Source organism: Castor canadensis, chromosome 15 (assembly GCF_047511655.1).
Source record: "Castor canadensis chromosome 15, mCasCan1.hap1v2, whole genome shotgun sequence".
NCBI lineage: Eukaryota > Metazoa > Chordata > Mammalia > Rodentia > Castoridae > Castor > Castor canadensis.
In genome coordinates, this window is record NC_133400.1 from 54,858,050 (window position 1) to 54,930,138 (window position 72,089).

The window sequence follows — 72,089 nt, forward strand, 5'->3', positions numbered from 1 at the left end:
TCGTCAACTGCTGATCTTTGTTTTCTTGATGATAGCCATTCTAACTGGAGTAAGATGAAATCTTAGTGTAGTTTTTATTTGCATTTATTTTATGGCCAGGGAAATTGAGCACTTCTTCATGTATTTACTAGCCATTGTCCCTCTCCCTTTGAAATTTTCCTATACAATTCATGTACCCATTTCTTCATTGGGTCATTGACTCTTCTGCTTGCCTTGGCTGAGCATTATTGTTTATAATGAGATGCAGTTGTATATTAAGAAGTGGGACTATTTGGGTCACTGGCATTGTACCTCTCACTTGACAGAGATATAAGGCTTGATTTTCTTGTAAATGCTGTACACCTGTTATCTTACCTAACCAAATATTCAATATTTTACTCTAAAGGTAAATTAATATGTACACATGATATTTATGTAGCTGTGATGCTAATTATTGTGGGTTTCTTTGCATGTTAAGTTTATGTTCCCCAAGTATACAAGCCTTCTAAAATTCAATGTTTGAAAGAAACATTTACCATGCCAGGTATTGGTGAATCATGCCTGTAATACTAGATATTTGGGAGGCTGAGATTGGGAGGATTACAGTTTGAGGCCAGCCTGAACAAATAGTTTGAGAAATCCTATCTCCAAATAACCAGAGCAAACGGACTGCAGGTGTGGCTCAAGCAGTTGTGTACCTATTTAGCAAACATGAAGGTCTGAGTTCAAAATCCCATTCCCACTGAAAACGAAGAAATGAAAGACACTTTATCATGCTAGTGTCCTCTAGACTAAAACTGCTAGTGATGTTAGCCCTTTACAGGCTTATGTCCATGTGTTCCTAATTGTAACAGGAAACATAACGCTAACAATGCTGCCAATTATAATTATGATCCTAAAATGCTGTATACAATTAAAATAACTACACTGTTAAATAGATTACTAAACTGTTTTTCAAAACTTTTAACTACAGCTATTCTAAGTCTTTTGTCATTGTAGTTTTGATTCTTCACTGGAATATTTATCATCAGGCTCATAGAAGATGTTTCCTACAAGTTCTTAATTGTAAAAAAAGCAAGCTTTTATATACTTGCTTCTGTTATGTTTTGTCTTATATTTTCCTTGTAAAACTCTGTAACTGTTGCTCTTCTGCAGTTCAACTTCTAACCATAACAACTTGAACATTTTTTGATATGCTAGGATGTCACCTACTAAAAAAGACAATTAAAATTAATGGTAAGCCCTGACTAAGAGCCACTCCTAAATTTCTTTGTTACTTAAATTTGGCCAAAATGTTCTTATTGGTACATAATTCCACGTGACCTGTCATTTCCCCTCTGAGAGCAGATTAGATCAGACCTACTGAGAGATCTCATTCCAGTTAACAAGGAAAGACCCACTAGGGCAAGGGACCATTGAAAGACAGTTAAGAAAACCTGTTCACACAAGAAGGGCAATTCTCAGATTGCAAATGGAGTCACTTGTGTCAGACCTTCTGCAGTAACTAAAGCTGAGAGATTATATATAAAGAAATGGTTCATTAGCATGGTTAGTTAACTCCAAAGCCCATGCCTGTCTACTTTCTTATCGGATAGGAACTTACACTCTAGCCTTTCTACCACCTGCTATTTCTATAACTTCAGGAAAAAAAATCACATAGTCCCTCTTTCCTTCAGTCACTATGATCTTATGTATGGATACCCTTTTCTCCTTACCTGACAAACACCCTGGGCTCCTCCTTCCTTCAGCTTGTACCTGCCTGCTATTAAACTAACCCACTGACTGCTCAGGAAACATGCAGACCAAGTCTTCCTTCAATCTGTATATTCTACTTCAAAATACCCTCTTTACAACCTGGAGAAAGAGAGATAGATAATAGATAGATAGGTGGATAGATAGATAGGTAGAGTCCAGGTACTAATATTCCTATCAAGGACATGCCTCTAATATTTAACTTCCTCCCACTAGGTCCCACCTCTTAAAGGTTCTACTGCATTCCCATAGCTCACAGGCTGGGGACCAAACCTTCAACACATGACTTTAGAAGACACTTACCTAAACCATATAAGGTACGTTTGTCTCCTTTGTAACTAGGCTTTTTTTAAGCTACATCATGTATGCCATTTTCCACACTATGAATTCAATAAATACTGTTTGAGCATTTTCTAAATTCTTGGTGTTTTGGGGCAAATGATGTTTTTTTGTTAGGATATTTTAGTTTCACAGGGAGTACATTGTGATGTTTATATAGTATTTACAATATATCTTAGTTAGATTTACCCCCTCTCTTTCTCCTTTATCCTCCCACCCTTCTCAGAACAAATTCAACATGTTTCATTACTCTATTTACATGCATGAATACAAAATATTTCCACGTGATTCATCCCTTTACCCTTTTCTTACATCCTCCTCCCCCCAACTGGTACCCATCCTGGACAGGACCTGTTTCACCTTCCTGTCTTTCATTTGTTAAAAAGGAATATTTTTGTTAGTTTATGATAGTTATGCAGAGGATTTTATTGTGACACTTCCATATATACATGTGTTATACCCCAAATTGATTTATCCCCTCCATTGTTCTCCTTCCTACCCCATTCTTCTTGTGGTGACTTCAACAGGTTTCAATGTTCCATATTGATACTTGTATAGAAAGTACATCAACTATATTCGCCTTCTTTGCTTGTTTCATTTACCCTCACCCTCCTACTAGTGCTCTCCCCTTAACATGACCTGCTTTACATTCTTGTCCTTCATTGTTTAGGTGTCTGTTTGGTGTTCAGTGAGAATTCCTTACCCTTTCCCTCTACCCTGTGGTATTTAGCAGTTTTCAGTGTGTTTTTTTTGTGTCTTATTCCTACAGAGATGTGATATATTTCATTATTATTCCCTTTCTATCCTTCTTTCAGGAATAAGTTTTGAGGAAAGCTCCAAAAATAGTGTGGCTAAGAGAGCAAGGGAGTTCTCTTCCATATAATAATTCAAGAGGCAGAGTGCAGTTGAGTTGGACAACTTTGCTCTGAGCACTCACAAAGTGACTGAGTCTCCTTCCAATTTGTGGCTTCATCATTGCTATGGTCTTGTTGCTGTCTGCATTGTTGAGTCTCGGTCACACTCCTGTCTGGGTTCTAATCAGTGGGAAGGGAGAAAAGAGGAGGAGAAAACACCCAGACTTCTAAGACAGAAAATTCAGCAGTGATGGCCATCATTGAAGCTGACATTCCATTGGAAATATAGTCCAAGCCATGTGTCCAGGAAAAAGGATGAATATTAGTGTTGTAGTTAGCTTTCTGTAGTTGTGACTAAAATACCTGACATATACAACTGAAAGGAAGAAATCATTTATTTTGGCTCACAGTTTCAGAGGTTTTAGTCCATTATGGTGGAGAGGGTGTGGTAAAGAAGAGCAGCATCATGGAGGCCAGGAAACAAAAAGAAAATGCTTACACTAGTGGGCTTCCTCCTTTCTCCCTTTTTATTTCATCCTGGCCCCTGCCTATGGGATGGGTCTGCCCACATGGAGGGTGAGTCTTTTCCCCTTAGTTAATCCTTTCTGTAAATGCCCTCACAGAAAACACAGAGCTGTGCTTTACTAATCTCCTTGGTGCTTCTTAACCCAATGAAGTGGACAATCAAGATTAACCACCAACATTAGTTAACTGCTACAGGTGTCCATCTTTTTAGGTAATGTGCTGTGTTTTCAGGAGTCCTCCCTTACTTTTCTCAACCCAGATACTTGATTTTTTCCAGGAAATTTTTATAATTAGGCAAATAACTCTGTTCTTCTTTCTTCCACTTTTTTGGGAGTTTTTTGTTTGTTTTGTTTTTTTGAGACAGGGTCACACTATGCAGTTTAGGGTACCCTGGAACTCTGTAATCCAGGATGGCCTTGAACTCTATCCTCCTGCCTCCATTTCTCCAGCGCTGAGATAACAGGTGTGGGCCATCATTCACAACTCTTCTGCTTCCTGTAATTATGTTTACAAGATGAATTTCATTTTACTCAACAGCTTTAAATCCCTTAACAAATATTTATTAATACAGATTGTGTGCCAGACACTATGATGAGGAAAAGAAACAGGTAAGGCAGGTATAGTTCCTGCCCTCACAGACTTCACAGATCAGTGAGGAAGACAGATATTATTATATGTATAATGAAGTTATTAAATGCACAGTTAGCAATTTCAAAATGTAATTTAAATTAAATAAGTGTAAATTAATTAAATTAGAAGTATACATTATGATAAGTGCTATGAAGGCATAGAGCAAGATACCCTGAAAGAAGAAATATAAGGAAGATTTTGTTTTAGATTGGGTATTTGAAGAAGTTATGGTGAATGTAAGTTCATTTATTATTAAATTATTAATTATTAATTATTATTAAAAATCTGGGAATAAATCTCCTTTGATTCTCTTTTTCTCAACTAAACCCAAGAGAGTATACCAGGATGAGAAGAGTTTTAGAGGGATGACATAGGAGGACTTTGTAGAAGAGCTCTTTTCTTGGGAAGAGACCAATGTGCTGGTGGATTAGGGTATGGGAGCGGATCAGGTAGGGAGTCAGCACACATTCTAGCTGCTTCAAAATACTGAGCAGCTGCCATTTACCTACTTGCCTTACTCTCAAGAATAAAACTAGGAACAATTTGGAGTGGAAGAAAAGATTTTGTATCAACTGAAAAAACAAAACAGACTGTAACATTCCATCAAATAGAGCACCCAAAAGTTGATCTCATTTAGATGGTTAGTGCCTGTCACTAGAGCTATTTAACCAGAGGTAGGATGACCCTTTATCAGGCACACTGGGAAAGAAATTCCTGAACAGGAATGGAAGCTTGTAACATAATTGCTTAAATCTTTTGTAAGATTCTTTTTGTGACTTTTCTTTCATGCATCAATTAGTAGAGATATTTCAGTTAATAGTACTTAACTTCATGGTTCCATCTAGTAATATAGATGGTAAGTGGAACTGACAGAGAATGCAAAATTATGAGAGGATTTATTAAGTGAGAAAAACATGTACATGAAAACAGTTAATGGGATAAAATTTCTTTACAGTAGCAATGCTGTGTGCTTCAATGAAAAATGTCTATCCAGAAGCACTTTTACTAATTATAATAGATAAATTATCACTCAGAAAATATTTACCTCTCTCCCTTCCTTGACTTATATACCTAGTTGATATTAGGCTTAGTCAAATGCCTTTCATTGGCTGGTAGAATGTGGTAGAAGTGACAGCATGCTAGTTCCAAGGAGAGGTTTAAAGCCATTATAGCTTCTATTTTTCCTCTTGTGCTCTTGCCATCTGCATGCTTGATCACTGATCCTGAGTTCTAGAATGTAAACCACACAAGGACCCAACTTTCAGTCTGGGACCACACTAGGCTAACTTAACCAAATGCACCTGAAGCAGAGCTTGAGAATAAAAAAAAATGCTTATTATCCTAAGTCACTGAGATTTGGGGATTGTTTGTGATGCAGCCTTATGACAGCAAAATATGACTCATACGACATTTCAAAAAATTTAGCAGAGTCTTTTCTGATGTATTTTTATTAAAAAAAAGAAAATTGTTCCAGTTGTTAAATTCATCTTTAAAACTATCTTCACATATGACCTGTAAAATATTAGTCAGTCTTAAGACTGGATACATTCTATTTATCTCTTCACAATTCCCTTTTCATTCTTTCCCACCTTGCTCTGTGCCTTCGCAGACTTAAAGTGTGAATTTGTTAAAGGAAAAACTTCTTTTTTTTCATTTATTTTTCCTCTTTCTTTTTCAGTGTTGGTGATGGAACCCAGGGCCTTGGGCATGCCAGGCTAGTAATCTACCACTGGGCCACAACCCAACTCTTCTTATTCAAAAAATCTTAACAAAATAGTTAAAAATTTTTAAGTTATTGCAAAAACAATATAGGAAACAATATTGTTCCAATATAGGAACAATATTGGAAATGGATTTTGTCTTAAAACTAAAAAAAAAAAAATCCATTTTACAAATAAATGGAAATCTTGTTGCTGTTGACAAGTTATACCAAAGTGATTTATCTCTCAGAGGTGAGGCTGAAGCAGGAAAAATTGAAAAAAGAAAGTGTTCACAAACATGGAGGCCAACTTAGATTAAATAATTGGGGGAAAATACCAGGAAGTTTATTTATTTAAAATTGTTTCCAGTTTATGTGTGTAAACATAGTACTCTTCATTTGTGGGGGGGGGTAATAATTCTTAGTTTGGGGATGAAAAATTTTATTTAAAAAAATATATAGCATATAATAGTTATACAGGGGGATACCTTGTGATATTTACATTTGTGCTTGCAGTGTATCTTAGTTAGATACCCCTCTATTGTTTTTTCTCTTTCCTCCTATTCCCTTCTTAGAACAACTTCAACAAGTTTCATTCTTCTATTTTCATATATGAATACAAAATACATATATATATATATATGTATATATACTACATATATATACCACATTTTCTTAATCCATTCATCAGTTGTGGGGCAGCTGGGCTATTTCCAAAGCATGGCTATTGTAAATAGTGCTGCAATAAAATGGGTGTGCAGGTGGCTTTATGGTAACCTGGAGCATATTCCTTTGGATATATGCCTTGAAGTGGCATCACTGGAGCTTATGGTAGTTCTATTTTTAGATTTTGAGGGACCTCCATATTGTTTTCTGTAGCACTTGCACTAATTTATATTCACACTAACAGTGTAGAAGTGTTCCTTTTGTCCCACATCCTTGCCAGTATTTCTTGCTGTTTGTGTTATCGATGATAGTCATTTTGACTAGGGTAAGATGGAATCTCAGTGTCATTTTGATTTGCATTTCCCTTATGGCCAAAGATGTTGTGCATGTCTTTATATGTTTATTGGCCATTTGTACTTCTTTTGAGAATTGTCTGTTCAGTTCATTTGTGGGGAAGAAAATTATTGAGTTACAAATATGCCTAGAGATCAATTTGAGGACTCTGAGGAAGAGTCTTTCTAAATCACCACCTTGGGTGATTATGTGGAAAACAAAAAGAAAGATCAAATAATTCCCTGGCATAGTCTTTTCCAACAAACTCCCATAAGGCAGGGAGTACATGGGAGGGAAACTGAGACCCAGAAATGAGTCAAATGGGCCCTAGGTGGGCTGACCAATCCCCCACCCCATCACAGCCAGCTCACCTGGTGCATTGGTGACAGTTCTCTTCTTGTGCCCCACAGCATTTGAAGGACTCAGGCTGGAACAGTGAGGAGAGGAGCCCTTGGTTGTTGCTGTATGCCTAGGAAGGTCTCTCTGCTTCCCCAGCCATGAGAACCCAGGGCCCCATGTGAACCTGCTGGCATGGACTGGACCCACACTTGAGTAGGTAGGACTTCTCTGCAGCCCCAAGCTGCATCCAGAGAGTTTGACCAGGCATCTTGGGAGTAAGTTGGGAGCCCTGGGGTACCCATCTACCTGTCCTTTTGCCCATCATCCATCCTGAGGCCACATACGGTGTGGCAAAAACAGCAGAGTTTAAATTCTACCCTCAGATCTACAATGTCTTGCTAGGAGGTGGGAAATATTTTTATCTTGCATTTTTGTATAATAAAATCAAGTTGTGTTTTGAAATTCCTGGTCCCTATTCTGCTCCTACTCAGGGAAATTAAATGAAGTTGTCAGTATGTGACTGTATCTTTTCATTTCCTTCTTTTGGTGAAATCCCTAAAAATAAAGGGAATTGGTCACATGGATGAGCAATGAGCCTGCAATAATACTTATCTGCTTCTCTGGTTCTCAATTAGATTTCATATCACAGGGAGCTGGGGAAAGTTTTGAAAACTTACAAGTCCAGGTTTCCCCTGATGTGTCCAATTCAGCAAATCTAATAAGACCTAGATATGGATATTTAAAAATAATTCCTCAAGATTATGATACAACACATAGATAAGAACCACTGAATAAATAAGTGTAACATGTGAACTCACAGATCTCAAAATGTAAGAAATTTCTAGAAAAGTTGGAGTTTGCTTAGGTACTACTTCCTTCTGATCTCTTCTTTCCAATAATATTACTCTTTCCTTTTTCTACTTTTGTACTTAGAAATTAAAAGAAGTACTATTGGCAATACCTATTGGCTTACAGAATGACACCCTTTTCCTTTCAACTGTCAATCATTCACTGCTTGCTGTTCAGTAGGTTTTACAAATTTGCTTATTTGTCTTTGAATAGAGGTTGACTCTTTAAAGATTTTATGTTTCCTTTTTGTCATTCACGTTATCAGGTCAATAAATGTCAGTTCCAAGCAGGGTTTCTCCATTAGAAGAGTAGCAAACCATGAACTTTTCTTTTAGTTGAAGCTGTGTGGTAGCTGACCTCATTGTGTCTGTTAAGTTCATATGGCCCTGGAGTTATCAACCTGGCAGGTGTAAACACTGCAAGTCATGAAGTTTGTGAGACCAGAGATGAGAATCCTTTGAATAGCTTTGTCTGCCAATCCTATGCAACTAATTATTCATTTAATTAACAATCTAGGGAAATTCAGTACAAATAGAGTATAATTTAAAAGTAGAGAAATTTTCAAAGAAGGTGTAATGAGTCTTATGTTTTCGGGCCTAATTTATTTGTAAAATATGATATTAAAGAAAGAAAAGATGTCACATGCAAATACTTGCTTTGTGTCCAATCATACCTGTAGTAAAGAGTAAAACTCAAGGTCTGTGTGGATGCAGCATGTCCCATAAATATACTTAGTTTGCTACATGTATTTTGTTCACATTTAAACTTGTGGACACTCCTCAGAAACCTGGTCTTCAAGATGATCTTAAAGAATTGAATCAAGTCTCAAGCCCATGTGACTTTTTGGTGCCTGTGCAGAAGACACCCCTGTGTAGGAGGCTGCTAGGTGGGTCCAGTTTACTAGGGACCCACCTCAGTATTTACTCATGTCACCTAACTCTGTCTCTAAGTGTTTAAGTTTTCAATTCCTATTTATGATGTATTATGCAAAAGATTTTGGAGTTTTTCAGGATTATATTAATGTATAAGAATATGATCTATATTTTATATTAATCTCTTACAAATGAGATTGAATTTTAGAAGTTAGAAGTAAGAATTTAAAAAACTTTATACTATAAATGATCATGTATATATTAGAACATATATAAACTTTATAAGGTTAATTATGGTCATAATTGGAAGGGTTATGCTTATTGCAAAGGATATTATACCTTTCTCTTCAGCATTGTCATTTAAGAATGCAAGCAACTTAGTATCTTTTATTATGTTAAAAATAATCCAAATACATGAGTATTAGAATTTTTATTGATAAAACATTGTAATTTTATTCATGATTTATATTTTGCCTAAAATGAAAAATTTTAAGTAGTGAGTAAAATTGATCCAGAATAAAAATCAGTAGTAGATGTGTATCAGAGTCACAGTAGTATTATTATGTGTGAGAATAACATCTTGTACTGAGCTTTCTCCGAGTAAAGATATAAATCTTTCATCTTATAAAAGGAGAAGCCCCATGGACCATTTAGTAAAAGCAAAGCCCATTTGAAGCCTATGTCTTTTAATTCAGGGCCCATTTCCCTAGTGACCCATTTGGAACAACAGCACCTGACATTGTCATCTGGTTTCTGATGTCATAAACAGAAGAGAATCACATGAGTCTCTTCTGTCACAGGGTGGAAATATCCACATCATTGGAAAGCTCTCAACACTGTATGCCTGAAACTATTTCCTCAAATGTGAATGTTTGCCACAAAAAGCATTGTCATGTAGAGATTAAGCGAAGTTAAAGAGACTTTAATATCGAACTGGTAATGACCAATTTTATATTTCTCAAAGAGATGACTATGGAGTCTTTCTGTGGGACACGGGACTCCTAGAAGAGTAAACATTCTTCAGAACATAGATTGAGAAACCATGCTGGAGAAATGAAAGTTTAGGTCATTCCTTCAGTAAACACACTTAAAAACTTTACTGTCTTTAAAGGTTTACAAGTGGTAATGATAAAAAGATATATCCCCTTCCCTCAAGAAGCTCTTGGTTTAAATGGGAGCAACCACATGACTCCAAAATACCATGATTGATAAATGCTGTGATAGATGCAAAGGTTCCTGGAACGTCCAAATGTTTGGAGTGAATATTAGAGGGGACTAGAGTTTATGTGACAGGGGAAGGGTATTTAAAAGTGAAGGAGCAGCATGTGTGAAAATGCAGTTGGGTGAGAAAGCAAAGACTACTGTTTATTTACTCTCTATATCATATGTTTATGTTCACAGGGTCTTTTATAAGATTTTCAGTTCAGTTGAGAAATGCATAGTTTTAATTATAAATTGTTCTTATGTTTTCACAGGATGGCCTCACACTGCTTTTATTTGCTTTAATAGAAAGCAAAAAGCAGACAGCACAATTTTTAGTAAAGAAGAGAGCAAATATACTTGCAGTTGATACGATGGATAGGTATGGTTGTTTTTTCATTTTTCAGAAATCTTGGTGGTATTCTAGAATGGTGACAAATGCTCAAGTCACAAGGATTAAATTGATAGGAAGAAGATTAACTCATACTTATTGGGATATAGTGAAACATTTAAACATAAACCATCTGTTAGGTAGATAAGCAATTACTCAGATTTATAACACAAAGTATACTGTACAGTATACAGTACAGTTCACATTCTCTTTTAATAGTGACTGATTTTTGTTACTTGTAGTTGAACTTGTTTGTCACATGATCTTGCATTAGCTAAAGTGGATTCATATTAGTCTTATTTATTTTAAAAAATATGGACTTTTACTCTAATTGTTGATTCACAATGAAATTCTTACCCATCTTATAGTATATTTTTCACCTCTGCTTCTTATACATGCTTTCTTTAAAAATACTATACTTAGCATAAATAGGTTTTGAAAATCATTGTCTCTTCAGTGACTCTTTGCTTTAAATTGTTTCTTTGAACAATAAATCCCCCATGTACAATGATCATATCCTAATAAAAATGAAAAAAAATTATTTTCTTTGAATAGTATTGATGTTAGGGTATTCTGAGTCACTATTAATTGCTACTACGAAATGCTATTCAGTTTCTTTCCCCCTTTCCTCTTTCATTTATTTCGATGTTGCACAAGTCAGTTATTCATTGCTGTTACAAAATACCTGAGAGAAGTAACTTGAAGGAGGTTTCAGTTCAAGATTGGCTGTATTGTTTGCTTTGGGCCTCAGATGAGGCAGAATTTTGTGGTAGTGGGATCATGAGGTAGAGGATGCTTCTCATCTCATGACAGCCATGAAGCAGAAAGACAGAAGGGTCCCAGGGAAAGATACATCCTTTAAAGGCACACCCACAGTGACCTACTTCTTCCAACTAGGTCCCACCTTCTAATAATCCATTCAGCTATGAACTCATCAATGGCTAATTGACTGCTGATGTTAGTGACTTCATGATCCAATCACATCTCAAAAGCCCCTCCTGTTGGGAGCAAACCCTCAACACTTGAGCCTTTGGGGGGTTGGCACTTCTTAATCAAACTATAACAAACGTTTATGTATTTAATTGGCATAAATAGAGGAAAGAAAATAGCCTTAATTGGATAAATTTTTCCTTTAATGAAGATAAGTCATAGGTGGGTGATAAAGAGAAGGCTTTAAATCCTCACAAGACTGGGTTTAATTTTTGATTTCTCACTTGTTAGGGAACATTATTTATCACCAAATATGTTTTCTGATATTAAAAGGAGAATAATATTCTTAAAGAGTGGTTGTGAGATTATTTATATAGCATTTAGATCAGTACCTACCACATCTATGCTATTATAACAGATTTTTTACTAATTAGGCAGCTGTCATTCAGAGAGTTTGATTAATTGGCCCATGATACTATAATTAATAAACTAACTGACATATGATTTGACTGACTGTCAAACTGTTTGGCAGGTCAATCCATTCTGTATCCCATATGTTTAGATTGACAGGGGCCTGTGGAACACTAGGATCAAAGTATCAACCTAAGCAGGCTCAGTGGCTTGTGCCTGTAACCCCAGTTACTCAGGAGGCAAAGAGCAGAAGGATTTCCATTACAGAACAGCCTGGGGAAAATGTTAGTGAGACCTTGGCATGCTGTCTTGCACCTGTTATCCCAGCTGCATCAGAGGCTGTTGGCAGATGACCAGCCTGTGGCTAGTCCAGGCAAAAACACGAGGCCCTATGTGAAAAATAACTAAAGCAAAAAAGGGCTGGGGAGTTGTCTCAAGTGGTAGGATGAGGCCTGTAGTTCAAAACCTGCTATCTCCTAAAGAGAGAGAGAGAGAGAGAGAGAGAGAGAGAGAGAGAGAGAGAGAGATGCATGTCAGGATAATTCAGAAAGTCAAATTTGGTTATATGGTAGCTCTGATGTAAAGTTTTCTTGAGAAGTCTAATTATAGTCTGAGAGTTTGTCCTAATATTTTTGATAGTTACAGTGCTACCTTTAAGGGTTTTAAGGCACATCTCACTTATCTGTGGCCATTAGACCAAAGGTGTTTACATAAGCAAGATCAGACAACTCCTGAGAAGAATTATTTTGCTGGCAATGAAGAATATATACACATAGAGCATATTTTATTAATTGTATTTGGCCTCTGTTCGGAGAATATTTTTAATTGACTTCCATACCAATTGATTTCCCAGTTTGGTTTTCTCTTCAAGTTAGTTGCCCTGCCTAGTTCCATAAAACTTTTCTCTTTTTTCAAGTCATTTTTTCTTTTTCCATGGCTATAATATTTTCTTGACTTCTTTATTGTCTTTTCTACTTTTCTTCTATTTTATTTTCATTTCTGGCAGCTAAGGACTACTTATTCTTCTGTAGACAGAATAAAAAGCAAATAGAATTTTACAATGTTAAACAACCTTAGAAACTAATAAAAATCCTTCTAGTACTTCAACCTATGTTTAACATCCTGACCAAATGGTTGTTCCACTGGAGAATCTGAACTCAAAGACATTAAAGTTATTGTTCTGGATACAGTAATGAGACTTGAATTCATTTTCCTTAACTCTCAGGCCAATAGTCTTTCTTAGTTATCATTCTGTAGGTGTTTTAATAATAAAATTGGGGAGTGAGTATAGTGACCCCAAATGGGAGAGGGTAAGAGTGGACTTAACACGGAAGGGGAAGTTTGAAGAGGAACAGCATTGAGTTAACTAAATAATGAATTTAGAAAAAAGATGAGAATATTGGGGCTTATGACAAGTTTCATAAAGCTAACAGGAATTAAGGATACAAGATGATGGGAACTATCTAGGAAGGCATATAAAACAGGGTGTTGATTTCAACAGATTTAAAAATTCTATATTCATTCTTGTATAGGAAGTACATGAACCATATTCACCTTCTTAACTAGAAAGGAGAAAAAGAGAGGAGATGAACCAATTCAGGGTATAATACAAGGAAATGTCACAAGGAAAATCCCTGTATAGTTATCTTAAACAAACAAAAATAACATTTTTCTTTTTTTTATTGTTTTTACATTTACATTCATTTACAAAGAATGTGTATACATTCTTTGGGCCACCTCTCCCCTCGTTCTGCCCTCTGCTTCACTTCAGGGCCGAACCTGTTCTGCCCTCTTGTTCTCCGATTTTGTTGAAGAGAAAACATAAGAGATAATAAGAAAGACATAGCATTTTTGCTAGTTTGAGATAAAGATAGCTATACATTGAGATTCCCAGCATTGCTTCCATGCACATGTGTATCGCAACCCACATTGGTTCATCTCTACCAGACCTCTTCACTATTTCCTGGTCTCCTTCCTATAGTGGCCTCTGACAGTTTAAGATTACTATATTCGCTCCCCTACAGTGAGGATATCAACCACATTCAAGTTTTAGGTTTCCTTTCCTTTCCCTATTCCCCCCATGTGCATTCTCCCCTCAGTGTGTGACCCAAGTCCAATAATATTACTGCATTTGTTTTAGGTCTATAATCTGCATATGAGGGAGAACATGTGAGTTTTGGCCTTCTGAGCCTGGCTAACTTTGTTTAAGATGATGTTCTCCAGTTCCATCCATTTACCTGCAAATGACAAAATTTCATTCTTCTTTGTGACTGAGTAAAATTCCATTGTGTATAAATACCACATTTTCTTAATCCATTCGTAGGTAGTGTGGCATCTTGGCTGTTTCCATAGCTTGGCTATTGTAAATAGTGCTGCAATAAACATGAGTGTGCAGGTGCCCTTATAATAATCTAAGTCACATTCCTTTGGGTATGTCCCTAGGAGTGGGATTGCTGGATCATATGGCAGATCTATGTTCAGATTTTTGAGAAGCCTCCTTATTGTTTTCCAAAGAGGTTGTACTAGCTTACATTCCCACCGGCAGCGTATGAGGGTTCCTTTTTCCCTGCATCCTTGCCAGCATTTGCTGTTGTTGGTGTTCTTTTTAAAAATTTTTTTGGTAATTGTTTATACATCCATTCATATGTGTATACATTGTTTGGGCCACCTTTCCTCACTACTCCCCTCCTTTTCCCCTCCCCCCATTCTCCTCCCCTCATACCCCTAGGGTATATCCTTAGGAGTGGTATTGCAGATCTATGTTTAGTTTTTTAAGACGCCTCCATATTGTTTTCCAAAGTGGTTGTACTAGATTACTTTCTGGTAGTATTCTTGATGCTAACTATTCTAACAAGAGTGAAGTGGAATCTTAGTGTGGTTTTTATTTGCATTTCCGTTATGGCCAGGGATGCTGAGCATTTTTTCATGTATTTTTTGGACATTTGGACTTCTTCCTTTGAGAAAGTTCTGTTTAGTTCAGTTGCCCACTTCTTTATTGGTTCGTTAATTTTTGGGGAGTTTAGTTTTGGGCTCTTTCTATATTCTGGTTATCAGTCCTCTGTCTGATGTATAGCTAGCAAATATTTTCCCCCACTCTGTGGGTAGTCTTTTCAATTTAGAGACCATTTCTTTTGTTGTGCAGAACCTTTTTAATTTCATGTAGTCCCATTTGTCCATCCTTTCTCTTCATTGCTGGGCTGCTAGAGTTCTACTGAGGAAGTCCTTGCCTATACCTATTATTTCCAGAGTATTCCCTGCTCTTTCATGTACTAACTGCAAGGTTTCAGGTCTGATATTAAGGTCCTTAGTCACTTTGAGTTGATTAGCAGTACAGGGTGACAGGCAGGGATCTAGTTTCATTGTTCTATAGGCATATAACCACTTTTCCTAGCAACATTTGTTAAAGGGGTTGTCTTTTCTCCATTTTGGCAACTTTGTCAAATATAAGGCAAGCATAACTGTGTGGATTCATATCTGTGTCCTCTATTCTGTTACATTGGTCTTCATATCTGTTTTTGTGCCAGTACCATGCTGTTTTTATTGCTATGGCTCTGTAGTATAGTTTGAAGTTGGGTATTGTGATACTTCCAGTGTTGTTCTTTTTGCTCAGTATTGCCTTGGCTATTCGCGGTCTTTTGTGCTTCCAAATGAGCTTTAGGTAGATTTTTCAATCTCTGTGATGAGTGTCATTGGGATTTTGATGGGAATTTCATTGAACATGTAGATTGCTTTTGGTAATATCGCCACTTTAACTATGTTGATTCTACCAATCCATGAGCATGGGAGATCTTTCCGCCTTCTGTACTCTTCTTCAATCTCTTTCTTCAGTGGTTTGTAGTTCTCTATGTAGAGGTCATTTACACCCTTTGTTAAGTTTATTCCTAGGTATTTGATTTTTTTGAGGCTATTATAAATGGAATTGTTTTCCTATATTCATTCTCAATTTGATTATTGTTGATGTATAGAAATGCTACTGATTTTTGTAAGTTAATTTTGTATCCTGCTACCTTGCTGAAACTGTTTATGGTGTCTAGGAGTTTTTGGGTCTTTGAGGTATAGGATCATGTCATCTGCAAACAAGGATCTTTTGACCATCTCTTTACCTATTTGCATTACTTTTATTTCTTCTTCTTTCCTTATTGCTCTGGCTAGGAATTCCAGGACTATGTTGAATAAGAGTGGAGAGTGGGCATCCTTGTCTTTTTCCTGACTTTACAGGAAATGGTTTCAGTTTTTCCCCCTTAAGTATGATGTTGGCTATAGGTTTGTCATATATTAGCCTTTATGATGCTGCGGTACATTCCTTCTATTCCTAGTTTTCTTAGAGATTTTATCATGAAGTGGTGTTGAATCTTATCAAAGGCTTTTTCTGCATCTATTGAGATGATCAAGTGGTTTTTGTCTTTGCTTCTATTAATGTGCTTTGTTACATTTATTGATTTGCCTATGTTGAACCATCCCTGCATCCCTGTGATGAAGCTGACTTAGTCAAGGTGAATTATCTTTCTGTTAAGTTGTTGGATTCAGTTTGCCATTATTTTATTGAGGATTTTTGCATTGATGTTCATTAAGGAGATTGGCCTATAGTTCTCCTTTTTGGATGTGTCCTTGTCTGGTTTTAGGTTGAGTGTAATGCTGGCTTCATAGAATGAGTTAGGTAGTATTCTTTCCCTTTCCATTTTGTGGAATAGGTTAAGGAGTGTTTGTATTAGTTCTTGGAAGGCTAATAGACTTCAGCTGAGAATCTGTCAGGTCCTGGACTTTTCTGTTTTGGGAGACTATTGCTGCTTCAGTTTCATTAAGAGTTATATATGTGTTTAGGTGGTTAATATCATTTTGGTTCAGTTTTGTGTGGTTACAAGTATCTAGAAATTTGTCCATTTCTGCAAGATTTTCAAATTTATTGGAATATAGGTTCTCAAAGTAGTCTGTGATGATTCCCTGGATTTCCTTGGTGTCTGTTGTTAGCTCCTCTTTTTTGTTTCTGATTTTGCTAATTTGGGTCTTTTCCATCTTCATTTTAGTCAGGTTTGCCAGGGGCTTGTCAATCTTGTTTATTTTTTCAAAGAACCAGCTTTTTGTTTTGTTGATTCTTCTTATGGTTTTTTTTGGTCTCTATTTCATTAATTTCAGCCCTTGTTTTCATTTCTCTCCTTATGCTTATTTTGGGTTTTGCTTATTCTTGTTTTTCTAGGAGTTTGAGATGTAGCATTAGGTCATTGATTTGAGATCTTTCTGTCTTTTTAATATATGCACTCCTGGCTGTAAACTTTCCTCTTAGGACTGCCTTTGTTGTGTCCCACAGGTTCTGGTAGGTGGTGTTTTCACTTTCATTAGCTTTGAGGAAACTTTCTATTTCCTCTCTTAATTCTTCTGTGACCCACTGACCATTGAGCAATGTGTTATTCAGCCTCCAATTTTTCATGTATTTTCTGCTGTTGTTTTTGTTGTTGAGTTCTAGTTTTAATGCATTGTGATCAGATAGAATGCAGGGTTTTATCTCTATTTTCTTATATTTGCTGAGGCTTGCTTTGTGCCCTAAGAAATGATCTATTTTGGAAAAAGTTCCATGGGCTGCTGAGAAGAATGTGTATTGTGCTGTTTTTGGATGAAATATTCTGTAGCCATCAGTCAAGTCCATTTGACTTATGGTGTCATCTAGTTCTAGGAGTTCTTTGTTAGTTTTTTGTTTGGATGGCCTGTCTATTGGTAATAGAGTGATATTAAAGTCTCCCATTACCACTGTGTTGAAGTCTATAAGTGCTTTTAAGTCCTTTAGTTTGTGTTTGATGAAATTGGGTACATGGACATTGGGTATATATAGGTTGATAATTGTTATTTCCTTTTGATGTATTGCCCCTTTTATTAGTATGAAGTGTCCTTCTTTATCTCCTTTGACCAATGTAACTTTGTCTGATATATAACATTGCTACTTTTGCCTGTTTTCAGGGGCCATTGGCTTGGTGAATCTTCTTCCAGTCTTTCACCCTAAGCCAGTCTTTATTTCTGTCAATAAGATGGGTCTCTTGTAAGCCACAGATTGTCAGTTCTTCCTTTTTAATCTAGTTTGCCAAATAGTATCTTTTGATGGGGGGGGGGAGTTCATTCACATTCAGTGTTAATATTGATAAATACTGGTGATTCTTGTCATTTAGTTTTTGAAGGATTTGATTGTGTGCAGCTGAATCAAGGCTACTCTTGTCTTTTCTTCTCCTGTGGTTTAATAATTTCTATTGCTTCATGGTTTTGTTTGCTTTCCTCTTTTGTGTACAGAATTCCCTGTAGAATCTTCTGTTGTTGTGGCTTGGTGTTCATATGTTGCTTAAGTTTCTGCTTATTTTGGAAGACTTTAATTTATCCATCAATTATGAATGATAGTTTTGCTAGGTAGAGTATCCAAAGCCAAAATTATTCTTATTCAGTGCCTGGAATACACGTGGGTTGGTGGGGGAAGAGGTATGGGAGCTGCTGGGTTTTGTGGCCCTTGTGTGTGTTTGGATGTAATTTTGTTGTATTAGTGAAGGATGCTTGTATCAGGGATTACAAGGGGCTGGCTTGTGTACAGTTGGTACAGTAGATTAGTAAGCAGGTGGTGAATGTGTAGGAGGGAGGGGTAGTGTGGTGACAGGCTGGGGGAGGATAGAAGGGGGTGGTGAACATGGGAGAAAGTGATGAGAAGAAGCAGGAAGAGTAGTTGGGAGGGAGAAAAATGGATTGTAGCACAGGAGAAGGAGGGAAGTTGAAGAGGGTAAGAATAGGGATAAGAAAATAGTGATGGTGATGTTAATAATGCAGAAGAAAAGAAACACAATAAAAAAAACAACAGGTACAGGAACCACAGAAAGTTCAGTCTTTTAGCAAAAGTTTTGGAGTTACTCCTTTGGTGTCCAATCCTAGTATTGGTGTACAAGTGGAAGCTCTGAGGTTGTCTCACCAGGTGACTGGCTTGTGAATAGTATTTGGTCCTTATTGTCCACAAGATTAGTTGGAATTGTGAGGTGAGGTAAGATTGCCAGTTCATGCAGGGTGATCAGAACTATTGTTTTTGCCAGGTGGCTGCTGCATTGTCCTTCAGCTTCAGCTCTGTTTGGTCAGCTCCTCTCCCAGCAAGGTGGGGCAATTCAGTTTTGAATGCTGCCCTCTGATCCAGAGATCAACTCTGGGATTCACAACCTGCCCAGCTTTGGGAGGTTGGCCTTTCGCCCCACCCCTGCTCTCAGCCTTTGTGCTTTCCCCAACCACTGCTGGGTGCTGTTAGTGGCTCCTCTGGGTGGTTGGCTTGTCACCCTTCTCTCACTCTCAGCCTTTATGCCTGTCCTGATTTCTGATGGGTCTTAATGTCTCCTCTGGGAGTTTGGCTTGTTGTCCCCACTCCCATTTCATCCTTTGCTGCTTTATGCATGTATCACTGAGAGTTCATTGTTGAGAGTTTGACTTCTTATTCCACCCACATTCTCTGTGGCAGGTTCAGTGTTCCACCCCCACCTCCAGTGTCAGTGTTAGATTACAGCTTGCTGTTTATGTTTTTCAGTTTTGCCAGCAGGGATTCAGTCTGCCCAGGGGCTGCACTGGATTATTTGCCTGGGGTGTTTAGGGGAGTCATGATACTCACTTGTTCATTCTGCAATTTCACATAAGCAGCTTTGGAGCCTGATAGTGGGGAGAAATGTTGCTGCTTTTTTCAGTGCAGTGTGGTGGTGTAGGGTGGCTTTCCACAGTTTAGGGGTCCAGGATGTCACAGAGTTTGATTCTGATTGATGCTCTGTCTTCTGCTGATTGGGAGAATAAAAGAAAGAGGGAAAAAAAAGGAGAAAGGGCTGGGGGACTTTTTTCCCAGGGCTAGACACACGTTGCTGGCTGTGCTGCGTAGGAATTTTGTGATAGTTAGGTACAATTAAAGGGTGACTTACAAGTCAGTCTGTGAATTTTATATGCACCTAATGTTATGGTGGTTATTATTTTGGCTAGAAGCAATCAGAATTACCCAAGTGTAGCCCAATATCTCTAGGAGGTTTCTGGTGTCACAGAGCTTAGGATTTCTGATTCCCTATCCTAGCTGCCATCTTGGCTCTCCAAAAATATCATTTTTTTAAACAAAGATGGAGAACAGGAGGGCAGAACAGGCTCTGTCTGGAGGGAGGTTGTGGGGAAAGGGTGTAAGAGGGTGAGTATGGTGCAAATACTGTGTACATGTATGTAAATGAAAAAATGAGACCTGTTGAAACTATTCTGGGAATTGGGGGGTGGGGGGAGAATGACAGAGGGGGTGAATTCAACTATAACATGGTAAGAACTTTTGTAAATGTCATAATGTACCCCTAGCACAACAAAAATACAAAAAAGAAAAGTGGAAAAATATTCTAACCTCCCTCTCCCCTCCCCCCCCATAAAAAACAAACCTAAAAAAGCAACCCAGGAGGTTGAAGGGACTCCTGAACATGTTGTTGCTTTCTTTATTTGTTTAATTGTAGGAACTGACAACTTCAAAGTTTCTGCTGGAAGATACTAAAATAATTTGACCTCCTGGGAAGATCTCTACAGAGTGTCTCCACTCTTTCTGGCATATAGGATTGTTGTATCATCTTCTTGTACCTCACTTTATAGAGGGTGGGTGAGAGTCCCTCAAGTCCCAGAGGACTGAAAGCTGATGAATGACATGGAGTTATGGGCCAGGGAAAGGGGTCCCCTCACCACCACTTCTTTTCCTCATCACTGCTGTTCTTTCTATGCACACATGTTAGGGCAGTGTTAGGATAGCCTGGCAAAGAAGCCTGTGAGGTTCCGTAGAGTAGCTGGAAATGAACCTGTGCTTGAGACCCCATTTAGCTTGTTTTCTATAAGCAGGGACACAGTGCCTGTTTTTCATCATTTGAGCCCATATTTATTGCAGAAATATTTTGTCTTCATAGGCTGAAAATGTAAAGGATGGAGACTTCCATTGAACTCTGCAGAAGAGAGACCTGGGAGGAGGAACACCGTGGTAAGAAGATTTTTAATAATACTTAGGGAAACAGAGGTACAACTATCAGGACTGCTTTTCCAGCAGCCTCTCCTGATAAGTCTTCTGAAAGCCTAGAGATGGTTATTATTTTTAGTTTTTGGTGGTACTGAGATTTTGAACTCAGGGCCTTGTGCTTGCCAGGAATGCACTTTACCCACATGAGCCATGCCCCAGTCTTTTTTCGCTTTATTTATTTTTCACACTTTTTGCCTGGAGCTGGCCTTGGACTATGATCCTTCCATATCTCCTGCAGAGCTGGGATTACAGGCATGCCCCACCACAGTTGGCCCTCCTCTGGAGAGTTTAAGTATTTGTTAACTTATGTAGACCTGCAGAAGGTAGTAGCTATGTAGGAAAAAGTAATTGGATTTAAAAATTTTTAATGCTTTGATGTTTCCTGGAGGATTATTCCCAATAATATATACACTTGTACTTGATTTTGTACATTTAACTTTCAAGCATTTTAACTATTTCAATGTACTTCCTGTTGTGTTTTGGGGTGGAGGAAAGAAAATTTTTTTTTCACCAGATGATTTCTATGCTAAAGAAGTAAGACTGCCACTTTTGAGTTAACATTTTAGCCTTTAGACAGGGATAAACAATGGGGGGAGGATGGCCAATGTATCTTTCTGCCTTGTTTTACACTAACAGATTTATTTCACTTCAGGTAACAAATTTATGTAAGCTATTAATAGGATTTTCTGTTCAGCATTCAGGACAGGCAACTTTTACAGAAAAATTATATTCAGTTTCTGCCAACATACTGACCGTCTATACTAAGGAGTAATGAATGAGTCTCCATTGACTATTTCATAGGTTGGGAGAAGGCAGAGGCAGAAAAAGGTAACCAGAAGCTTAAAAACAGAGGTTACAATTTAACTATACCATTTAAGAAACAACATTTCACCTGAAGAGGCTGATATTCCACAAGATTTCTTTTTAATGAAATGAACTTACCCATTTTGTTGTGCACTTTTACTTTGAAAGCCTTCCAAAAATCCTGCTGCTGGTGATCCCAGGCCTGCGTCAGAAGAGGATAACCATAATGTTGATATGAAAGTAAAACACCTTTGTGAAATTAATATTCTTGTTCTGAACTGTGATTTATCCTGTGTTTACTCTTAAAGTTTAACACCTATAATCATTTTATATAGAAGATTGTTCAGAGGTTACTATTTTATTAAATTTTGACTAGTTGATTTGCTTTTATTTTGATAAATATCAAGAGACTAGAAAATATTTTGAAGTATTTGGGACTAAAAAAGAATGGAATGGAAAATACAGAGTGACAGGAAAATTCAAGATATGTTCTTTAGAAATCAAAGTAGATAAAGCTTTCCCTCACCCATGATACATTAAATTACTTTGACAAAGTCACATTTTTAGTTTATTTGAGTAGTTTGATGAACTTACCTGGTAATTTTTCTGACCCAGCATTATGGATTTATTTCATCTCTTCTGGTGCCATTGAATGCTTGGTAATGCCCCTTTGGATACCTGAATGTATCATTTAAACTTTCTTGGTATAATCTCAATTATAAATAAATAGTTGGGCTAATGTAGGTAATTACTTATACATTCTCCAGCTGCAAAATGTTTAAGTCCAATAAATGTACTATCCTTTTATTTTATTTTTATTAGTAAAATATAATTAAATTTGCAATTCCTTTGATCCATTTACCCATAATTAAAACTGCCACAAATAAATAAATAAAACTTAAAAAAAAGATAAATCATGAGTAACCACAATATTGACCTGTTCTCTCAGAATAAACACTAAAATAGAGAATATAGCTTATTAGAAAGAGCCTAAAGGATCAAAAAATGTATATATATGACAGGTAAAATTGCCAGAGTGGACCTACATCAAACTTGAGTAGCTAAGTTCCTTTTCTTGACACTGAGGCTAGTAGATAGAAAAAATCCTACTTATGAGAGGGAATTGTGCACAAAATAACAATAAACAAAACTGTCAGGCAAAAATACATGGATGTTAGAGGAGGAAAGTTAAAGCAAGAAAATGAAATTCTTATGTGTTACAGGCATGGTGGGAATGAAAATTACTGGAGTGAGTTCAAGAGTGAATGGAGGGCTAGGTGTAGCTCAGTGGCAAAGAGCTTGCCTAGCATTGTCAAGGCCCTAGGTTTGATCTCTGGCAACACACACACATGAATAAAAATCAATTTGAGTGTATGAGTACAGACCCTTCTTTCAAGGTAATCATAGCTAAGCTGCATAATCAGGAATGCCTGTTTATTTTTTGTTTGATGTCTTTTTCAGTATATTACTACATTATATAATGATTACATTGTATATTTGTAGTATTTTCAGGCTTTTTTGAATTACATGTATGTGGCACTGAAAATAGACCAATGTATTAAATAATGAATTCATAAAATTTCAAACTAAAGTACCCCTCAAAAGTGTTTTAGTTTCATATTATATAAGCTGATTACCTATTTTGCTTATAGTTACAAATAGAGACCACAGAAGACTACAAGTTTCAACGGCAGTATTTATTACTTGATAAAAAATCTTGCCCTAGGATATTTTATGCTAGTCAAATATACAGATAACTAGTTACATTAAATTAGTTAAATGAAAATACTGGATTCTAAAAGGAATAAAAGGCGAGCAATTTGGAAAATAATCTTCTTTTAGAAACTCATCTTTTCTAAATTGTATATGAAGTCACTGTGTAAAAATATGGTGTAGTGAATGCTCAAATATATTATCTTTTAAAAGGTTAACATGCACGTGACATACCTTTATAAGGACTATTCACTGCATTAGCAAAACTTGGGTTTAGCACAAGTCAGCTTCTAATTAGTGCCTGTGGACCACATAAACGCCAGGCATACATTTTTGCTTTTTGGTTTTCTTTGTGGTGCTGGGGATTGATCCAAAGCCCTCATGAATGTTATGGAAACATGAGGTATATTCTTAGACTCTATAAATAAAGTTTTATTGGAAGATAGCCATATTCATTCACTTATTATCTACAATGTATTTTAGACTAGAACAACAGAGAATTTTTGGCCCACAAAGCCTAAATATTTACTCTCTGGCTCTTGGAAGAAAATGTTTACTGATTCCTGATTTACTACATCAAAGATCTTTGGATTCAGTGTTAATAGGTTTTACCCAATATACAAAAATATTGATGGATCATGGATCTCCACGTACTGTCCATTAGTAGTCTTCAGTAAATTTGTGGGGTCCAATATTTTAGCTCTCATGCACTGGAAACAAAGACCAAAACAATCCTCCTGAGAGTTATATTTATTATTCAGAAGGCAAACAGATTTTTTTTTGTGTGTTACTGGGGATTGAACTCAGGTCCTCAAGATTGCTAAGCCAGTGCTCTGTTACTTGAGCTATGGCCAAATACTTCTGTTTTGTGTTTTTTGTTTTTCAGATAGGGTCTTATTCTTTTGCCTTGGCTGGTCTCATACCATGATCCTCCTATCTCTGCAGCCAAAGTAGCTGGCATTAAATAAGTGTGCTATCATGCTTTGCTTATTTTTGTGGTAGGGTCTTACTAATTTTTGTCTGGGCTGGACTCAAGTTGTGATCCTCCTATGTCCACTTTCTGAGTAGCAAAGTCAGATTTAAACAAACTTGTTTATTGTGTCATTTTTTCTTTTATTATTGTGATGGGTGGGGGTACATTATGGCATTTACACAGGTTCTTACAATGTATCAAGTATATCATACATTAATTCACCTCCTCTACCATTCTCCTTCATCTCCCCCACCCCCCGCCAATTCCTGGAGTAGTTTCAGCAGGTATCATTTTTGCATTTACATACATGTATACACATTTTTTGCATCGTATCAACCCTCCTATCCCTTTTTTCCCAATACCTCCCCTCTCCCATTGGTGCCAGTCCTCCCCACTGGGCAAGACTTGTTCTACCCTCTTGCTCTCCTATTTTGTAGAAGAAAAAAAGAGAAAAGATAAAACAAAAGCCATGACATTTTAGTTTGTCTGAGATAAAGGTAGCTACACAGGGCATTTCCTTGTGATATTTCCATATATATATTATAACCCCAATTGGTTTATCTCCTCGAATTTTCTTCCTTCTACCTTGGTCCCATTCTTATGGTAGTTTCAGTCAGTTTAAGATTTCTGTATTCATTCTTATATCTATACCCTTTCTCATTTAATTTTCTCTGCTAAGCCAAGTGCCCTGCAGACTTTTTATTCTTTGAAAGATTGATGCAAACCCAGTGTAGTGGGGGCTCATGCCTGTAGTTCCAACTTCTCAGGAAGCTGAGGGGGGAGGATCACAAGTTCACGGACAGCCTAGGAAACATAGGGAGACCCTGTCTCAATTTTTTTTTAAAGATTCAGGTGATCTTTCAACTTCTTTGAATTCCTTTTCTTCCATTTTTTCATCAGCTCTTTAAATATATGTCTCTTTCTGTTCTTCAGCTTCTTAATTCAAAACTGTCCCTCATTTTATTTCTTTGATAGAAGTTACATATACTTAATATTTACAAATGAGAAAATGTAATTCCCTTCATACCTTAACCTTGTCACAATTTGTGATGTAGAAGTTATACCATACTCTTAAATTGTTCTTAATTGTTCAATTTAAAAACTTTTGAATTTTTCTATTATTATCAAATTTCATGAGTACTAACACAAGAATGAGTCAGGGCTGGGGTTGTATCTCAATGATAGAGCACTTGCTTAGCATGGGTGAGGATCAGTACTAAATCCTCAGCACCACACATACAAAAAGAAACATTTAATGCTTTTTTAATTCAGATTAATGTAGTTTATTGTCATGATAAATATTTTAAACTCCAGAATCTTTTTCTCACACATCTAAAATTTCTGTCTGAATCACTGACTCAGAACTAAAGAAAAGAAACACAATAATTATTTGAGTTATAACTATATTTAAAGTCTATATTTTTAACTCATTTTAGCCACAAGCAGCATTTTTATAATATTTAGAATGTCAAGAGACTGCTTCAATAAGCATGAGATGGAACTCAGCCAGTTCATTTGGAATTTGAACTCTGCAAAAGGAAATCTCAAGATGATTCAAATAAAAGAGAACTGGAAAAATATAAGCAAGTATCTCAAAGACTTAAGAATTAGGAGCTCATTATCCTATGAACTAGACAAGTAAATCAGAACACTGAATCATAGAAAATAGTTAAGTTTGTCTCTAAAGCATGCTTTTTAGAGAGATAGGTTCAGGAGATTAGCATAAAGTGGTAACTAAATAAACAGTATAAATGTGGGAAATACTGTTGATAATTAAATTCCCTGTGAAATGCTCATCCACAATAACTTACATTGCTTCCAAGTTTTTAGATAGTGTCTGGATTTTCCCCTTAAAATTCTCACACTGCAAACCTAAGTATTTTTAAAAGCTTTTAATGATGACATTTATATAGTTATAAAATCATTTGTTAACATTCCCTTAAATAGAAATATCAGTGAGTTCAACTATTTTTGGAAGATTACGCCATAAACCCAAAGGGTCTGATATTATCAACACTAACCTTGTCACAGTCAAGCTTTTGGTTAACCTTCTTTGATTGTGATCTTTGATGTTACCACTAGAGGGAGCATGGAGACCAATTGTCCTTTAGCACTTTCTCTACAATATAGACATACTTGTGTTATAGAAGATTTCCACAGGGATGGAGTGAAACTCCCAGAGTGATTAAAGATAATTCCTTGGTCAGTGTGAGGGGATGTAGAAGAAAAGGGCAGAGCCTCCTCTGATCCCTGAGTGAACTAATTGCTTGAGAAACTGCTTTAGTTCTTTTTAAAATTCAACTCAGTCTTCTCCCCTAGAGGTTTTTGCTCTGAGTTATTCTTCAGTGACAAATGCTTAATTTCTCCAGTATTATGGATTGAATGTACAAATGGAAAAAGAAAGTGCCTGAAAATGTCTTTCAGTGGTGGTTTTTAGATCCTTAAACTAGTTCCCATATACAGGTCTTCCTAGCTTTTTTTCAGTTGTACTTCATTAGTTATATATAATTATGGACTTTAACACATTGATTTAGTACATTTATGTATAGCAATATGGCTATTATGTCAAGAAAATTAATATATCCATTGCCTGATCTACTTACCCTTAAATGCAAGTATTTTTTTGTGTATATGTCTGTGTGTGTTTTGGAAGACATTTTATTGTATGGGAAAATAATTTCAGTAAGTAATAATGACTATTGATTGTGCATAAGCTTCTTTTTCCATGATGAATAAGAACTTTGACAGTGGCAAGTATTTGAAGAATTGCTAAACATTTTAATACATAAAAATTCTGTGGAAACTCAAAATGGAGAGTTAAAAGGAAAGCCTAATAAAAGCATTGCTAAGAAGTGATTTTTTAAATATAAGTTAAACACAAAGTAAAAATCTTAAGAATCTGGATTCGTAGTAATTTTGAAAAATTAGACATTTCCATAACTTTTAATATTATATGCTTTATACATTTCTAAATAAGGAAATTTGGTAACAGAGGACAAAGGTTTGTAATGATACCCTCAAGAATCTTCTATGTAGAGCCTTCCAGAAGTCTATTGTGTGGCCTCTTAAGCAGTGTATCATTGCTGCCATTTCTCTCCCTCTTACTTTGTTTAAATTACTTCATAATTTATAATCCCCCGGGAAATGTATGGGCTTCTTTAGAATAATTTAATTATATACACCAGTTGTGCTCTGACACATTTTGAATGCTAACACACTGTTTACTCAGAAATTTCATTTACTCTTTTTTTGTTTAAAATGCAAAGTTTATTTGCTCAGTACACCACATGGGATGCAAGAGCTCTCATGACAAATATACAGAAATATATAGAACAACATAGAATAGTAATTTAGCTTAAATTAAGAGAAATCTCTTTACTGTTATGGCAACATACTCCCAAGAAGAATATCTTTGTCAGTTAATAATACATTTCAATAAAATAAAATAATGGATTAAGTGGACAACAGCTTGTGAATTTTCCTAAAAAATAAAACTGTAACTGTATTAATAATACATGCGAGTTAAACACTATAACTAAATACAAATAAGTGCAAAAAGAGATTAAGCATTGTTACCTTTTTTGTTTGAACAGTCCAGAGGAAAATGGTTACTACAAATACAACACAGAACTGCTAAACTGATTCAGAACATAGTGTACTAAATTTCAAAGTGTGCTAAATGCTTATCATTATTTGGCACATTTTGGTCCGTGATGTGGTTTAATGCCAAGAAAATTTGTTACAGAAACACATAGAGTATTGTTGCCTTTTGTTTGTTTTTCTAAGAAGATACTATTTGTACATGTATTGTCGTACTTAGGCTTGAACTCCACCAACCCTTTCTTGTGAAGGGTTTTTTTCAAGATGGGGTCTGGCGGAACTATTTGCCCTGGTTAACTTCGAACCGCGATACTCCCGATCTCTAACTCTTGAGTAGCTAAGATGACAGGTGTGAGCCACCGGTGCTCGGCATATATTTTTAAAAAGCCAGGCCTTCTACTCCATACAAAGAAAAGTTTCCTCAGGAGGAAATTATAGGATGTAGTCTGGGGTGTGCCTGGTAACATGGGGCTCTCCACGACAGATGCTGGGTCAAACTGAAGAAAAGAATATTCAAAAGTGTCATCTAATTTCATGATAGCAGCCTGGCTCCCATAAGGATAACAGTAACTGAGTGCACTAAAAATGGGAACCACATTGCGATAGTGGTACCAATGGTATCCCTCCGTTATAAGCTGGTGAGGATGAGAAGCCCGTGTGACTACTGGCCTGGTTAAATGTTTCAGAAATGTCTGGTCCAAATGTGTAGCCAGCACCACGTGGCGAAATTCTCTACCCACCACGATCATCTGGATGTGACCCTAATACATCACACACTGGATTCTCATTACTTCTTGCAAACTATCCGGGGCTTCTCTATGATCTGGTGTGAGACCATCATGGAGGAAGAATATTTATCTTCTGAAGCTATAGGTAGAAGATAATCAAATAGATCTGTAAAGTATTTCCAAACATTGGCATTTCCATCCTTTCATAGACATTCATCATAAAAGCCATAATTTCATTTATTCTTAAGGAAATTTAAAAAAATCCAGGTCATTTATCAATCCCTTACAGAGAAATGAGATATTATATATTTGCCTTTTACAGTCTTTACAGGACTAGTAAGAGGCTAAAAGAGGGAAATACCAAACTTCTGGAAATGCAATGGAACACATTTTACTAAACCTTAGGCCTGGCCTAAGTGCCCTTGTTGAAAATCTTCAGAGTAGCTTGGGACTCACTAGAACTTTTATGCCAATGGGGAATTTGGTGGCCTGAAGGTCAAAGTTAGTTACATTTGCATTTCTCCATTAGGTTTCATATTTCCGTTATAATTTTTGTTTTCAATTTGGTGAATTCTAGTGAGTTATCAAGGTCAAAATAATCTGGGTTAATAGGGAAACAAAGCAAATGTTACCAGTTTTTGGAAGTTCTTTGGAGCTTTTATTTTCAAGAGGTTAAGTTGATCCAACAAATGTAAACTGGTACACTTTAACTTTCTTTAAAAGATTTGTCTAAATTACTTAATTCCCCAAAGTAAACATGTACTTGGAGATGCTGTGGCTTAGTTTCTAAGTGATTTCACTTTGCGCTTCATTAACAAGTGAATTCATTCACTTGTGAGTGAATTGTTGATATCCAAACTCAATCACAAATGCATGTTTATAATTTAAAATAATCTCAGATAAGTCCTTTTTATGAATTAAATAAACCTGCAGCCCTAGGAAATACTAATTTCTGTTTTTTTAAACTAACAATCTCACCATTATCTTAAATAAGAATATATCCTCAATTCCTACTTCATTTTTAGCATCTTTCAGTTTTTGTAATAGGTATTTTTTGCTGCACACTGTTTATTGCATTGTAAGTTTTAAAGTAGTTAGCAAATATTTAAATTTTGAATATGAGGTTCTTTTATATCTATCTTGCTTTCACTTGAATGATGACTGAAATGGCAGAGATATCCAGTCTTTTATTAGCAACTACTATCAGCCAGAAAGGAACAAATTCTATTCTGTTCTTACCATCCAGAATTTCCTGCAGAACTGTACACTGTCCCCGTGACCTTTGAAGATGCAATGGAACCTTCTTTCCTAGCCACTTGATTGTGTTCATAGTAAGAATCCTTCACTAGGTATTTAAAATTGGTTCTACCAAATACAAGCTGTATCAATGTGTAAAAGAAAGGTAAAAAAGAAAAATTTCAAGAATACCTGACACAGCTTAATACATTTGCCTAATGTTTGACCATTCTTTGACTAGGTAGAAAATTACAAAACCAAAAAGTTATCTGATATACTATAAAAACAGTAGCTACTTTTCATTTTGTGCCTGTTAAAATGCCCATTTCAATCAGTGCACCTTGGCGTGTAGCTTTGATGGTGTTTCCATGATCCTGATGTACAGAAAAGTAGTTTAGGCCTCTGTTAAAAGATGCCTCCATGTATTTTTTATTCTGCTTTATGTCCTAGCAGAGTCATAGAAGAACAAATCTAAGTTTTCTCAGATAGCATTATATTCAAGTAGATTCAAAGGAGACACTTGTGGTTGTTTAGTGCATAAGTTAAAATCTTAGATTATCTGATTTTTTAAAGCAATTTGCTCATTTAGTTTAATATTCTCTGAAAATGAAGGATCAAGTTTCAAGTGCTTCAAAGTCATGAAATTGGGCTATCATATACAAAAAGTGAATGAGTGTTAAATACTTCTGTAAATTGTTAATCATGGTGTAAATATAAATTGTTTTTATTAGTTCTTACCAGAAAAATCAGGTAAGGTATAATTTTACAGGACATTGATACTTGATAATCCTTTGCAGACAGGATGCAAAGGAATAGTTTGGAGGAACTATTTTTCCCTTTGATTTTGGGGAAAAGCAGTGTTTAGTCTTTGTATTTGTAGATAAGTTAAAAATAGTTCATATAAAACTTAACCTATAGTTCCAAGTACACATGATTTCCCTATGAGGCATTCTTGCCAAATCATGCCCGATGTCATAAGAGACATCAGAAAGCATTGGTCTATCAAGAATCAGAGACATGTCACACAGCCACTGAAGAATGACTTGAGAGAGTTCTTATAATGTTAATTATAATATTTTCATCCTTATAGAAAGAAGCTATCTTTAGAGTGCTAAAAATTTGATTATTTCTGCCAGGGAAACAAACAATATTATAAGATAAGTAACACACTGTCTAAAATGACAGAAAAAGGAGATTTTGGATGAGGCATTACAAAAGACTTGTAAAGAGCTTTAGCAATGGCCCCAAAAAGTAACATGTTAAAATTATCAGTAATGCCATATTTATTTATCTACCTCCTTTATTTGTAATGTTTTAACAAATTATGCTATTCTTATTATAAGATTCTATGTTGCAGTTTTTTTTAGCATTAAGGAAAATGTAATTAAATTATCGCTCTCAGGTGAATTCAATTGTGCTGCTTGATTAAGCAAGTTTTCTTCATGATCCTAACATTCAGCATTTATTAAATCTGTTACCATTATGTGAAATTAAAGCCAACTACTTGAGACAAAATTGCTGTGTATGTTGTGCTAATCTGTACTTTCAGTTTCCACATTCTAATTTAATTAGGGATGTTTTGTTCATATGTCAGATGTAATAACAAAGTAAAGTTTCTTCCATATTCATTTTTATTATTATAAAGTACAATATTAAAGTTAGCCTAAACAGATACCTCAATTGTTAGATTTTTTTCTACATAGAATGATTTTCTTGTAACTCAACTCTTTTTTTTCTGTTTGGAGCCCAGGGTCTCAACACTAAGCATTTGCTCTCCCCGTGGCCTACAATCCCAGAATGGATAGCTGAGATCTTAAAAATTACTATAATTTTGTAAAAGATAAACTTACCTGCTTTAAACTTTTAATGTTTGAATGTTGCTTAGCACTTGTGTGCTTATCACAGTTTATGTAATAAACAGTGTTTAACATGTTTTTGCGGTGCTGGGCATCAAATGCAGAGCATCACACATGCTGGGTTAAGGGCTTTACCACTGCACTAAGTCCCCAGCCTAATGCTCGTCTTTACATTGGTTGGTTTTGGATTTTTGGTGCATTGCTGACACTTTAAAATTTTTCTTTTTTTCTTTCTTCTTTTTTGGCAGCACTAGGGCTTGATCTTAGGGCCTCATGCTGGTTTGGCACGTACTGTACCACCTGGGCCACTCCAGAAAGAATTTAATAAAAACAATTGAAAGAGTTTTAATTAATTAATTAATTTTTAATTATTTACTTACTACTTTTTTGTACTTTTCAGTTTGACAACTTTTATCTTAAATATGACAGTCCAAATACATCAAAGACAAAACCAAATTCCTAAAACCTTAACTTTTTACACAAGAAAAATTGGTCTCTCAACAGCCTACTGAGTTGAATTTCCATCCAACTAAAAAGACACCTTTTTGCATCTCCAATGGGGTGGTTGTGTACTACCTACTCACATTATCCTAATCACGCTTATTACTCCAAAGGCACAATGACAAAATAAATAATCTTTATAATATAAACTCTCTAACTCCTCCTGTCTCTACTTCGTTTTATCTGCTAAGCTGAATATCTAGTAGTCATTGTGTCTTCTGAAGGTTTCAAATAATCTTTCAATTTCTCCCAATTCTTTCCATTCCATTAATTTTTTTTACAAGATCTTTAAGTATATATCTGGCTCTGTACTTAATTCTGTAGCTTCTCAATTAACAAACTGTTTCTCAGTTCTTTTCTCTGAGACATAATGCATGTATTTAATATCTACAAATTAACAAGTATTATTTCCTTCATAAATTAATCTATTTACTATTTGGCATTGAATTGCTGTGGTTCAAATGCCAAATTTCACTGATTTTATTATTTGAGTGTGTATTTATTTTTATAACATTTGAGGGTTACTCAAAGAGTATAAAATTTTTAGCTATTAAAAATATACTGTTGAAAGTCCATATGTATCAAATGGTTTTCAAAAAGAGAATGCACCCTTATTTTACAACCCGTAACTTCAAATATAATTTAAAAGTAGCCCATTAATAAATACTGTTGAGCGAGAGAACAAGCATGTAATTGTGTTTGTGTTTTTTTGGTGGTACTGGAATTTGAACTCAGGGCCTCATGCTTATTAGGTAGGCTCCCAACCTCTTGAGCCATGTCCCCACCTTCTTTTTTTTGTTTGGTTTAGGTTATTTTTTCAGATAAGATCTCATGTTTTTGCCTGGGCTGGACTTGGATTGCGATCCTCCTACCTATGCCTATTGTCTAGCAGGCATTACAGGCATGTACCAATATGTCTACCTTGTGTGTTGAGATGGGGATTACAGATGGGCAGGTATATATTATTTGTTGTGATAGAGAATGTGGTGAGGGACCAAAAATGTGCAAATTGTTTTCAAGTTAGCACATTTCAGGTATGCAGATATAAAAATAATGGCCATCATTGAAGATTACAGTAATATAAGACAAACTGTAGCTACCATCCTCACCTGGGGCATTCAGCAGAATGGAGGGAACTTCCAGCCCCAAGCCATGGCCTGGAAGGGAGGAGTCAGCACCTCTGAGCATGCAGTGAGAGCAGGCAGAACAGGTTGTACCCCACTGGTGTACAGAGAGTACAGGATCCACATTACACAGCTAAGGGGGCAATGAGCTGGGACTGAGAAGTCACATGGCTTTCTGGCAATGGTCCTAGTGACAATATTGGTCAGAAAGGTCAGGGGTCTGGAGTCGCTGGTAGTTCATTTTTGACCATCTTCTTGGTGGCTTTAAGAAACTCTAGTCCTAATGTTTGTGGAATTTCACTGCAGAGGCAGAGGCACTGAAAGCATTCTTTGCAGCTTCTGCTGCTGAGCAACTGTCAAAACTGGCAAATGTGAGGTGCTGTTTAGACTGGAGCTTCATGAGCGCTCTCATACCCCTTCCTGGATCTGAAAGACAGATCAACTTTGGCAGTTGACAAACCGCTGAGCTTGCCTGCTATATGGTTCAGAAGATAGCTAGAATCCAAGCAGAAGGAAGCGAGCTGTGAGGTCAAGACCTCAGCCATCATCTTTGACTTCAGAAATTAGGGCCGGGCAGCCTTGGGTTCCTTCACTCCTATGGAGGACCTTCCAGGGCTTTGAGCAACAGAGAGAGTGTTGAGAGCCTCCCTTTGTCCAGAAACCTCACAAGCCTGATACAAAGCTACAAGAAAGATCCATAAGACTTCAAGGTTGGGTGATATAGCCCAAATCCAGTGGGTCCTCAGTCATGGGAAAATGGCAAAAATAACATAAAACAGGTGATAGAGCCCGCGAAAGGAGCTACCTGGGAAGGTGGGTCGGTGTGGGAGAAGTGCCACCTTCCCAGCCTCAGCTCAGGGTGAGGTAGGAGGAGGTCAGTGGAGAGGATGGATAGTGAGGACCAGAAGGGAGGACTGGGCTTTGCTTTCACCAAGATTGGCTTTCTTTCCCTGTTGCTTCTTAGCACCTGGGACCTGCACACTTTGGAGAGGTCTAGCATTCAGGAATTTTTATGAGCAGCAAAACAAAAACAAAACTTTAGCTAGTTTACAAATTCACACATTTTTTCTATTTATTAGAGTACTTTTAACTATTGAAGTTATTTGACAAAATTTAATATTTACAGCATTTTAGTTATTGTACACACATTTAAAAAACAAAATGTATACATACTATAAAATAGCATGAGACATAAATTTTCCATAACATATCAACTTCAGGGCTAAAACTTCAGATATAATCACTGTCCATTTTATATCACTGTACATACCCATGTTATTTACTGATACTCTGAAACTTTTAAGTGGAAAACAGTCCATGCGTTTTTAGCTCACACTAGGTTATTTAGGGATAGTCTTTGCACTCCTGAACAGATTTTCCATATTTCTTTTTTTTTTTTTTTTGACTCAGCAGACATGGTTTAATAATACAGAACTGGGTTTAGTGTGGTTTTGCTCACCCTGGCTTTCCTGGGAGGGTTGTAGGCTTCTGAACTGTTGTACAACACAGGAAAGGGTTTGCAATCTGTGGCTGTGGGGGTGGTTCTGGGTGGGAAAGGAGGATGCGGCCCTTCCCGGGAGGTGGAGGTCCACGTACATGGAGTTAAAGGTGGGTTAGGGGCATGGGGACACCAGCCAGGGGAGTGGTTGTAAGTGTTGTGAGGGTAGGTATGGGTCATGAGGAGGAAGCAGCTCCCCCTGGAGCCCAGGGTCACTCTGAGGGAGGGAGTACGATGAGGGAGCCTCCAGTCTACAGTGGGAAGAGCCATAGCTTCCAGGCAAGTAGGCTGTAGAGTAGTTTGGGGGCTGGTACCCAAATCCTCTGCTCCCTTGGGTGGTAGTGTACCCTGGCCCCCAGTGCGGCCCCCTGCAGACCTCACCGCTTCCTCCCTGGCTGAAGTGCGGAGGGCCAGCGCCTGAGCTCTTGGTCTTGCGCCGGGGCCGGTACTTGTAGTCGGGATAGTCGCGCAGGTGCCGGGCGCGCAGCCGCTTGGCCTCCTCCACAAAGGGCCGCTTCTCCTCCTCACCCAGCATCTTCCACTGAGCACCCAGGCGCTTCGAAATCTCGGAGTTGTGCATCTTTGGGTTCTGCTGCGCCATCTGGCGGCGCTGAGCGGAGCTCCATACCATGAACGCGTTCATGGGTCGCTTCACCTTCTCCAGGGGAAGCCCCTGTGGTGCCACAGGGCTCCTGGCACCATCCTGTACCTGAAGTCCTGAAGACGAGGAGGTAGCTGTGGGAGCTGGAGGCTCCAGGCTCCAGGCAGCCTGTGAGAAGCCAGGTAGTGCCATGGGTTGGGGAGAGCCTTAGCGTCCTGGATGCCCTCTTCTCAAAGTGAAGGACCATTAAGATGGAAATGTCTTCCCATGGAGGGGTGGCAGAAAAACTTGGATTCTTAAGAAGTATGTATCATCCCCAAGTTCAGAGTTCTTGAAATGGAGCCTTTGCCTCAATCAATTTGGCACACTTTGTAGAGTCAAATGCAGAATCCTTGGTGTCTGGCACCCCTGTCCTGGAGAGGCTATGCTCTGCTCTCTTCCAAGTTTCTGCAACCCTGAGTCTCTCTCCCCCTACCCTCTGCTGCAAGGACAGTGGTCCAGTGGAAGCTGCAGGCAGACCCACACTTTGTGGGACTCCAGAGCTCCCGCAGCTGCCAGTTCCAGTGGTGCAGCTGATGTGCCACAAGCCTCTCCCACCTGGGCTAATCGTCTGTGGCTCGATTTTCCATATTTCTCATATGCTTCTTCACACATTAGTCCATCTAGCTCTGGAGGGTTGCTCAGCGCTATCTTGATAAGCCAGCCATCTTCAGAGCACAATGTGCTGACAATGCAAGTGCTTCTTTTCCTGATAGAGGACAGCAGTGTTCACTGGCACCTTTCACACATCCCAAAGCACCAAGCTCATTTTTAAAATTTTGTCCCAACTTTAGGTCAACTACAGTAAAAATCTCCCAAAGCTTTCTGTGTAAAATTGCTAATTCCCACTGTGCCAATACTATTTCTGCTGTAATCCATTCATATTTTTGTGTGAATTTTTGCACGAAAGCTTATTGAGCAGATGAGGTGACCCCCCACAATAACCGGCGGGGGGATAGAGTCGAGGAGGTACTCAGGCTGCTGGCCTTGGCATACATGCTCTTTGTTACTCCCAGCGTTCTGTTCACAGGTTACTGAGGGTGGTGGCATTGTGTCTTTCCCTGGCTTTATGGTCTCACATGTGAAGATTCATTATTCCCGAATTTGGCTCCTTCTATGGTGATCAATTTTACTTAAACCAAATAAAAAGAAAATCAAAGTTTTAACATATTTAAGTTCCATATGTGGTCTTTGACTATTCTGATGACATTAAGAAAATGTTTGTAAGAAACACACACTGTTGTGGATACAAAAATATGTAATTTTCAGAAATAATTTACTTATAACTAAAAAGAGAAATGAGTGGAACAGAATAGAAAATACAGAAACATCCCTAAATATCTAGGAATTCAGAACTTGATGCTAGTGATATTTCATGTTAGTAGGAAAAGTAGAATTACTCATGAATCATAAACCTGACACTTGTTTGGATAAAACTAGCTGTATTTTTATGTCATGAGAATAAGGTCCTAATGGAAGATAGATTTAAAACTTTAAGTAATTCAAAATGAGAAGAGTAGCAGAAAGGAAAAAAAATTGCATAATTATACATTTTCATGTTGGCAAAGACCTTCTTAAGAATAAAAATGATCTTGAAAGCAAGCATTCCTGTTTTATTGTTTTGTTTTGTTTTGTTTTTGGTGCTGGAGATTTAACCCAGGTCCTGTTGCATGCAAAGTACACATAGTACCACTGAACTACATTCCCAGCCTTAAATCAAGCATCCTGAAGTTCAGTTTATCAAAATAAAAATCAAACCCCCATATATAGCAGAAAAAAATTAGCAAAAGGAAGGATGTTACTCTCAGAATATTTATGCATTAAAACAGAATTCTTTCATATCAACAAGGAAAAAACTCAAAACCTTGAACTCTGTTTAGTAATTGGTGCTTGGAATTGAACCCTGGACCTCATGAATGCTGGGGAAGTGGTACCACTGGGATATGCCTCCAAACCCTGAAATTTAATTCAAATTAAGTAAGGTATTTTTTGATGGACCTACAGGTGATTGATGGACACTGTCCAAAGTATTTGGTGTCCCTGGTAAGGAAAGGAATTTAACTTAAACAAGGAATGAAATACTGTTTTCCAGATACAAAGTTTGTGAGGTTAAGAGGAGTGGTAATTGTATTCTGTTTAAGTTGCTTATGACTTTTCAAATAGACAATTTGATGGTAAGCACTGCATTACATTAAAAATACATATCTTTACCCATCAACTCCAAAATATCTTTAGGAATATGCACAGAGTCACACACAATTTGTTTTCCTCAACACTGCTTAAAATAGTAATGTATTAAGAAGAACTATAGAAGAGATTTTATAAATAAACTGCAATACATCCATAGGATGGAAGAATTTGCGATCACTAAAGGTGGCATGAATATAGATGTATGTTATCATGGAAATTGTACTTTGCTCTGTTAAGTGGGTGAAACAATCAGATTATACATATACAAAATAGACTTAAGTTCTTGGTTAGCCAAAAATATGAACAAAATGTGCCAATATTTTTTCATTTTCAAGTATTTGAATTTTAATTGAAATTTTATTCTGTATTTCTATTATGCAAACCTTAAGTCCTGGGTTCAAATTCCAGTACTGCCAAAACAACTGAACCCACAAATATACTTACCCATTCTTTCAATCCATCTATTCATGAGACATAACTCAATACCTATTATGCAGCACACATATTCTACTATTTTTCAAGAACATTTTGTCCTTAAAGCCTTCATGTTTCCTTGGCCAGTCAAACAAGTAGAGGAAGAGGACTCAATTTCAACTGAACATTTTTCTCCCTCATTTCAAACTAAATTTTTTTCCAAAGGTAGAAAACTGTAAAAGACAATCTAATGTCCCTTTTGGAAAATTTATAACAGTATTAAACATTGGTATAGACCATTATAAATATCTGATTTCTATACATTCTATAAATCTGAATAATGAATTACATGAACTGGTCTCATTCATTCGAATTCTGAATTTCCTTTGATTTAAAGTTTCTTGAAAGTCAAAGCAAGATTACTATGTGTTTAGACTTGTTGTGGTGCTTGTTGCTTTTTTTGCTCATCCCAGTTTACATGTAGTACTTTTAAGAATTAAAATTCATTTAAAGGCCAATGTGACTCATGGATCCGTTGAGTGTATCACATTGTGTTTAACATAAGGCATCCTGGGTTATGTGATGACCTTTATTTTGTAAATTAAAATTTCAAAATGCCCACCAATTACCGTTGTGATATATCATGGATTATAAGTGGGCACTCCAGTGTCAATGATGCTAAACTGTGAGAAAAACAGTGTTTTAAAACAGGCACAGTTGTGCTCATCTATAATCCTGAGTACTAGGATCAGAAGATCAAGGTCACCCTGGCCAACATAATAGATCACTTATCAACTGGAAAACAAAAGAACATCTTAGATTCATTGAAATACATAATCTTAAACATAGCTGAAAAAAAGTATAATTGTATTATTTTGATTAATTGAAATGTTGCATGTGTTAGTAATAGTAATTGTAATATTTAAAAACTATTGAACTGTTGGGTGCTAGAGACTATTGTAAATACCATGCAAAGATTATCATGGAAGCATCACTGTGGTGTTTTCTAAGATAGCACTATTTTTAATTCCTGCTTTATATATGAAGAAATTGAGTTATTGAGTTTATTAAAAGGTGAAAAAATAACTGGTAAATGTGCTTAAAGTAGGGTTCAAATTCATGCCATGCTCCTTTTATTCAAACAGACTGCTCTGTGCCAAATGTTGTTCAGTGGTAAAGTACTTGCCTCACATATGAGAGGCCATGTGCTCTATCTTCAGCACCACCAAGATAAAAATAAAGCAAAGTTAGTCAGGCTCAGAAGGCCATATGTGGATTATAGATCTAAAACAAATGCAGTAATATATTTTTTAAAAATTTTATTATTCATATGTGCATACAAGGCTTGGGTCATTTCTTCCCCCTGCCCCCACCCCCTCCCTTACCACCCACTCCACCCCCTCCTGCTCCCCCCTATCCCCTCAATACCCAGCAGAAACTATTTTGCCCTTATTTCTAATTTTGTTGTAGAGAGAGTATAAGCAATAATAGGAAGGAACAAGGGTTTTTGCTGGTTGAGATAAGGATAGCTATATAAGGAGTTGACTCGCATTGCTTTCCTGTGCATGTGTGTTATCTCCTAAGTTAACTCTTCTTGAACTAACCTTTTCTCTAGTTCCTGGTCCCCTTCTCCTATTGGCCTCTGTTGCTTTAAAGTATCCAAATGCAGTAATATTATTGGACATGGGTCACACACTAAGGGGAAAAGGGAAAGAAACCTAAAATTTGAATGTGGGGTTGATGTGCTCACTGTAGAGGAGCGAATATAGTAATCTTAAACTGGCCGAAGCCACTATGGGAAGAGGACCAGGAAGTAGTGAAGAGGTCTGGCAGAGATGAATCAATGTAGGTTGTAATACACATGTACATGGAAGCAACACTAGGAATCTCTCCGTATAGCTATCTTTATCTCAAACAAGCAAAAACGCTGTCTTTCTTACTATTGCTTATGTTTTTTCTTCAACAAAGTCGGAGAACAAGAGGGCAGAACAGTTTCTGCCTGGAAGTGAGGGTGGGGGAGGTGGCCCAAACAATGTATACACATGTGAGTAAATATAAAAATTATAAAATAACAAAAAGAAAAAATTTCAGATATGATGCTCTTTTTTTTTCTTTTTCAGAAAATAAATTACATGCTATTTAATGTTTTAATTACATGGACAATTATCTATTTTGACAAACTGCTCCATAATGTCCTAAAAAGCCTTCCCATTTTCACAGGACCAGTCTTCATTATGCCTGCCTATGGCCATCGGCAGTGGTGACTGCTAGCTGAGAGTATCAGCTAACTACTGTGATAGTGACAGCAGGACAGCTCTGATGAAGGTAGATTGCAGTCACTGATTTCAGCAGGAGATGGATTTATATGCTTAGAACACACAGGTGTTTTGGTGTACACATACAGTACACTTGGGGGTTTGAGGGTATAGGATTGTGAGTTCAAGTTAGCTTGGACTACATAGAGAGATTCTGTTTCCAAAAACCAAAGAAAAAAGTTTAGAATAAAAATGAATTTATTTCTTTTAAATATAACTAACTGATTAAACTTATGAAATGTTTATCTGGATTTCCTTGAATTGGCGATCTGTATCTTGGTACATTACCCATAGGTCTAACAAAGCCAGCAAGAAGAATGTGTAGATATTACATTAGAACATGGTGCTGATCCAAATGTTAAGTGGCAAAACTGCTCTCCACTGTCTGTCTACATGAGGAGCCCAGCAACAATTGCCACTCTGCATGCACACAATGCAAATACTGAATCAAAGACATAGATCACAACTTCTTAACAAAATGCTTAAAATGACATTTGTTTTAATTGTGACATATAGAAGCTCCAACATTTCCTGAAAGTGTTTTGAAGTAACTTAAGTGTCAAATAGTTCACTTTAAATACTGACGCTTTCAAAGACATTTGAAAATCTACAGTTTTCTTCTGTGTATTCATGGTAAATATTTAAGAAAATACTTAATTTATGAAAGGAAAACTTTTGTTTGTCTCAAACATGTTTGTCATGAAAGTTTTTTTCTAATTAGTGGAAAACAACAGGAAAACAAAATTTCCTTGGAAGTGGGCTTTATATTAAAATTCAATCAAAACATAAAAGGAAATCTTGTTGCTATTGACAAGTAATTAGTCTGTCAGAAGTGAGATGAAAACAGAAAAAAAATGGGAAAGACCAATTTGGAAAATAGGTAATCAAAAGAAAATATCAAGAAGAATTTACTGAAAAAAATTTCCAGTTTATGTATGTAGAAAATGTAGTCATTAATTTTTGGGTAATAATTTTCATTTGGGAAAGAAAATTATTTTATTATACATAACCTTAGTGACTAGGTGATAATTATGTGGAAAACAAAAGGGAACATAAATAATTCACTGCCATATGATTCTTTTCTGGCAGAAACAGCTGCTTAGATAAGATAAACTACTTTCAATTCTACAGTGTCTTTCTGGGAAGTGGGAGATATTTTATCTTCCACTTTTGTGTAATGAAATCAAGTTGCATTTTGAAATTCTTAGTTTCCATTCTGCTCCTAGCCAGGGAAATTAAATGCAGGTAAGTGACTATATCTTTCTATTTTCTCTTTCTGGCCAAATCTCCCAATAAAGGGAATTGGTCACGTGGATGAGAGATGAGAGTGAAATGAGTTCTCAACTAGTTTGTGCATCACAATGATCTGGGGAATTTTTTGAAATACTACAAGTGCAGGCTTCTCCTGCAGAGTCTGATTCAGTAAATCTAATGAGGCCTGGTTATGAATATTTAAAAATATTTCCTCCAAACTGTGATATAACTTGTAGACAAGAATACTGAATAGATTAGTATTATATTTGTACTACTAGATCCCAAAACTTAAGAAATTTGTAGAAGAGCTGGAGTTTGATTAGGTACTGTGTCCATCTAATCTCTCCTTTCCAGATATTAGCCCACCTTTCTCCTGTCATTACCTAAAATGGTCAAGAAGTTAAAGGAAGTATTATGGCCATTCCTATTGGCTTACAAAATAATACCCGAAGTCTTTAGACATTTTCTTATGGGTAGTCTTTTAATAGAGGCTAGCAAATGAATTTCATGCTTTCTTTTTTATCATTCAGGTAATAAGATCAACAAATGTCAACCATAAACAAGGATTTCTCAATTAGAATAGTAACAAATCATGAAAATCATGAATCTTTTTTTTTTCATTTGATGATGTGCTAGCTCATCATAGCATGTCTGTTAAGTTCATAGAAACCTGGCATCACCCTGGCATTTGGAAACATCAAAAACTGTGAGGTTAGTATGACTAGAGAAGGGGACACTTTTAGTAATTTAGCTTTCACAGTCTTGTAAAACTAATTATTCATTGAAGAGTCTGAGAGATTTCAATACAAATGAAGTATAAATTAATATGTGTTGGAGAAAATCCTATCTTATGTGACTTTTTCATTACATTTTGGAGCTTAAGCTTTTTGTAAAATATAGTATTAAAGAAAGAAAAGATTTCACATGTGAATACTTGCTTTATATGCAACCATTTGGAAACACATGCACTCACAGAGTAAAACTCAGGGCGATGGAGTCAAGGTGGCCATCGGGATGCTCAGTTTCTTCCATGAACTGAACAATTAAAATTCACAAGACTACTGCAGAAACCTGGGTTTCTAACTGCCCATAAGGAGCTGAGTCCTTTCTTCTTTGAGTCAATTGACTTTTTGGTGCTGTGTAGAGGATACCACCTGGATACGAGGCCCACATGCATACAGTTTACTTGGGATGCTCCTGGATATTTCTTAATGTCACCTATTTTTTCTTTATATGTATTTGAGATTATAACTCCTTTTTATAGTATGGTATACAAAAGATTTCTGATTTTTCAAGATTATATTATAAGAATATGGTCTCTATATTAATCACTTAGAAATGAGATTGAATTTTAGAAATTAGAGGTTGGTATTTTGAAGTGTTTTATTTATCTACACTATAAACATCATAGTCCCACCAGAATGTCTGTGAGCCTTATGAAGTTAATCATGGTTACAATTGCATTGCTCCTTTAGAACACAAGATACTTTGTGTCTTTCATTACACTAAAAATAACAAATAAGTATTAAAATTTTTATTAATAAACCACTGAATTTTTATTTCTGATTTATATTTTTCCTAAAATAAAAATAACATTAAATAGTAACTAACATGGAAACAGAATAATTATTAACTTAAAATAGTACATGTGCATCAGGGGCACATGCTGGATTATCGTTTTAAGTCAGAATAAAATTTTGTACTGAGCTTTCTTACAGCTAAGATATAAATTTTTCATTTAATAGTAAAAAGTAATCAAAGTTAATGTAAATCACATGACTTTTAATTCAGAGCCCATTATCTTAGTGGCCCATTTGGAGTATGAGCACCTGATAACTGGAATCAGAGTTCATGACACTATAAATAAAAGAGAACAAGTGAGTTTCTTCCAAAGCCTAATGGAAATATCCCATGTTACTGAGATGCTACCAACACTATATCCCCAAACTCTACTTTTTCAACTGTGAATGTCACAAAAAACATTATAAAGTAAGTGTTAGGTAGAGTTAAAGAGACTTATTTAATACTAGAATTTTCATGTACATTTTTGTAGTATTTAAAAAACAGATGATTGTAGAATTTTTATGTTGAGGCATGGTAAACACTATTTGTAATATAGACCGAGAACTCTGGTTATAGATAATAATTTAGCTCATTCATTCTATAAGAATACTTAAAACCATTGCTACTATGTTTTAGAGTTTGGGGCAATGGAGATAAAAGTATAGCTCCTTCTTTAAGAAGCTCTTGGTTTAGATGGGATCAATTATATAAAATGAAAATTTCATAATAAATGCTATGACAGAAACAAAGTTTCATGTTCCTATAAATGATTGAAGTGAGATTTGGAGAAGAGTGGAGTTCATGTGGGGAGTCTAGGCAAGTGAGGGCTGTTTCATAGGGAAGGAGCAAACACCTGACAGTGTGGAATTGTGAGAAAAAAAAGAGAATAATATTTATTTACTCTCCATTTCAACTTTTATGTTTGCTTAGTCTTTTATAAGATTGTCCATTCAGTTGAAGAATATATAATTTTTTTGAGTTATGAAAGACTTTTTTTTTTTATCAAATGCCATATACCACTTTTACTTAAACTAAGGAAAAACAGCATTGGCAGAATTTTTAGTAAAAAAGAAAGCAAATATATGTATAATGGATAAGCTGGATAGATATAGTTGTTTATTCTTTAAAAAATCTTAGTCGTGTTCTAGAGTACTAACAGTCACTCAAATCAGAACCATTAATTTGATAGGAAGAAGATTAATTTATATTCATTGGAATATAATGAGAAATAATTTGTTAGAAAAGCAGTTATTCTGACTGATCGATACAAAGAAAGGTATACAGTTGGGTTCATGTTCACCTGTAATATTGACTCATTTTTGTTATTTGTTATTTGATTATATTGGTCTTATGATCTTAAATTAGCTAATGGAGTTTCATATCTCTTATTTGTTTTCAAAAGTATGGAAGTTTAGTTTAAGTTTTTATTTGCAATGAAAATTTTTAACAATTTTATAGAATTTCACCTCTGCTTCTTACATACTTTTCCTTTAAAATTCTATGTTAAGCATAAACAAATTTTGAAAATTATTTTCTCTTTGATGAATCTTTGCATAAATTGCTTTGTTTGAAGAATATTGATGATAAGTTTTTCTTAAATGAGTATTAGTTGTATTACTACATGGTTCAGTTTTTCTTTCTCCTCTCTAATTTATTTGGATTTTGCTTAAGTCAGCTATTCTTTCCTGTAATGAAACGAATGAGAGAATTACAGGAAGATAGATTTATTTTGGGTCACAGTTTCAGAGGTTTCAATCCAGTGTTGGACTATTGCTTTGGGCTTGAGGTGAGATGGAATATTAAGGCAGTGGAAGCATGTGGGAGAGGAGGTTCCTCAACTCATGGCATACAGTAGCAGAAGGACAGGAAGGATCCCAGACAAGACACTCCCTTTGAAGGCAGACCCCAGTGAACTGCATCCTCCAACTATGTCTTTTCTTTTATTATCCGATCAACTATGAGCTCATCACTGGTTTCACCCATCAATGAAGTCAGTGCCCTCATGATTCACAGCTCAGTGCCAAGTCCTTGAGTACATGATTTTTGGGGGGGGCAATTCATAGTCAAAACATAACAGATATTTATGTTTAATTTACATACAGAGGGAGAAGAAAAACAGGTTTAATTGGATAAAATTTTTCTTTAAATGAAGATAAGTCATATGTTGTTGATAAAAAAGGCTTTATATTTATATAAGACTGGATGTAATTCCTAGCTTTTCTGTTTGGGGTAAGATCTTTGAGAACATTATTTATCAGCAAATAGATATCCTTATACAAATGGGAGGATAATAACCTTAATGGTGGTTGTAAGATTATTTGCATAGCATTTAGGTCATTTCCTAGCACATGGTGATCAGCATCATTAACTAAAACAACCATGATTATTACTATTAATTTTATTTTAGGTAATATTGTTGGTTTAATCATGTAAATCACTTTTACTTATTTGACCTTTAGATGACTATGAATTACAATATATTATATCAGATGAGGAAATACATATAGAATTCCTTGTTTAATATATTACCCTACTTCAGATAAACGACCTTAGCATAGTAATTGTCCATCAAAACACTTTAACTTAGGAATATATTGAAGCCCAGTAGGACAAGAGGCTTCTTTTTTCCCTTAGCCATGGATAATATACAAAGGTGAGTATTTAACTTCCAAGATACTTATGTCTGTTAGTATGTGTAAGTGGTCAATTTTACACTGACAGCAAGGAAATTAAATTGGTAATGTACTTTGTTATTTGTTTAAATAATATTATTAAAGTACCTAAGGATGAAGTTCTCACTCTTTTGTTTGTGATTACCTGTCATGTGTGCTGTAAATCATGAATCAAAAAATATGGACGATCTTCTTCAGTGAGAAATTGATGTCTTTTTTGAAGATTGTGTAGGATGGACGGCGTCTATGTCACATTATGCTGCTGTTGTCATTATAATGTATAAATGTTTACATAAAATGCTTGTAAACATTGATTGATGTTCAAAACAATTACAACTACTGCATATTTATGCATCCAGTGAGATTTCAGAGACTACTCAGATAGTTTTCAAATGGGAGTAGGTTAGTTGACTCCATTAGCCAGAAACCAAAGCAAAAGACAAATTTGAAGTAGCAATGGTTGCAGAATTCCCTATGTTGGGGCACTTTTTTTGGTAGTGGTGAAGACTAGACCCAGAGCCTCACACGGGATAGGCATGTGGTCTATTACTGATCTGCATCCTTGGTCAAAATCCTGGTAATTTTAAGACCAGTATCTGTAGGGACTCCTGCATGCTCCATTTTATTGCAATTATCCCTACACATGGGATAAAAGAGGGTCACATATTTCTTTTTTATAATAAGCTGTCAGGATCTCAAAGTGTCCATTTTAGCAAAAATCAGGTTGCCTTCCCTAGAAGCCATCTTCTACAATATCATTCTTAAGTTTCCAAAATCAAAAGGGTTCCTTACACCCAGAGAAGATGATTCTGTTTCACATGCAGATAGCGGTGAATTGGGGTATTTTAAAATCTTTTATTTACTTAATTGTTGTATTGGGGATACATTGTGGCATTTATAGATTTCTTAAATATATCATAGTTAAATTCACCTCCTCCATCATTCTCCTTTATCTTCCCTCCCCTATTCGTAGAGTAGTTTCAACAGGTCTCATTTTCCATTTCCATACATGAGTACGTAATATTTCAACCATATTCACATTTCTGCATCCTTTCCTTATATCCTCACTCCTCCCACTGGTACCAAACTCCTAGACAGGGCCTGTTCTCTTGTTCTACTTGTTCTCTGTTTTTGGTAAAAAGAGACATATTTGTTTAAGACAGCTGTACAGAGTGTTCATTGTGACACATCCATGTATGTATGTGTTATAACCTAAATTGGTTCATCCACCCTGTTTTTCTTCTTTCTAAATTAGTCCCCTTTTTTCTGTTTCTTAGTGGATTTTTTTGTGTTATTGATCTATTTTTCTACTCCTGAGCCAATAGCATATGGATTAAAAGATTACATTTTCATAGGGAATCTTTTTTTATTGTTGTGCTGGGTGGAGTACATTATGGCACTTACAAAAGTTCTTATAATATATGAAATATACTTGAATTCACCCCTTCCATCCTTCTCTTTTTTTTCCCCTCATCCATCCCATTCCGTGAATAGTTTCAACAAATATCATTTTCCCATTTACATACATGTGTACACAGTATTTGTACCACATTCACTGTCCTAGACTCTTTCCCCACCCTGTCACTGATATCAACCTCCACAGGAGGACCTATTCTGCCCTTTTCTCCAATTTTTTATAAGAAAAAAAGAAAGAAAAAATTACATGTTTGCTTTTTTAAGATAGCTACCCAGGGAGTTTATATGTATTATAGCCCAGTTTATTTCATCCCTCTATTTTCTTCTTTCTACCTAAGTTGATTTAGGGTATTTTGCACATTTTTTTGTTTCTATTCAATCTGTTGCTGTAGTGTTGTTATTAAAACATCCTGCAGTTCCTTAATGTTAGTTTTTGCTACCAGATTGTCCCTACTAATCCAGTACCTCAGTCTTCATGTAATACACATTTAGACAATAAAAGTTGCTATTTTAGTTTACAAGTACGTATGTTTTTATACTCAGCCATTCTTTTTTTTTCTTTTATTATTCATATGTGCATACAAGGCTTGGTTCATTTCTTCCCCCTGCCCCCACCCCCTCTCTTACCACCCACTCCGCCCCCTCCCTCTCCCCCCACTCCCTCAATACCCAGCAGAAACTATTTTGCCCTTATTTCTAATTTTGTTGTAGAGAGAGTAGAAGCAGTAATAGGAAGGAACAAGGGTTTTTGCTGGTTGAGATATGAATAGCTATACAGGGCATTGACTCACATTGATTTCCTGTGCGTGGGTGTTACCTTCTAGGTTAATTCTTTTTGATCTAATCTTTTCTCTAGTTCCTGGTCCCCTTTTCCTATTGGCCTCAGTTGCTTTTAAGGAATCTGCTATAGTTTCTCTGCGTTAAGGGCAACAAATGCTAGCTAGTTTTTTAGGTGTCTTATCTATCCTCACTCCTCCCTTGTGTGCTCTCGCTTTTATCATGTGCTCAAAGTCCAATCCTCTTGTTGTGTTTGCTCTTGATCTAATGTCCACATACGAGGGAGAACATACGATTTTTGGTCTTTTGGGCCAGGCTAACCTCACTCAGAATGATGTTCTCCAATTCCATCCATTTACCAGCGAATGATAACATTTCATTCTTCTTCACAGCTGCATAAAATTCCATTGTGTATAGATACCACATTTTCTTAATCCATTCGTTGGTAGTGGGGCATCTTGGCTGTTTCCATAACTTGGCTATTGTGAATAGTGCTGCAATCAATATGGGTGTGCAGGTGCCTCTGTAGTAACCTGTGTCACAGTCTTTTGGGTATATCCCCAAGAGTGGTATTGCTGGATCAAATGGTAGATCGATGTCTAGCTTTTTAAGTAGCCTCCAGATGTTTTTCCAGAGTGGTTGTACTAGTTTACATTCCCACCAACAGTGTAAGAGGGTTCCTTTTTCCCTGCATCCTCGCCAACACCTGTTGTTGGTGGTGTTGCTGATGATGGCTATTCTAACAGGGGTGAAGTGGAATCTTAGTGTGGTTTTAATTTGCATTTCCTTTATTGCTAGAGATGGTGAGCATTTTTTCATGTGTTTTTTGGCCATTTGAATTTCTTCTTTTGAGAAAGTTCTGTTTAGTTCACTTGCCCATTTCTTTATTGGTTCATTAGTTTTGGGAGAATTTAGTTTTTTAAGTTCCCTATATATTATGGTTATCAGTCCTTTGTCTGATGTATAGTTGGCAAATATTTTCTCCCACTCTGTGGGTGTTCTCTTCAGTTTAGAGACCATTTCTTTTGATGAACAGAAGCTTTTTAGCTTTATGAGGTCCCATTTATCTATGCTATCTCTTAGTTGCTGTGCTGCTGGGGTTTCGTTGAGAAAGTTCTTACCTATACCTACTAACTCCAGAGTATTTCCTACTCTTTCCTGTATCAACTTTAAACTTTGGGTTCTGATATTAAGATCCTTGATCCATTTTGAGTTAATATTGGAATAGGGTGATATACATGGATCTAGTTTCAGTTTTTTTGCAGACTGCTAACCAGTTTTCCCAGCAGTTTTTGTTGAAGAGGCTGCTATTTCTCCATCATATATTTTTAGCTCTTTTGTCAAAGACAAGTTGGTTATAGTTGTGTGGCTTCATATCTGGGCCTCTATTCTGTTCCACTGGTCTTTATGTCTGTTTTTGTGCCAGTACCATGCTGTTTTTATTGTTATTGCTTTGTAATATAGTTTGAAGTCAGGTATTGTGATACCTCCTGCATTGTTCTTTTGACTGAGTATTGCCTTGGCTATTCGTGGCCTCTTGTGTTTCCATATAAATTTAACAGTAGATTTTTCAATCTCTTTAATGAATGTCATTGGAATTTTGATGGGAATTGCATTAAACATGTAGATTACTTTGGGGAGTATCGACATTTTTACTATGTTGATTCTACCAATCCATGAGCATGGGAGATCTCTCCATTTTCTATAGTCTTCCTCAATCTCTTTCTTCAGAAGTGTATAGTTTTCCTTGTAGAGGTCTTTCACATCTTTTGTTAGGTTTACACCTAGGTATTTGATTTTTTTTGAGGCTATTATAAATGGAATTGTTTTCATACATTCTTATTTCAGTTTGCTCATTGTTAGTGTATACAAATGCTAATGATTTTTCTATGTTGATTTTATATCCTGCTACGTTGGTATAGCTATTGATGATGTCTAGAAGCTTCTGAGTAGAGTTTTTTGGGTCTTTAAGGTATAGGATCATGTCGTCTGCAAATAGGGATATTTTGACAGTTTCTTTACTTATTTGTATTCTTTTTATTCCTTCTTCTTGCCTAATTGCTCTGGCTAAGAATTCCAGTACTATGTTGAATAGGAGTGGAGATAATGGGCATCCTTGTCTGGTTCCTGATTTTAGAGGGAATGTTTTCAGTTTTTCTCCATTAAGTATAATGCTTCAGCCATTCTTTCTAAATTAGTAGCCCTCTGCTTTGGCAGCTGGGGCTCCTTGCTTTAGCTACACGCATTGTTGGCAAACCAACGTTTCCTACATAGTCAAAATTTTGTGTTGAGCCTGCTTATTAGCCTAGACCTTCATGAAGAGTTATCCTTCATAGCCATTTTCCTTCCTTCCTTTCTTCTTTCCTGCCTTCCTTCCTTCCTTCCTTTCATTTTTTGGCAGTGCTGGTGTTTGAAGTTAGGGCTGCAGGCTTGATAAGGAAGTGCTTTTGAGCCACATCAATCCCTTTTTTCTTTAGTTAATTTTCAGGTAGTGTCTTGTATTTTTTTGCCTGGGATATCCTGAATTATGATTATCCTACTTATGCCTCCTTTATTGCTAGGATTGCAGAAAGTACCACTGCACCATTTTTTTTGATTGAGATGAGGTATTGCTAAATTTTTGCCCAGGCTGTCCTGAAACTGATCCTTCCAATCTCTGTTTCATGGAACTACAGTCTTGAGCCACCATGCCTGACATAAGCCTTTGTTTTTTAATGGCTATTAATAAGAGTTATATCAAATAGTTTCAAATATTGTTGCAGAACGAGGTCAGACATACTTCTGTTCTTTGGTACTGGATCTACACCAGAAGTCCTTTTTGTATCCTGAGTATCACCTCTTCATTGGCTGTGAAATCCCACATCACCCTCGAAATCCCACATCACCCTCCTTCCAGGTGGGTGTGCCAACTTTCAATTGACCCCTCCAGTGATCTATTTTCCCTAATAATGAAAATATCACAAGTTATTCAAATTTCTGTCTCAAGTTTTCAAAATATTTTCACATTCTGCTCAAAAAGAAGTCATTTAGCAGAATTCTCTGAATTTAGGGAATATTACTTGGGTGTAAGAAATCTAAGCCCTGAAACCTGGGTTGATCGCTATTCTCTACTGGCAGATCTACGATGAAATACATGGATTTTATCATAATCATTATGCTCATTAATATAGACTCATACTAAGGAAGAGGTTAAAAGGCCTGATGTACTTAAGATTGTTGGCACCTTTGATTCTGAAAGTTTTATCTCAGGGTTAGAGCAATGAGGTGAAATTTGTAAGTCTTCCATTATCTGTTTTCTCCATTGATATGTAGGAAGAATGAAATTTTGTTTTGATTCTCACCTCTAGTTTAGACACATGTACTAGATGTTGTTGAAAAAGTGAACTTATTTTTCTTAATAGTTGTAAAATATGGTGGTTAGAGCTGATTCTGCTGCCTAGATAGAATATCTAGAAGGGCAACTGGTGCCTAGCTTATAATGCTAGGTGATTAAGCTGATTATGTTATTCAACAATGAAGAGGCATCATACTTGCTCTCAGAATTCTTGTGTTTCTATGTTGAGATTTGTGCGTCCATTGAGATAGTTGTTTCTTTCTGTTTTATGTGAGGGCCTTTTTGATAATGGTTTTCTCTTGATGATGTGTCTTGGGTATTTTATTGTGGTGTAATTTTCAGTTTTTTTCCAACTGCACTTTGTAATCTCCCTGTGGCTGTGATTTGCTGTTATTTTCATTGTGTGCAGGCACTTTTGCAGCTCTTATGTGTTCTTACTATAGATTGTGTAGTACATGGCAGTGTTGCCACTGGTGTCTATGATCTTTGGATTGGCACTGTGTTTCAGAAAGATAGTCATCACACATTCCTTTGCTATTGTGCTCCAGTAGAACAGTCACACATTCCTTTGACACTATGTTACAGTACAGTAGCCACACATTCCTTTTACTGTCATCATTGCATCAAAAGGAACTCATAATAAACCCAATCCAGATAAACACTCCACAATTTCACCAATTAGTATGTCTCCTGCTGAGGTCATTGGTTGCTAATGTCCTTAATCAGAGCTGTGCTGTTTTTATTGTTGCAGCCATTAATCTTACACCCTCTGTCTGGATGCCGTAGTCCTAGGTAAAATGCAGAGCAGTCCTGTGACAGTTATCAGGCTTTTAAGGAAAACTATGGAGCACTACCTCAGAATGTAGTCATTTATGTAACTAGCTGAAATTATGATTTTGTTCTGTTGGGCATCAAGATTACTGTGTACCAGGCCCCTCAAAGGTGTGCATTGTCATAGCTGCTGGGGAGCATGCAGTGGCAAGAAAGCTGAACCTCCTCACTGAAAGCTTTAGTATCATTTCTCAGGTTTGGGAAAAAGACAGTGGATGGACTAGTCCTACAGCAGTTATTGCCCTTGTAGGGTCTTGGTTTCTGTCTAGCAGAAGGAACAATATAAAACATAGCTCCTACTCAAAATGTTGGGGCAATAGTCATATTTCTTGAAAATGAAAATGGTTTGATTTCAAGCTACTCCCAAGTCCTTAGTCTCCATGATAGCCATGGTCCTCTAACATGGCTTCACCTTTGATTATGTTTTTTTCACAGAACAGGAAAGGGTTTGTGCCCTGCAGAAGCATCATGCTTTTTGCTTTATGCATCAAGGCAAAATGAAAACTTGTGCAACCAGAATTTTGCAGAAGGTAATTTGGATCCATAGCCTAAGGAACGATCTACTCCCCATGCAGTTAAACAGATCTTCCTTAATTTTGGCTGGTCCCTCATTTTCTCAGCTTCATAGCATTATCATAATATTGTTATTCGTTGGGCCATGTATTCTAACCTGCCCTGTATCTCTGAAGTCTTTCATTAGAGACCCTAAAGTCCAAATGATACTTGGTGCAGGATATAATTCAGGTTTGTTTTTTAGTTTGATAGATTCCTCTGTGCAATGAATGTATATTTTTTATCTGATATATGTTTATATATGTATATTTTTTATAAATATATTTACATGTATGTTGTCTTTCATTTTGTTAACTTTGATATACAGGAGATTTTAATTTTTATTTGGATAAATAAACTTCATAATGCTTATTTTTAGATTGTGAATATAGCTGGGTGTAAAGTGTGTATTCAGCATGTACTAGGCCCTGGGTTCAATTCCCTGAGCCAAAAAATGAACACCAAGCGACAGGTATACTGACTTTTGAGATTATTTTTAGGAAGGTCAATATAAAATCATATAACTAGGCATTTGTTTACTTCTTCTGATATTTCTATCATTTTTCTTATTTAAAATTCTTAATCTGTATTCCATAAGGAACTTATTTTTGAGATATAAAATTCTAGCTATTTTCTCCATGAATTAAAAGGTATATCATTATGAATAATTCTTTACTTACTTATATGAACTGTCACCATTACTAAATTGTAAATTTTTGCAAATCTTTGGGTGCTTCTGGGTTTTCTGTACTTTTCCATTCATTTATCTTTCATTTGGCTGTTAGTAAACAATTAATTTGTGAAAATTATTATCAAATTTTGATACCAAGAAGGCAAGCATGTGTTTATTAGAAAGATTTTCTTAATATCATAACAATAGTAAAAGACACATGTGGTAGGTGCAATTCAAAAGTGTTAAAATTTTTATAGTTGTGCTTAGTTCATGTAAATTTGATCAAAAATAGAAAGAGCTTATATTTGGGGAATAATGAGTCTTTATATCCAAGAAAACCAAATGAAGGCCTAGTTGCAGTGCTGTATCCCTCAATAACCTGTGAACAGGAGCCCTTGTGCTGCGCCCACAGCTTGTGCTTAGGCTTAAACTTCAGTTAACAGCAGAAACTTTTTACACATTGTATGCAGGACCCACTCTGCTCTCAGGGCAAAAATTCAGAGAAACATAAATGGGTAACAACAGAAAATGGAATTGGAAGAATGGGAATAAGCAGTTTTGCAAAGGAAGTTTTTGGGAATGTTGTTGACTGTAGTCTACCAGCGGCTGGGGTAAGATGGAAAAATACAAGATGAATTTGGTGTTTTGGAAAGTGTGAACCGAAAGGGTTCCTTAAGGTACAGTGAAGTCTACTCTCCCCTATCAGAATTAAGTGAATTTAATTAAGCCTCTGCAGAAAATCCAGGGCTTGTCAAAACATTGTGTTGTAGATGTTTGGGTCATCAGGATAACACTGAGTAACCCTTCAGAGATCAATTATTGAAAGAAGAAGCATATGAGAAATCCAGTAAAGCCACTGAGGAGCAAAATGGCATTTCTAAATAACTTAGTGTGCAATAATTAAAAATAAGAAAATGTTTGGTGCCATCTTCCCACTTCAAAGTTCTTTTGTAAGGTCCCTCAATAAGTAAAACACACACACACACACACACACACACACACACATTTTTTACATAAATGGATATTGGATATTGTTTAAATAATTTTTAGTGTGAGAAATGTTTGTCTCATTATATACTTTCTACAATGTATATAGTATTTTTTAAAAAAAGTCTACATTAAAAATAAAACACTGTGTATATACATAATTGTTAGTTAAATCACATTTAAAAATCAGTAAAATGTTTTATGGGGGAAATTTAAGGGGATTTGAAAGCAGCTAAACTTTTGGTCTTACCTTACTGCTTATAAAGATGACCTGGGTGTGTTTCAGATTCCTCTCAGATGCACAAATCTCAGGTGCTGAGCATCCTGCATTGGGAGGTAAGCCCATTTCCCTGGGCAAAAGGAGAGCCTGCTCCTTTCATTCCCCCATTCCCCAACCAAGCCAGGGAAGATGGCAATTCTCCCACACATGACTTCTCTCGCACTCCTCCCCTAGCTTAATCCTAGATGATGTGACTTGTTCTTCTTATCTTTGTTCTTCACACCATTTCCCCCATGAATGAGGAACTGCTGCAATTTATACATAACCCACAGTTTCAGCCTATGGATCTGTCTTGAAGTTTTGTATGTGATACGGTATCTGGGGACATGGAGGTTATCAGCACTCTTGTTCTCACATCTAAAGCCCAGGAAGATCCTTCTTATTGAGTGAAGGAGCCCAGGGGTTCCTGGCCTTTAATTCTAAGTCAACGATTGTCTTCATGGTAGAAATTCCATCCTCTCAGGCTTCTTTTCTTCCCCTTACTTTGTTGCTATGTATCAAGTCAGTACTAGCATTTATAGGTGAGCCAACCAAGTCTTGCCCCAGCATGTCATCAGAGCAGCCATGTGGGTTAGTATCTGTAAATGGCAGCTACTAGTCACCAAACAATGCTGCTAAACATAAGTGAGCCCCTCAGACAGCAGTGACAGAATAGGTTGCTGATTATGCTCAATGTAACTTTGCAAGGCCCAGACTGCCAAATCTCAGCTTCTGAGCTGATTTCAAACACGAAAAGTCAGTGCAAATTGGCTGAGGGTTCAGATCATTTGCCAAAGCATATTCAGAACTGTGGGAAAACAGTGTTTGTATATGACTCAGTTTAATGTAATGTGGAATTTGAGGATGCTAAAGACCAATTCTCCAAGAAAACTCCCTAAAACACTCCTTAACTTTTACTATCCCTCACTTTATTCCTCTTCCACATATTCCTGCAGGTCTCCATGGGAATTTAACAGATGCAGTACAAAGGTCTTTTTCTCTGTTTCAGAGAGTGCACAATGTGTCACCAAGTGCAAACTTTTGAGGAGAAACCAGTGCACATTTTTCAGATAAAGTGCAATTGCATTTCTGTATGCCTATACTACTCCTCTCCTTTGGCCGAGCCTTATTTTATATTCTCTTTTGTGTCTTTTCCCTCACTAAACCTTTAATCATTCCATGTTTTATTGTGATACACATAGTAACATTTAGAAATCTTAAGGGTTTTTTTTAGTGGCCATTCATCCCACAATCCATTTTTCCTCTTGCTAGGTTAACATGTCAGTTTTAGAAGATTTCTGGGTCCCAGCTTCTCAGCTGCAGCCTGTGGCCCTCTGTCCTACAGCTTCTTTTCTTCCTCCTCTTCTTCCTCTCTTGCCACCCCTCATTTCCTCCTTTAGCAGCTTGTAGGCTATGCAGCAGCATCTCCCAGCCCCTACTTGGCAAACTTTCCAACTATTAAGATTCATCATTTTGAAGGAATATCAGTGCCATTTATCATCCTTCCCTTCCTAGGCTTTCTTCTCATTCCTCATTGTCTCCATCCATGGCTCCTTAAGTCCATGCCAGCACCTGGTCTGTCTCTTCCTTGTACTTCCTGAGTCCTGGGCCCCTAATATCAAGGCTCATCTAAGGAGCCACAGCCCAATGTCACTGCCCTGCTCCTGTCCCTAAACCTGACACCCACCAGATAGAGCTCTAGCTCTACCTCCTCCTGCTTTCACCTGTCCTGCTTTACTTTGTCCAGATGTGCTGCCTCTCTACCTCCCAGGCTATTTCTCAGGGATGGAAGTATCATAAATTCTGATGAGTGCTATGTCCACATGTGTGAGGGTTGCTGCAATCTTTTTTGTGTGTTTTATTTTGTCCTTCCCTGGTAGCCACTGTTCTCCACCTGTTCTGCAAAATAAGAGCCTTCCGGGTTCAAACCTTAGGCTCCATTTTGATCCTTTAAAGACTTTGCCATAGCCTCTCTCACACACATATTTTTTTCTAAAAGAAAAACAGTTTCATGCTTTTACAGTGTATAAGAAATTGCTTATTGTTTGCAAGTACATATTCTGACATACATTTCTGTATACTTTGGAAATATTTTCAAATGAAAAAGAGAACTCAACAGTAAAATCCATATACTTCCTGCTTGATCAGATGTGTTTATAGAAATCCTTGACCTTTCCAGCTGTAACTATAGAACTGGGTGGCAGATATCAGGTTTTGCAGTCTTCTGCTTATCATTTGTAGCAGCATCCTCTTGTATGCGTGAGTTGATGCATCACTCACCTTCCCTACTCCGTCCCTACTTCTGAGAGTGGAACTGCAGAGTTGGCATCTTTGATGAAGGAGGACCTTTGCTTGGAGGCCAGCCTGGCCTCATAATGGGCTAGGTTCACTTAATCCATGTGGCTGCAATGGGCAGCACATATCTCACGTGTAGTTTTCTAAAACATTGGCCCAACTGAGTTGGTTTTCTGAGGTTGAAGGGCACCATGCCAAACAGAATCATGTGCTCTAGAATCCAGTGTGCTCATTGCAAGTCTACAGCTGTATCACACAGGAGGAGACGATGTAATCAGTGGTATGTGCAGGAATACTGTTGGTCTTGCTTTAAGATTTCTTCAAAGCCAATGTCAGTCTCGTGTGAAAGTGGACACATTTTAAGAGTCTGCTACAACATCCCTCCACCCCTTCCCCTTTGTACAAAAGCCATGTGTAAAATTTATGTTTACCCAAGGATTTCCAACTGCTGATACAGCTAGATATGCCAACCTTTTTTTTTTATTCTGCTCACATTATGCTTGAAATTGCAATGATTTAATGATTATGGGGTTTGTTTGGGGTTTTATTTGTCTCACTTTTTTCATTAAATTTAAAAATACAAGTATTTTTAAAAGTCTTCATGACAAAAGAATGCTAGGAGAAGAGTCTCTTTCTTACTATAAATAAGTGCAAAGAGGGAAGGCTGCAGTTGGTGCACTTCTAACATATTCACTTCCATGTTTACGGATGTGCTTAAGATCTCAGCACTACTTGGCACTTTGTGAGACTCATGAACTTGCTTTTCAGGAAAACAGACAGTTTTTGGTCCATTGTGTTTTTACAAACTGTTTAAAGGTACTTTCCTACTGTGATTCAAGTCATCATACAAAATAAAAAATGAGGATAGTAAAATGCCATTTTGTCTTACCTTTATCTTAGGCTCATTGTTTTCATTTCTGGTTTCCCACTCTCTCCTATAAAATTGTCCACTGCTCACATTGCCATTCCTCTGCCTTCTTTATTAAGTGTATATTTTAATACTTGTTATGATTTTAAATTTCCCCTTATTATTCTCCCTTGTCAGTATTTTCTTTTTTATTGTTGTTCTGGGTGGGAGTACATTGTGGAATTCACAAAAGTTCTTACAGTATATCAAATATCTCATACTTGTAGTCACATCCTCCACAAATCTCTTCTATCCCTCCTATTCCCTATTCTGGAATAGTTTCAACAGGTATCATTTTTCCATTTACATACATATGTACACAGTATATATGCTATATTCACCCTCCCACACCCTTTTCCCACCTCCTCTCTCTCTTAATGGGTACCAATCCCCTAGACAGGACCTGTTCTGTCCTCCTGTTCTCTGATTTGCTTTAAAGAAAAAAAAATGACATTTTTGTTTCTTTAAGTTAGCTACACAGGGAATTTCCTTGTGGTACTTCCATGCATATATGTATATATATATACATATATATATTTTTTAACATTAATTTGTTCATCTCTTCTATTTTTCTTCTTTTGCCTTAGTACCTTTCTTATGGTGGTTTCAACAGGTTTAAAAATTCTATATTCATTCTTGTATAGACAGTACATCAACATTCCTTCTTTTACTTTCCCCCTCTTTTATTTGTCCTCCCCTTAGTGTGACCTATTTTTCATAATATTGCTTGCATTTATTTTGGGTCTATATTTCACATATGAGAGAAAACATGAAGCTGTTGGCTTTATATAATCTGACTACATTCCTTCAGGTATATCACAAGAAGTGGAATTGTTGGATCACGTGGCAGTTCCAGTTTTAGTTTTTTGAGGAGCCTCCATATTGTATAGTGGTTGTACTAATTTACTTTTCCACCAGCAGTGTATGAGGGTTCCTTTTTTTCCACATCCTCGCCAACTTTTTTTGTTTGTGTTCTTAAGGTAACCATTCTAACAGGAGTGAGGTGGAATCTTACTGTGGTTTTGATTTGCATTTCCTTTATGGCCAGGGATGGTGATCATTTCTTTATGTGTTTTTTAGCCATTTGGATTTTTTCCTCTGAAAAAATTCTGTTCAGTTCATTTGCCCATTTCTTCATTTGGTCATTGATTTTTGGGGAGTTTAATTTTTTGAGCTCCCTGTATATTCTGGTTATCTATCCCTCATCAGATGTATAGCTGATAAAGATTTAGAGACCATTTCTTTTGTCGTGTAGAAACTTTTTAATTTCATGTAGTCCCATTTGTTGATCCTTTCTCTTAGTTGCTCAGCCATTTGCGCTCTATTTAGAAAGTAATTCTCTATGCCTATTAATTACACTGTATTCCTGGCTCTTTGCTGCACAAACTTCAAAGTTTCAGGTTTTATATTAAGGTACTTAATCCACTGTGAGTTGACACTTGTGCAGGGTGAAAGACATAGATCTAGTTTCAGTTTTCTGCAGGCAGATATTCAGTTTCCCCAACAACATTTGTTGAAGACTCTGTCTTCTCCATCATATGTTTTTGGTGCCTTTGTCAAAAATCAGTTGTGTGTAGCTGCATGGATTCATATCTGGGTCCTCTATTGTATTCCACTGGTCTTCATATCTGTTTTTGTGCCAGTACCATGCTGTTTTTATTGCTCTGGGTCTGTAATATAGTTTGAAGTTGGGTATTGTGATACCTCCAGCGTTGCTCCTTTTGCTCAGTACTGCCTTGGCTATTTGTGTTCTTTTGTACTTCCAAATGAACTTTAGGGTTGATTTTTCAATCTTTGTGAGAATGTCATTGGAATTTTGATGGGAATTGCATTGAACATGTAGATTGCTCTTGGTAATTTAGCCATTTTCACTATGTTGGTTCTACCAATCCATGAACATGGGAGATCTTCCCATCTTCTGTTGGCTTCTTTGATTTCTACCTTCAAAAGTTTACAGCTCTTCTTGTAGAGGTCTTTCACATTTTTTGTTAAGTTTATTCCCAGTTTTTTTTTTTTTGTGGTACTAGGGCTTGAACCCAGGGCCTTCACCTTGAGCCATTCCACCAGCCCTATTTTTGTGAAGGGTTTTTTTGAGATAGGGTGTCGTGAACTTGCCTTGGCTGGCTTCGAACTATGATCCTCCTGATCTCTGCCACCTGAGTAGCTAAGATTGCAGATAGGTGTGAACCACTGGTAACTGGCCTACATATTTTTTTGACGCTACTGTAAATGGAATTATTTTCCTATATTCTTTCTCAGTCTGTTCATTGTCATCATCATTTTTCTGATATCAGCAACTGGATATTCATCCCCTTCACTTTCCACCAAATCCTCTATTATGTTTTTGTTAGTCATTTTATGATTTGTATTCCCCTTCCTTCTTTTTCTCCCCATGTGTCTATTTTGCGTTGCATGTGTGTTGTTGATTAGGTAGTTGGGGGTTTTAATCACCTGCTATCTTTCCTTTTACTTAATTTCTATAATCTGACTAGCTTAAGGTGTTAGCTAGGTTGTTGTAATATTTCTATTTCCTGACCTGGAAGTATAATGTAGCAATAACAAATTCACAAATTAATGCCAAAACAGTTATTTACATAATATATAAAAAAACTCCTTGGTGAAAAAGCCAGGTTACCCAATCCTTGCTCCACAAATCTGAAGTATGCTTCTGGAATAGTGGAACTCAGGGTTCCAAGGTCCCTTAGCTAAACCATCTTGGTCTCTCTTCATTAGTATTCTCTTGTTCATGTTCATCTCTACATTATTTGAAATGAAGTTTTAATCAGTATGCCAAGCTAAAAAACCTCTTAGATTTTCATTGTGATTGGTTGAAGAGAATTAATTTTAACTGAGAATCTCTAATCAGTCTATGTAGGTAGATGTTATACTTACAAATTTAAATTTTTAAATTTCATATCCCCCATTACGTTTTGGCAGTTTTGTGGTTTTTTTCTTATGTAAAAGAAAAAACCTGTTTATATCTGAGGTTTTTATTAAAAAATTTTTTTTCTGTAAGTTTCCAGTGTATTCACACTGATTTCCACATTCACGTACCATTATGGGAGGCAAATGGTGGGAAGTAGCCCTCCTTGCCTGCACTTGACTTTTTCTTTTTTTGTTGTTGTATTTATTCATATGTGTATACATTGTGTGGGCCACCTTCCCCCAGATCCCCCTCCCTCTCCCCACCACAACCCCTCACCCCAACCCTGTTCTGCTCTCTTATGCTCCAATTTTGTTGAAGAGAAAACCTAAGAGATAATAAGAAAGACAGTGTTTTTGCTAGTTTGAGGTAAAGATATCTATACAGAGATTCCCAGCATTGCTTCCATGCACATGTGTATTACAACCCACATTGGCTCATCTCTACCAGACCTCTTCACTACTTCCTGGTCCCCTTCCCAGAGTGGCCTCTGCCAGTTTAAGATTACTATTTTCACTCCCTTACGGTGAGGATATCAACCACATTCAAGTTTTAGGTTTCCTTCTCTTTCCCTATTCCCCCCATGCATGGTCTCCTGTTAGTGTTTGACCCATGTCCAATAATATTACTGCATTATTTTTAGGTCTATAATCTGCGTATGAGGGAGAACATAAGCATTTTGGCCTTCTGAGCCTGGCTAACTTCATTTAAGATGATGTTCTCCAGTTCCATCCATTTAGTTGCGAATGACAAAATTTCATTTTTCTTTGTGGCTGAATAAAATTCCATTGTGTATAAATACCATATTTTCTTAATCCATTCATCAGTAGTGGAACATCTTGGCTGTTTCTATAACTTGGCTATTGTGAATAGTGCTGCAATAAACATAGGTGTGCAGGTGCCTTTGGAATAACCTGAGTCACGTTCCTTTTGGGTATTTAAAAAAATTTGATGGTACATATGCCATGATAAATTATAAAATATTGTTTGATATCTCTATATTCATTTTACAACCAAAACAAAATACTTTTTAACCTTGAATTTTGTATCAGAAAAAGTTGTTGATGATTTTCAAGTAGTGACAGAAGGCACATATTGGAGGGTAGAGATTGAAGAAGAAAGATTTAATATTCAGCAATGGCGTGATGAGCATAAGGTAAAGTAAAAGTCTTACAAGATACACTGTTTTCATTGGTGGGGAAAATAATTGGTAAAAAGTAAAAGATACAGCTATATATTTCCTCAAGTTATATTAAATAAAATTTCAATGATAGCCTACATAATAGGAGCATCATATTTGTTTATAATGAATATTTTCCCCCCTTTTATTGCTTCTGCAGCTTTTTCATCAATATCTATCCCCCACTCCTGTAGCTAGTCTTCATACTGACTTCATGCTAATCTTATTATCTCTGTGACCACACCAGGGTCATTTTGCCCGTTTCCCAGTATGCCAATCACTGAAAGAGTGAGTTTTGCAAAAGGAAGTTTTGATGAGGTGGCCAAAAGAGAGGAGGGGCAACTCAAATCAGCCTTCCCAAGGATGGGTTTAAGGATGAGATGAGGAAAGGAGGGCAGTCTGAGGTGTGGGGAAAGGTGATTAAAGGTAAGGAAAGGGGAGGGAATCTGTGCTCTGTGCATGCTTAAACAAACTTCCTGCTTCTTCTTCACAAGATACATGTTCCCAAAATGAAGGGATTTATTAGTGCTCTGAGTGGGGAGGTTTTGGACCCCCTACCTCTAATATTTACTCACACATTGGACAACTGCACAGGCCCAACTGAAGGATCAGCGGTTTGAACTGGTTTGAGATAGATTAAAGCACCCTCGTTATGACACTAACGATGTATCAGAGGTTGTTATCAATAGAAAAGCTAATGGGAGTATATTGAGACATCTAAAATTGGTGATTAATGCAAAGACTAAACGCAAGAGAAGCCTTAGGGCTTATTCAGATTTTCCTGTTGTCTCATGTCCAGTATATGAGGGCTCTTGTGCTATACATGTGTTTTCTATTCTTTAATATATTTTTCATTTAAAATATAAATGACCAATTCTCATTGCTAGTCTCTTTTTCAATCTGCAACTCTTCTGTTTCAGTCTTTAATTCTTTGTAAGGCAGTCCTCAAAAAGGTCATATAAAAGACAAGTGTAAACAGAAACTCCTTTTTTCCAGATGGACTATAACTTGTTTGTTGGTAATGAATTAAGGGGAAGGAGCAGGCCTACAACAACAGGTATTAGGAGACCAGCTAACACAAGACTATCCTATTGCCTCCTACTTCACAAAATATTTTGAAGAATTAACCAAAATAAAAAGTAACAGAAAATTCCATGGCTCAACTGAATAAACTTGGAAGTAAATTCTTCCTCATTCAAGGCTCCCAATGAAAATGTAGTCCAGCTGATGTCTTGCTTTGCAGTCTTGTGAGATCCTGAGCTGAAGATGTAGCTAAGCCATGCCCCGACTTCTGACCCACAAAATCTAGAAGTTAGTAAATACTCATTTACTAATTCAAGATCCTAAGTTTGTGATTTAATGTGCACTGATAGGAAACTAACATACTAACGAAGGATTTATACAAGAAAAATTAAAAACCTATCTGTGTACATTCTAAAAACAGTTCTTTTGTAATTTCCACAAGACATGGATAATATTCCCACTTAAAAAAAAATCTTTCTTGCAGTAGGAAAAAAGAAATGAAACCTCCAGGAATCAGAAGAGAACTATAACTGTCACTATGCATACATGACATGCCTTGTGTATACAAAAGAACTTATGGATAAAATATTGAAATAGGAATATTCCATACATGTGTTGAGCCCCCATGTAATGATGGGCAGAGTGTGGTGGGGCAAGTGTCTCACCTTTTTGTAGGAGAAGCAAAAGAGAGAGACTGAGACCAGTGAACCACAGTCCCCTTACAAAACAACCCCCTGAATCTGGTAATCTGAGAAACAGCTAATCCCCTGGTAATCTGAGAAACAAGTCTTTAGCAAAAAGGCTTTGGGACATATTCCAGAACCCAAGTACAGAATCAATACACAAAGCATCAATTTTTATTTCTGTAAGCAACAAAGAGAAAATGAAATTTATAAAAAACATCTCATTTATAATAGGATCAAAATCTGGACTAAATCTAACAAAACATATTCAAGACCGATGACAGGGAAAGTTTTCTTTTTAAAAACATTTTAGAGTTAATGACATAGACAATTAAAAATGTTAATAGTTTAGGCAAACTAAATACATAAATTTCTTCCCCACAAATTACTTACCATATCAATGTAATTTCAATTAAAATCCCTGGTTAGTAAATTTGACATGTTGAATATAAAAAGCATATGGATCCCTTTCCTATTTTCTTTTCATGAACATTTCAGTTTAAAATTGTGATTAGAAATCATGGAAGCAAAAACAGGGAGACTTGTGATATCTCAGAGTGAGGGGTTGGAGCCTGGATGAAATGGAAAGGGCATAAATCTGACAGTCATCTAGAAGTGAGATTATCCCTCAAAGGTGGACAAAATAGGGTGAAGTATACAAGATTGAAGGGGGTAAGCAGGCATCCACACAAGGAAGGAGGGATGACCCAACATGGGTTTTCAGCATTTGAGGGGAGAAAATGATCTGAGTAAGAAGGCGGCCTGGCACAGGGTGTCTAAGAACAGATGGGGTGAAGACAGCATTCAGTTGTGAGGGAGAGTGGTAGTGGCAACCTGATGAAGGGTGTTGTAGCTCAACTGTGAATGAGTAGGGAACCTGCATAGGGGCAGGGGCAAGTGACTTATGGCACGTAAAGGTATTGAACAAATATGTAATATATTGAGGATGAAGGGAATCATATCAGCATCACATCAGAGAAAGGAGTTTCTGGGTTGGTGTTTCAGCTTAGTGAACATTTCCCTAGTATGCATGGAGCCTTGGGTCTAATCCACAGCATTAAAAAAAAGAAATTGAAAAACATATGCTACAGTAAGTGTATGAATATGTAAAAGGAAGGAGCTTAAAGTCACCATACTCATAGTGTTGGTAGAGGTTTAGAAATGTTTTATCTTTATTTGATCATACATATTGTATACATATGTTGAAAATATCACATTGTAGTCAGCAAATACATGCAATTATTAGAATTAATAATTTTAAAGTTTAAGGAGATGGAAATGTAACTACTCTGATACAAGTGTCACATGCTGTGTACGTGTATTGAATTATCACATAGTAAACCATAAATTTGTAAAACTAAAATACTACTAATAAGAGTCAAATCAAACCAAACATTTATAAACGTTCTTATAATATATCATAGTTGAATTCACCCTCTCCGTCATTAACCTTTATGCTCTTTCCTCCTGGAATAGTTTCAACAGGTCTCATTTTTCTGTTTTAAAACATGAGTACATAATGTCTCCACCACACTCACCTTCCTACACCCTGTCCTTATATCCTCCCTTCACACATGCCATTACCAACTCCCAGACAGGAACTGTTTTATGTTCCTGTATTTTGTTTTTGAAAACAGATTTTTTTCATTTTAAAATAGGTATACAGGGACTTTCATTGTGACATTTCCATGTATATGTATTATAAACCAAATTGGTTCATCCCCTCTATTTTCTGAACTATGTCATTGGGTTTGAGTTGGAATAATCTGCAAGAACTCCTGATTTTGATACAAAAATAAAGATTAATGTAGACATTTATGTATATGTAAATAACATGTATGTGTCCTTACCCTGAGCACTGAGGAAGCCTGAGAGCAAGTAAAACCCAATGTCAATATGAAAATGAACCACAAATAGTGCCCAGAGTTGGTTTCTAAATATCTTCTCCTTTCAGAGGAATTAGAGATTCTAGGGAAAATTCTGGATTTCATGGATTGGGCAAAGTTAGAATGTACCAAAAGAATAATGACATAGTTCCAAGGACATGAAATCAGCTTGAAATGCCTTCCACTGGCTAAATCTGGAACATGTAAATACCAAAAAGGGGGTTTCCTTTCTCCTTCATTTATTTGTTGTTTTTATCTTATTTATTAATGTAGAAGGAATGAAAGAATAAGAAAACCATCATTTAGCAATGATGAAAGAAATTGTCTGTAGCAAGAATCATCAATAAAATATTTATAGTCTAGTAGTGGGTGCCATATGATCCTGTTATACCACTCTTGGGCATACATTTGAAGGGAGGTAAGCCAACATACAATAGAGATATTTCACATTCAGGTTTGTAGCAGCACTACTTACAATAGTTAAGCTGTGGTATCAGCCTAGGTACCTTTCTGCTAATGAATGGGAAACTGTGATATATGTATTTATACATATAAAGCTCCACATTTAAGTATTATTCATCCATGGAAATGTATAATATTATGTAATTTTCAGGAAAATAGATGGAACTGCAAATCATCATATTAAGTGAGATAAGACAAGCTCAGAAAAACAAATACTGCAAGTTTTCACTCATACACAGTATCTATGAGGAAGGTACGTTAAGAAAGAGAAGTATAGACATGGTGAATTGGATCAAAATGCATTGTATGCATGTATGTAAATGTCACAATGAAACCCCTTAGTATACATAATTTATGCTAAAAGATAAAGACAAACAGTTTTAAAATGTTACCTGAAAAGTCAGAAAACAAACAACAAAAAATGTGAGGGGAAAAAGGAATACGTATACACTGTTGGTAGGAATGTAAAATAGTGTAGCCACTGTGGAAATCGGGATAGATGTTCTTGAGAAAATGTGGTGTATGTACATAAAGGAGTGTTATTCAGCCATGAAGAAGAATACAATTATTTCACTACCAGGAATATTGATGGAACTAGAAATCAGGTTAAGTGAAATATGCATCAATAGTTACCATACAATTTGCATTCACCACAAATGTTAAAGAAAAACCAAAGTAGAGATCCCCTAAATTTATTTCCAAAATATTTGAAATATATGTGTTTTAACCATTATACTTTAATTATCAAATATTAATGATTTTTAACTTTCTTCATCTATACACTTTGATTATTTAAGGAGGAAGTTATTTTACATACATGCATCCTGAGAAAAAAGACAGCTGGGAAACAGACCAAGCGAAAGAATAGTACGCTCTCTAATCTAACAATAATGTCTCAAGAAACAAGAGAATAAGCATTGTCATAGAGTATATTTGTACATTCAGACAACCTTATTTGCAAAAGCACGAGGAACAAGGCAAGTTAGAGTGAAAAAATAATATCCTACTTTTCACAAATATGCTGAAGCAGAGATTGGGTGAACATTTATATCACCTCTGTTCCTTAATTACTTCAGATTTTCTATCAGTCTTCAAATTTTCTATCAGTCTTCAAACTTGCCCATGACCTAGCAACCACTTTAGCCCTATGACTATACCCTATGACTAAACCCAGGTAAGCAAGCACACAGGAAGTGGCTAAAACATGTAATAAGCTCTAGGTGTTTTGTTTCTATTGGTTGAAATATAAATTGTATTTATGTAAACAATACAATGAGACTAGATGGGAAGGAATGAGTGACTAAGAAGGGACATAAAAATGCACTCACATTTGTGCCAGACATGGTAGTGATTTTTCATTGAAAAAGAACCATTGTCCTTAGTATTAAGTTTTCATGAAAAGACAAGGAGAAAAGGAAAACGTAAGAAAGTAATGAAATGGAAGATGCAGAAAGCTTGCATTACCCTGCTGCTGCTGGTGTTCTTGGTGGTGCTAGGTTTAGTCTATGAAGACAGAGTGGAATAGTTGAAATCCAGCAAGTTCTTATTGAGGAGGATGAAAAATACGCTGGGTAAGACAGTGGTGATATTTAATAGCACATACTTCTTTTTGTGTTATAAAGCTAATATTAATTTGGACCAAGTCTTGTGTTACCTGGGATATCAGTCTTGCACGTTTACCAGCATAAAAGAATAAAGAATGAGATGCCATTGTTACCAACTACACTGATAAATATTTTATAAATGTGATCACCAGGGTTGGAAATGTGAGGAAAAGATATTCTTGTGTACTGTTAGTGAATGAGATCTGTAAGTAAGTGTAATTGAGCAGCATGTGTCAAAATTTAAAGCTAATATTCTTTTAAGCTTATACCTTCACTTCTGGGTCTAGATTCTTCTGAGACAAGAAAACATTTCTTTGTAAACACATGCATGCATACATACCTAAGGATATTTGAATACATTGTACAAAATATACAGGTAACTCAGTTGCTCTGCCAAAACAACTTGGTGTCATTCTTGACTTATCTGTGTCTCTTACATCTCAGGAAATCTGTCATATTTCCCTACAAATCTGTCCTATGTGTATTCACGTGTTCCATGTCCACCTTCTATCATTTGTTGTCTAGATTAGTGCAAAAGTCTGCTAATTGGTCTCTGAACTTATGTTTTATAAATCCTCTTTTCCATCAGTTTTTCACACAGCAGTAGATATCCATGAAACACAAGTCATACTATGCCATTTCTCCACCTAGAACCTTCTAATTTCCTCCACTTTACTTAAAGTATTACCCATGATTTGACCCCTGTTAAAGTTCTAGTGTTGACTTGGAGTTTTCTTTCTTTTCACTGTATACCAGCCACACCTGACCTCTCAGTGTTCTGCAAACACCCTGGTGTCCCGCTGTACTCACAGCTTTTCTATCAGAGAGCTTCTATACCTTCAGTTCTCTCAGTGACTGAAATGTCACTTTATCAGAAAGGCCTTTCTTGGCCATCCTAAGATTTCCACTACCTTCCCATACTTAAAATTCAAGTTTCTCCTTCAGTATCCTTCCTCAGATGTATGATGTATTTTCATGTTTGTCTTGTTTGTTGTTATTATGTGTTTATGTCAGTCTCTGAGTTGTATATTTATTAATATAGGTTCAGTCTCTAGAACAGAGTCAACCATCCAGTAAGCAAATATTTATTAAATAAGTGAATGCAGTTTACATTGGATGTTTTGTTTTAAACATTAGACTAATTCTTTTTAAATTTTTTAATTATTTTTCTTTCTTTTATTATTTTTACATTTACTTACATGTGTATACATTGTTTGGGCTACCTCCCCCCTCTTCTGAAAAGTTTGATATGGATCCATTCCTGACCAGTTTACTTGACAAATTTTCCTGCATTTTAAAAATTCTTTTGGCTCTTTCTAGTAAGCAATATGCTCTATATTATATTAATGTTTTCCCATTTAAGTGGAAAAGTGCACAAATTTTGATTTTTCATTATTACTTTTTTGCTAGTATTTATGATAGTTTTAATTATGAAAAATGGACTAAGGGGAGACACCAGATGTATGTTATTAAGAAACATAAATTGTAGTATTAGAAAAATTAATGTGCTCTTGAAAAGTTCTGTCAAAGGATGAAGTGTCTACTACATCTGAAATAAAAAACAAAATTTGCATATATTTCTTTCTATGGTAAGAGGCTGGTCAGGCAGAGTCTTTTCTAATATAGCATCTGTTTATCTTCTATAGGATTTTGGAACAGGTAGAATTTAATGGTCAGCCATTACCTTTGAGAAGGTAAATGGGTTAACATCTGGTAGGAGTAGAGTTTAAAGATCCACCAACTTTCAGAAGGCCAAGGTTAAGAGAACTGGGCTTACATCAGCAGTAACATAACTATTCATGTGAAATCATTACTGATTGTTTGACAATTGAGACATGTTTCTTGGAGGGAGTTTGTTGTCAGACTTTCAGGAAGCAAATGACTGACATCAATTGGTTGATGAGAAGCCAATGGTCATTGGTAGATTAAACGGGTTTAAAACTGAATTGAGTGGTTACTTATTGCCAGGCCTATAGATCATAGATCTACTCTTTTTCCTAAGATTGAGGCTACATTATCCAGTTGCTTTCTGTTTGAAAGTTGCTTTCCATCAAGTGTTCAATCTGAAAATGTATTCATCTTCTAGAGTTGTAGATTTATTTTTGAAGTTTACCTCCATAAGAATTGTTTAGTAATGCTGTCTGAAATTTCTCCTTCTTCAGAAGATTCTTAGTCTTAAGTAGAGTAATTGCTACACATTTATATTCTTGTTAATAATTATTAATTTAGATTTATTGTTGGTAGTTATAAGCACTCATAATGTACTAGCATCCAGTGAAGACATTTTCCAGTGTGAAATTTCAGAATCTTTGTAAATATGTTTAATTATACAATAGTGAAATCATGTGACTTTCTGGTGTTTATTCCATTAAAAATAATCATAATGGTCCTTTGGTGAGTTAAGCTTTTTTATAGGAGGATTAGGTACTACATTAAAGTCTAGAAAAGTTAAAATACAATTTTAATTTCAAATAGAATCACTTTAAGGAGAATATTAATAATTTTGAAGTGTATATAATGACATATGTGCCTTTCAAAATTAAGGTTTTGCCCCACAAAACTTTTCTATTTTGTACTTTAATGTTATATGTCTCACATAATTTTAAACACTTCATATAAGTTAAACATTATTATCTTTAAAAGCAAATAAAATGTAGCATAAATCTAATAATTATTGTTATTTCTAATGGTCATTGCCTAGAGTAAGACTTTTAGTGTGGCATTAGGTTCAGGAAAACTGTCATCCCTTATTACGTGCTTCTGTATGCTTTACAGTTTTGCTTTCAAGTTCTTAAAAAAACCTAGATGGTGTGTGGCTAATCTTTGTGCTTATGTTTTGTTCTCTACGTGGTTTTCTCATTTGTCTTTCTTGGGGAGTTCCTTTTTCATATTCCACATATCTTTGTAAAGTCTACCTTGTGTCCACATACTTGGGTAACTTGAATAACTATTCATAACTTGAATAACTGTCATTCATTCCAAATTATTTCAGAAATGGAATATCCTAATGTGTGGATCATACAAATGATGACTTAAAATTTAAACTATGATACTTAAAATTTAAACTATCATTCTGTTTTTAGATTTTAAAAAATCACACAATAGTAACTATGAACAGATAGCCTATACGGAACAGAATGTAACCATCTTGTGCCTTTGAATGTATCATCACAATTTTATCAACTTAACAGTTGTTTAGAGTGTGAGTAAAAGGGAAGAATTCTTATGTTCACTAGAAAAGTAAGCTATTCTCTGTGAAGCAAAAATTATGAATTTTGGGATATAAATTTATAAAGCATTAAATGCCATATTCCCTGTAGTAATAGCATCATTCACATTATTTTGTGCTCAATAACTACTTCTTGAATTAATGCAAGAACATAGATGAATGGTGCTTGTGAAGGAATTTCTTTTTTTTCTGCAAGATAGGTCCTCTTTTTTTTTTTTGTGGCACTGGGGCTTGAACTCAGGGCCTTCGCCTTAAGCCACTCTGCCAACTTTTTTTTGTGATGGGTATTTTTGAGATTGGGTCTCGTAAACAATTTACTTGGTCTGGCTTTGAACCACCATCGTCCTGATCTCTGCCTCCAGAGTAACTAGGATTACAGATGTGAGCCACCCGCACCGGGCTGGTCCTCTTTTTAAAAATATAATTACAATTCCAATTAGACTTATATTGTGTATTATTTACATTACCCCTATCATCTCTCCCTCTCAACCCTCTCCCCACCCCACTTGAAGCAACTGCGAGAGGTTTCTTAGTTCTATTTTACATGTGTATATGATGTCCAACTGCCATATACTGTCCCCTTAATCTTCTTCTTAAACCATCCCCCCTCCCAGTAATACTCACCCCCCCACTGTACCTACTTTATAGTCTTGGTTTTCATTATTTATATTGTAGTTGATATTCAAAGGAGTGTATCAATGGATTCCCACTGTGGGTGTGCTTTACCTTGGTCTGTTCAACTCCTTCCATTATCCCTTTACCTCCTCCCCTGCCCCGCCCCTGTTTTCAGCAGCTTTCAGTACACATCCTTATATCCTGTACTTCACATCTTATATTATGCAGTATTACTGATGCTCTATCATTCTCTTTTCCTTTCCCTCTTTTCCCGACTTCCATAGAGTAGTTCCAGTGTTACAAACATATTCTACACCTGAGTTTGGATGTGATCATGCTTGTTTTGTGTATAAGTTTATCTTTGGATCTATCTTCCGTGTATGAGAGAAAACATGTTTGCTTTAGTGTTTCTGATCCTGGTTTACTTCACTTATAATGATGTCCTCCAATTACATCCATTTATCTTCATACCACATGTCAATATTCCTTATGGCTGAGTAACACTCCATTGTGCATATATACCACAATTTTTTGATCCATTCATCAGTAGTAGGGTACCTGGGTTGTTTTCAAAGCTCAGCTATTGT

The 72,089-nt window shown here is 36.3% G+C and overlaps 1 long non-coding RNA gene and 2 pseudogenes across 1 annotated transcript; 1 reads left to right on the plus strand and 2 right to left on the minus strand.

The window, feature by feature from the left end:
* The first annotated feature begins 7,193 nt into the window (after positions 1-7,193).
* Positions 7,194-21,836, plus strand: LOC141417274 (uncharacterized). Its single transcript, XR_012441809.1, has 4 exons — positions 7,194-7,333; positions 10,313-10,419; positions 20,679-20,749; positions 21,758-21,836. It is a non-coding gene; the product is annotated as an uncharacterized lncRNA (long non-coding RNA).
* A 6,471-nt stretch (positions 21,837-28,307) lies between these two features.
* Positions 28,308-28,833, minus strand: LOC109703448 (serine/threonine-protein phosphatase 2A catalytic subunit beta isoform pseudogene; annotated as a pseudogene).
* Positions 28,834-34,922: 6,089 nt separating this feature from the next.
* On the minus strand, positions 34,923-35,618 carry LOC109703447 (transcription factor SOX-15 pseudogene; annotated as a pseudogene).
* Positions 35,619-72,089: the final 36,471 nt, after the last annotated feature.